Source organism: Mesoplodon bidens (assembly GCF_964165515.1).
Source record: "Mesoplodon bidens genome assembly, chromosome: 13".
NCBI classification, from domain to species: Eukaryota; Metazoa; Chordata; class Mammalia; order Artiodactyla; family Ziphiidae; genus Mesoplodon; species Mesoplodon bidens.
This window is the reverse complement of record NC_138169.1, coordinates 56,727,762-56,799,850: the sequence shown is the minus strand read 5'-3', so window position 1 is coordinate 56,799,850 and position 72,089 is coordinate 56,727,762.

Genomic DNA, 72,089 nt, shown 5'->3' with positions numbered 1-72,089 from the left:
TGAAATGACTGACTCTCTTTTCTCATTTCCTCCTTCTTTTCCTAAGAGGTAAATTCTATCTGTTTCTGGTGAGTGTTCTGGTGAATGTGTGAGTGTATACTTGTGAATATATCCATGTGTGTAAAAGAAGAAGAAGGTAGTGGCATATTAATTTTATAGATAGCCACGGCACTGGACTCAAACTGGCAAAAGAAAGCGACCTAGGCAAAATTTAAAGTCAAGAAATATTATTTCTGAAAAAAAAATTAACAATGTGTTTAATAGAAAAATTTTATAGCTGTTGGAATCAGACATTTAGGGGGTAAATTCTAGGTCTACCATATTTTACTCCCTTAAGTTTCTTTCCCTATAAAATGGGAATATGTTGTTTACCTTGCAGGTGTGCCTGGCCCAGTAAATGCTAAATAAATGTCGGTTCCTTTCTTCCATTCCCTGGACCTGGATACAACTTATCATGGAGTCAAGTGTTCTAATAAATCAAATGCAATTGAGGTATCTATCAATCATCAATCATGGCACTGAAAAAAATATAAAAGTACATAATATTAAACCTATCCTTAAAATACTTAACATTTTGCTGAGAAAGTAAGATGTTCATAGAAATAATGATTATAATCATTACAATGAATAAATGTTCCAAAACTAAATTAACATTTCAAACACTGCATATGAAATGGTAAGAGAACTATTTATATTAATGCATACAAGATTGATAAAAATAGAGGTTAAAATTACACTTACAGATTCTTAGAGTTGAGGAGGTCATAGTGATTATTTAGTTTAACCTTCCCATTTTAAAATGAAGAGACAGAGTTCATGTATATGATGTGATTGGTCCAAATCATGCCTTTATTAAGTATCAGAGTAATTAAACAAAGCAAGAGCAGAAGCAGGATCTATAGATGTAGCATCACCAAATTACATTCAGTGGAAGAGTGTATGTTCCAAGTCTGCTTAATTTATTTTTAATTGCTTTAGTATACAAGTATATCCCTTTGGTTCAAGTAACATTCCTTTTACACTTAGTCCACTTCATTGTGATGAACATTAAAACCATTTAAACAAACAGGAGGCAACATATTTTGGGTGTTGTATGTGGGAGAATGATTCAACTTTAAAGTTACCTAACGAGATATATTAACTGCTGTAACCCACTTTGGCGGGGATATTCTACAGATACAAATGTTTAAAGACACTACTAGTAGTTTCAAAAGGAATTTCCAAATTGATGATTCCTTTATACCAGGAGGGACACATTGTTTGACATCAAAGCTTGGTATTATGTGGCTTCAGTTAATCAAAACCTCTTTGCAAAAAGGATGAAAAGTAAAAATATTAGAAGGTTTACAAAATAGGTATCCTAGTTATTAAGATGAATTGGAAGCCAACTTTTGTGTTTTTATGGCTAGCAAAAGCTAATACTGTGTGTTAATAAGGAAGAAACAAGATAAGGAGCCTTCTCCAATTGACAATTTTGGTCACTAGTAGGTGCTATCATGTGAAATACAGAGAAATCTAAGAAGAAACATTTCATGTAACTCATTTCCCCCCAGTGACTTCTACATTTGCAGGTTCTTCCTCTTTCTGTCCTTCTGGACCCTAGGCCAGATCCCCACAACCCGTCAGAATGGAGTTCAATAAAACATATACAGGAAAAATAAGAAGCTGAAACATCCCTCGTCTTTAAAAATATGTCAGGCAGCTTCCCACCCCCCATATATATATATATATATATATATGTTTTTAAATTTTCATCTTTATTTATGCCCAAATACAATGCAAAAAAAAACCAAAACACACACACACACAAACATTCAGATGTTATCCAAGCATATGTTTTTGGGCTCTTTTCAAGCATAGATGCTGGACTGAATAAACTTTGGGTCTCACGTAATATATCACATTCTTCTTTCTGAAGCCCTCCTATGATGCTTAATTACAATTTAGTACTTAAATATATAGTGTCTAATTATCACCTGTTATTGGATCCCTTGGGTTAATCCTGCCACTTTAACTGGATTTAAAGCTTCTTAATAACAGAGCTTATATTCTGTTTTTCTTCTTATTATGTGTCTTTCATAGTGACTAAGTCAGGCCTTCAAGATATGGTAGGGGCCTGAGGAGCTGCTGTATCTCTGAATTGAATAACATAGTCTTGTTTATACTTTTTTAATCCACAAGAGACAGTTAACTGATGTTTTAGAGCATGTAGGATCCTTAATAAAGTAATACAAATGAAATGTACCCTCTTACTTTATGGATGGCTTGCAGTAGGTGAGGGAGTTTAGGTAGAATTTGGCAGAGCGCTCCTTCCCTGGCTCACTGACTCCTTCTCTGAGTTTATGTCTTATTTGTGTGATTCTTGATATTTTATTCTGAATGAATTATATGTTCTCACATTTAAGATGTCATTATTGTTGTAGTTCACATCTGTCCAAATAGCCATAAATACCATTGTCACTATTTATCTCCTTCTTGAATAAGTCAGTTATACCAGAAAAGAGGAGGCTCCACAATACAAATTTTACATCTGTTCTATGTAGCTCATAACAAAATACTGGCTGAATCTTCTGACTGCAGTCAGAAAATGTTCACAGAACCTTCATGGGATAGAGACCTTACACTCTTATGGTCTTAGTGCTAGAGAAGATTTTGGATCACTTAATTTTATATAAGAGAAAAGCATAGCCCAGAAATGGAAAATAACTTGACGGAGGGCACACAATCAATTCTTCAAAATTACCGTGATTGCAATAGCAATTGAATAGGCTTATTTGGGTCCCCTGGAGCAGTGTTTAGAATAGGGGTGGTTTTGATTACCAAGGGACATTTGGCAATATCTGGAGACAACTTTGTTTTTCACAATTTGGGCAGAGGTTCTATTGGCAACTAGTGGATAGAAGCCAAAGATATTCATAAAAATCCTACAACACACAGGACAGGTCCCACAGTAAAGAAATATAAGGTACAGAGTATCAACAGTGCTGAGGTAAAAAACTCTACAATTGAAGAAAAAAAAAACAGAAGCAAAACAAAATCTTGTATGATTTATATGATATCTCTCTCTCAAACTAACTACCATGTTTTCTTATTCTGTATCTATGGTCAGGTGCATTTCTATCATCTCCTTTTGCCCTACAGTTCACTCTTACACTCTTTAAATTGGGGGTGATGGTAAGGAAAGATAGGACTTACTGCCAGGAAGAACAAAGGTAGGCTTTTTGTCTATATCTATATTCTATTACTTAAAGGAGGTTCAATTAACCCCCAAATTCTGTTAATAGCTCTGTTTTCTCTTAGAAATAATAGACATATAAACCAACCGAGTTCTGGAAACCCTTTTGGGAATATCAGGGAAATTTTCTATTAACATAAAACACTATAAACACCAATGAAATCAAAGGCTTATGTGGAAACATCAAAACGCCTGTCTCAGGCTTCCTTTTTGTCCTTTACAATTTTCAGACTCCATAGCATTTCAGTGTTTTTGATTGTTAAGGATACAATTTGGTCCTAAATAATAATTCTGGTCTTAACAAAATTAACATCTGACAGTTCATAAAACCAAATTATGGGTCCCTTAAGACAGTCAGACATAGGGGTCCAAATTTAATGTATATAACTTTTTTTTTCTCTATATGATATTGGTATTGCTAGGTCCTGTAGCTGTGTTTACATTTGTAACAGGAAGTGAAGATTAAAGTTAAGGATCAAACTTCTATGGTTTAATCAGCATGGTGAGGTTGATCCTCATCACTCCCAAGTTCTGTTGACTTTTCATCTTTTCTCTCTATTCCTTTTAGATGCATTAATGTTCTGAGATTCTAGACAGAAGATATTAAGCTTTAAATGTAAGTGGGAGGGGTATGACTAGGTCAGCATGTTGTGAAGTTGTATGAAGTGTGGGGTAACAAGTTGGTTTGGTTGAGGAAGAAATCATAGGCAGAACAATCATGTATTAAGATACTTTCTCTCTTCCCTTACTGTATTTTCTCCAAAAGACCTTTCACTCCTTTTCTTCCATTTCCAGTTTTCTTCTCCTAAATATCCTCAACTTATAGACCTGTAATGTAAAGTAGATACTCAGTGAGGTTTGTTCGATTGGCTGGTTACATCTTCTTTTGACCTCCATCTAAACGTTACATTACTTAGCAGCAACAGAGCAGCTCTGTTTACATGAGGTGATCCTGGACAATTTTCAGACATTGCAATTGGATTACCTCTCCAAATTATTGCTGTAATCAGTAAACATGAAACAGGTAGACCAGAATCCAAATTCACATGTCTGTCCTGGAAGTCAACAGTTAGGGCTCATCCAAGGAGGAAGGGGGAAATGGAAATGAGGAAAATCTGACTTTGAGCTTTAGATTTACTCATACCATCACTCAGATAGGGTTCTACACAGCTTGATTTCCTTAATTACCTGATTTTTTTTTCATTCAATCCCAATCACCCTGAATAAAATTTTCTTTTTCTTTTCTTTTTTTTTTTTTTTAAATGTGGCATTCTACTTTTAATTCTTCCTATTCTAACTTAGGATATAGTGACTGATTTGGTAATTCAAAGATTTTCATTAATTTTTTTAAAAAAAATCCTTAATTAAAAAGAGGTACTTTAACAAGGAAAAGTAACTAAATAATTAAAAGTAAGGGGAGATAAGATGGATGTGGCAAACAAAATGCTATTTCTTCTAAGAGTATATATTTCTAATAGTTGAATTGAAAAGTTAAGTGATAAAATATTGCAAACGTGTAGAAAGGAAATTCAAATAAATTTTCATTCATGCTTCCAGTTCTTTATAGTACATTACATCAGTTAATGGCAATTTGTATAATTTGTGTAATGACATAAATTGTCACAAACCCTCAATCAGTGAAGTGCTTCAGAGTCATAAATCAGGAGACAGTGAACATTGGGAAGCACAGCCTATCAGCCTTAGGGAGAAAGAGGAATGGGTCATGGTGGTAATCATTCAGTGAGTAACTGCGCAGGGTTGAGAAGGAAAATGAATTGAATGGCAGGAGGAAAGTGTGACTGAGCTAGAGTTGATGAGCTAATCCTCCACATCAAATGGAATCATGCTTCATGGTTACATGTTGTTTTACTCAACTTCTAAAATTACTTTCCCTGACATATGATTACTTCTTTACAGGGGTCTAAGGACAATGTTGAGAGTAAATCTTAAATCCTTTCAGACACTTTCCAACACAGGCTACTTTTTTAAAATTAAGACACATATATATGTATATATAAGAAATATATGTATTTCTCAAGAACTGTCAAGGGTTTGAGAGTTTATCCTACTATCAGACTAACTATTTAGCCTGCCACAATGTCATGGATGTTAGCAGAAGACATGAGCCTCCTGGGTCAGAGACAAAGGACTATGTTACTTAGGGCAATAGCAACAGCCAGATTATCAGAAATTTCTTGCACCAGTCCCCTAAGCCTCAATTCCCAATGCATGGCACAGAGAGCCCTCTGACACAAAGACATCCAGATGAGTTACCTTACAGGACAGTTACATTACACAGTATCCAAATCTTTAAAATGGGCAATAAACATGCCTACCCTTTGTTCTGGAAGTAGCTCTATTTTTATACCCCAAGGTTACAAGCAAATCTGTCCTTGGTTCTTGAGGGAGACAAAATCTCTATTTTCCAAGGCTGTTGAGTATCTAAACATCCTTGTAAAGATAATCCAAAGCAAAGGTAATCAGTGTCTCTGCTTGCAAGAAATGAAAAGCACACAAGACACACATGAAAAATTGTTTTCCAACAATTTTTAAGTGGAGAAATGCTCTGATAAAGCCCATGACTTTTACTCTCCTTGGGATGTGAATCTATGTTCTCTTACTCCTGGAGGGAAACTTCCCACATCCCAAGACTCCCATTCTTGGAACTAAGGAACTTGAGTTACCTAGACAGTGGAAAATGAAACAAAAGATTAACTTTGGTCTCAGTATTGGCAGAGGGTCTAAAGCAATAATCCTTGGCATTTATCCCTTTACCTTTTATTATCTAAGCACTTTGTGAAATTATCTAGTTAGTTAATCTTCCTAACACCTTTGTGAATGAGGTTAAATGATGCAGTTTCTAAAATAGGTATATACAAATTATAACTTGATAGGTCTAGTGTTATAAGTTTGGAGTATAATTGTTCTTGGTGTTTTATGGGATTACAGCCATTTTACAGGCCACTGATTGTAGTTTCTTCTACACGTCATCTGTTTTTATGGTCTAGCAACTGAAGGAACAACCCAAAATGGCTCAGTGAAACTACTGTCCCTTCTAAGTAAGCCAACCTTATAACACATAATTTTTTAAATGTTTTGAGTTTTTTTCCTACTATAGCTGGTCTCAGTTGTAACTCTATTTCTAATTCCAGAAGTAATTAACTGAACAAAAATTATAAAACCTTAAAATTAGATAAGAAGTTGAAAAGATCATGTAAGTTTCTTCAATGAGTAAATTCTTCAGAACTGATATTTTTTTGAAATGAAGTGTAGATTAAATTCTTTAATCAATCAAGTAATAATATAATTTATGTTTCTTTAACATTTTGTTAATATAACCTAATATTATTCAGACTTCACAAGATTGTTAGTACAAAAAGGGTCACAATATCTCAAATTTCACAGGATTATGGGTTTTTTGTCTGTTTTTGCACTGATGAATCCCCAATACCTAACTCAAGAGTTCACAAAGCATGCACTACAAATATTTGTTGAATGAATGTTAGAATAAGTTTTTAACCTTCCAAAAAGTCACTGTGTCACATCAATACAAGTTTACCTCTAAATCCATATTATACAAAGCGTCTGCCATTATGGATAGCGTTCCTTGTTCAAACATTATTCCTGGTTCCTTCATTTTCCATCTTACTTAGCAATTGCTCCCAGGGATCCACATAGAAATCCCAAACCCCTCATGTTGCCAGCTGTAAACTGGGTTCTGGACAGGACAAGCAAGGGGGATTTTCTTCCCCACTCAAGGATATATCTTGCCACTCATGGTGTCCAGCAAAATCACTTGGATTGATGTCACATAACTCTTTGTGATTTCAATTTCTTCAGCCCCAGTCTAAAACCCTGTTCTCCAAAGCCCCAGACCTCATTCACACATCCAAGATAAGGATTCTTTGCTATCCTCCCCCACTTTCCCTTCTCTCTTCTCTCTAACTTACTGTTTCCACATACCACTGTCTCTATGCAGGCTGTCTTACCCATGATCAGGTTAACTCTCGCTCCACAGACACTTGTTCTTCACAGGCAGTGATATCTGGATTTTATTTTCAGTTAGTTGCAATATCATCTTAAGTTAACAGATATAAGTTAATATATATTCCAAGGAATGCTTTCTCTTTTTAAGTGGTTACCCTGTGCGAAGCAAAACACTTACTTCAACTATACATTGGTCAAAATCTTCCTAGGGATGACACAATTTAGTCTCTTGATGGTGAACCTAAATTTTTGTTAGACCTGTTTATAATTAGGCCTGGTAAAGAGTGTTGTTGATTACAACATATAATACAATCTTTTTTACTTTCTCTCTTCTTTTATCTCCTTTAAAAATAAATTCATGTAATGAACACATGTTTTCTAGTCGTATCTGAATGATTGAACCTACACAATATTTATCTTATTTTCCTTCATGTCAATGATCATATCTGCTTTAGGTAGATTTTTTAAAAAACTTTATATCCATTTCTTCATATTTTCAGTCTCCTCCATTCTTCCAAGTCCAGGTAAATGCTGATGATGTGATTAGGCTCATCACCTAAACATAAATGACTCTGACAAAAAAAGCCTGTGCCCTAAGAAATAAAAGTTCAGCTTGTTTCTGACATAAGTGTCAAGACAATCCAAGAGTTGCCCTTGCAACAGATAATTAGGGAAAACTGTCAAGCCTGCAGCTTAATCCTGTGTACATCTGCTCAAAGTCAGCTCTGAAAACTGTGGGATCTAAGAAGACAATCTTTTGTAATTAGCCAAGGCCACTATAATCCATAACAACATCTGATCAAATTGATTTCCAGTCCATCAAGTGGTATCTGTCAACAACAAGCTTACCGATCATCCTGGAGCTGTGACTACCTCATGTAAACCTCTAAGGTCATTTAAAGGTTCCTTTGCCTTGTAAATATAAAATCATTTTCACTTTTTGACAGACTGTCTTTTCATGTCGGGCAGTTGGGTAGAGGAAAAGTAGGAAAAAATGGACTGTCAATAGCATTCACAAATCATTAACATCAGGGAGGCAGAAATCCACAAAATGTCTTCTGCAAGATTAGTGTTCTAACTAAATAGCCAACGATATTTGTAATATATGAAGACAGATAATTATATCACATCTACTTCTGTACTTGTGTGAGTCTGTTGCATAAGAGACTTTGCTCTTATGGTGTGCATTGCCGAACAGTGTACCCATGCCTATCTCGCTACTTGGATGTACTACTTTCATCTCTATTCCACACCTGTTACTCTTTCCAAGCTCTAGTCTCTAGATAGTCTCAAATACAATCACTATATATTTGTAAACTCAAGTTTTAAGAATGGATTGAATTATGCCACTTTTCTGTCTCTCTCTTGTCTTCCATGTACATTCTCTTTTTTTTTTTCCCCAACCTGGTGTCCTAGGCACTTCATGTTCTAAGCTTCGTGACTTTCCCCTTTCTCTTGCTTTCCTGATGGCCATATATAGTGCCTCTCATATATAAAATTAAACTATCCTCATTCATCTAAAAGTACCAACCTCAGATCAGTTTAAAACCTCCCCCACCTCCTCTTGATCCTAATTAGATATGCTCTTAATTACCCTTCAGTGTGTATAACTTAATGAAATAGTACAACAGTTTGCTTCACTTTGTTTTCCCTCACCCAGACTCTCTGAAAGCTCCTTAGAATGCGTCTCATTCCTTCTTGCAACTTTTCTCTCCTATGCGGTAAGACACTTTTCTGCCATCTTTTGCACTTTCTCTTTTCAAAGATCCCTTTGAAAGACAATCCCCTAAGTGAAGGATCTCCTGGAAGAATTCCAGCCCTTAGTTTTCTGTCCTTCTTTCCACATTTCCCCATGCCTCCTAGTGTCTTCTCTAAGTTGATGACTCTCATTTTGTGTCTCCAGCAGCTTTCACTTTTGTCCCATACGTTCAATTGCCTAAAGGCATCTCCATGTAAAAAATCATATTTATGCAAATCTCACCATATTCAAAAGTAAATTAATCTTCTTCTCACACAACTGGATTACTTTTTCAAATTACTTCATACCAGTAAGGCAATTATCCTGGCTGGTCTCCTTCCCTTGCTATATTTTCAATTTGTCGCCACGTTTTTTCATTCTTTCTTTCCAATTTTGCCAGATAAATATTACTGCTTGTCTTTTTTTTTTTTATTGCTGTAACCCTAGCAAAGGTTTCATCACCCTCCTCCCCAAATTAAGAAACCATAGGGGCTTCCCTGGTGGCATAGTGATTGAGAATCTGCCTGCCAATGCAGGGGACACGGGTTCGAGCCCTGGTCTGGGAAGATCCCACATGCTGTGGAACAACTAGGCCCGTGAGCCACAACTACTGAGCCTGTGCGTCTGGAGCTTGTGATCCACAACAAGAGAGGCCACGATAGTGAGAGGCCTGCACACTGCGATGAAGAGTGGTCCCCACTTGCCACAACTAGAGGAAGCCCTCGCACAGAAACGAAGACCCAACACAGCAAAAATAAATAAATTAATTAATAAACTCCTACCCCCAACATCTTCTTAAAAAAAAAAAAATGATGACAGGATTGCTATTCATTTCATCAAAAAAAAAGAAACCTTATATTAAATTTCCTATTGAGATATAATTCATATGCCATAAAGTTCACCATCCTAATGCAAAAATTTATGTTTTTTAGTATATTCACAAAGTTGTGCAACAATCACGATTTTCTAATTCTAGAACATTTCATCATCCCCAAAAGAAACCCTGTACTGGTTAGTAAGTAGTCACTCTCCATCCTGCTTCCCCTCTCCTCATCTCTAAGCCCCTCACTAATTTTCCTATCTGCCTCTGTGGATTTTTGACATTTTATATAAATGAAATCATATAATATGTGGTCATTGTGACTGGCTTCTTACACATATAGCATGTTTTCAAGTTTTATCCATGTGGTAGCATGTATCAGTACTTTATTCCAACAACAACAAAAAAATTGGTGACAAGTATTCCATTGTATATATTTTGTTTGTTCTTTTATCAGTTAATGGACATTTGGGTTGTTCATGGCTATTATCCTAAGAAAATACAGTATTTACTATAATAGATAAAAATACATGGGAATGTATAAATGTGTGAAAGTGGAGATGGAGAGAAAGCTTGGCACATCTATATGGAAGTAGGGTCAACTAGATTTGTTGATGGACTAGATGCAAGAGATGAGAGAAAAAAATAATCACAGATGAATACATAAACTTATGAATTCTATGCCTTCCTTTCCTGGTAGGGGGAAATTATTTAATGACATAGAGAAAATTATGGTTACACTAAGGTTTCTGGAGTCTGATTGTCTGTAGGTTGAAGAGAGGACACTTGTTCTATAACTTTTCTTTGGTAGCGATTATCTATGCTTATGAATTTAAGTCCATTTACATATGTATATATATATATATACATATATATGTATGTGTTTATATATACATAGATACGTATGTGTTTATATATATACATATATACATATGTGTTTATATATATATATACATATATATGTATGTGTTTATATATATACATATATATATACATATATATGTGTTTATATATATACATATATATATACATATATATATATATATGTGTTTATATATATACATATATATACATATATATATGTATATATATACATATATATACATATATATGTGTTTATATATATACATATATATGTATATATATACATATATATACATATATATGTGTTTATATATATACATATATATGTATATATATACATATATATGTGTTTATATATATACATATATATGTATGTTTATATATATATATATATATATATATATATATATATATAATGGTTGGTAAGGTTGGTTGCTCCACGATGGGGCAATTACAAAGTTCTAACTGAATATTTTTATGTGAACGTCTAAATACAAAGTTAATGTCAAACGTATAATAATGCCTCTGAAAAACACTCATTGGGGATGTGGTTTTTTTATCTTAGTTCTATACATCAACATCCACCCCGTCACACATACATACCATTTAAACTCATGCTTGGTTGTGACCTTTATCCTAAATCTGCTTATGTCACAATGTGTCATCAAGTCCTGCTCATTTCTTCTCTTAAGTACTTTGTGTGATCCACTTCATCCATCCCCTTGCCCTCATTCTTATCATTTCTTACGTACATTGTCTATGCCATATCCTTCTCTGGCTCCAGACTTGTAGCCTTCAATTTATCATCAGAACTGCCAGCAATATCCAGATAAAGTGCAACTCTGACTTGTCTTGACACTTAGAAGTGTTCAGGCATTTCCCATAGCCAAACCTCAGCCTGGATTAGTGTCCTCTACTTTCCCAAATCAACTGTATAATACTACAGTACAAATGGTACATGTGGTACCTTGTATCCATCATATGTATTACAACTATCTTTTCATATATTGTCTTATTTGTTTTTATCCTAAGATAAAAAATAAAATTCTGGGCTGTTGCCTAGAATCTGACTTATAGTAGATCTCAATTAATGTTATGCCAATGAATAAGTTGTATACATTAGGTTAGACTGGTATGGGATAGATTGTTTTTCTAAAATGTTATTCCTACTCCAAAGTTTTTCACACTAGTTATGATTAAAACCCTCCTAGTTCTTACAATCTATCTAACAAGAATAAAAATAATAATATTGTCTGGAGTGTTGGAGAATGATACTTCATTTTAAAGATTGAGCACCTGAATTTAAGTCCCTTAAAGCTAAACTTGGTAATACTTATTGGAATGTTGTACAACAGGGCAAGTTGAAGTATAGGCAATTATAAAAATATTTCATAAATTAGTGCATAAAGTGAAAATATTTGCATGTTTTCTCATTTTCATACAGGTTACTAAAAAAAATAAGGAAAAAAAGTTTTTCCAGAAAATTGTCTGTTATAAATATATATAAATATATAGCATGCATATTATTAGGAGAAGAAAAATATGTTCAGAGCTCCAGATCACATTTCAATAAAGTGAGCTTTATTGAACATTTCCAAAGAAAGATTCACACTGAGTCATTCAGAACCTTGTTAGAACATACAGACTGATGGTCTCAAGGTTTTCTGATTTTGAATTTAGAAAACCTTTAGGTAATACCTGGTTTGTTGTAAAGTACAGAAAAAACCAAAAACACTCAGTGATAAAAATTTGGACTATATTCTTGTGTATATGGTTCTTTTCAGTTCTGGGACTTTGTAATCTTGTTCATTTAGATTTGGCTGTTTGTTGGGCTTCATACTCCAGCATGGGACAATTATAAAGGTTCTACCATTCACAAAATTCTCCTCCAGTTTCCAAATTAGTGTGCATATACTAGATTAGTACCTTGATCTCATCAGTCTAGCTCCACCACTCAACCAAGGCTCTGATAATTCATGTTAACACTTTTCAGAGTTGGTAAAATCCTAACCTCTTTCAGGAATCCATCTTTAATTTAATCACTGTTTTAATTAACGTCTTCCTCTCTATTCTCTATACACTTGAATTTTCAATCTATATTTTATCTGTTTGCGCTTTTGCTATGACTATTTTCCCACTATTTCCTCCAGGCTATAAATATAGGGTTTCTGTTGATACCCACTCCATCTTTAAGATCCTCTAAAGCAAAGCTCAAGGCCCAGCACACTTAGTTTATCAACTCTTTTTTTTTTTTTTTTTCCTTGCTTGAGGTCTTTGGTACCACAGGCACTTACTTCACCATTAGCAAGCATAACCCGGAAGGGTAGGGAATTACATGGGCAAAAGTTATCAGTAGAAACATGGCCCAATTTCCCTGCCATTTGAGGGAAGATTCAAAGGTACAATTGACAGTTTCTCAGAAAGTCCCTAAAGGCATTGAACATCAGTTAATTTGCACATTAATGTACGTTTTTTATAGTATTTCCATTCTCGCTATTATCCTCTACTTTATCTGTGGTTCCTGGAATCATCTCCTAAGTAAATTATCTGCTCCTAATTCCTTGCCATAAAGTCAACTTTTGAGGAGTTTCAGTTTAAGAAAGCTGTAAAACAGTAGGTGTTCAATAAATTCTTATTGAGTAAACCAGCAGAGTATAGTTAGTGACTCAGATATCAAATAAATGTGAAAGATCTGTGTGAGAACAATGGAAGTACTGTCATCATATTATGATATAGACAACACTTTTCTTCAGAGCTTTTCCAATTCCTTGTTCTGATTTCTTCTCCCTCCCTTTAGACCCTCAGTATTGTTTTTTACCCACCTGTTCTCTTGGGCCAAGTTCCCTTCTTCTTTAAATGTACTTTCCTCAAAAATTTCTTACATTACAACTGTTTTCTCCAGGATCTCCCTAAATAAACACATCCATGTGCAGTTCCAAGAGATAGCATGTTATCTCTTCACAGTGATTTGCCTTTTAATAGGGATCTGTAAGAGATTCATTTCCATAGCCAAGCCATGAATTATATACAAACATAAATTCTAACTGGAGAAATTCCAGGCACTGTGGTAGGTTAGTAGAAGATATAATTTTCAGAAAGCAGGAAATATTTTATATTACCCCCAATATATAGTGGTTTATTCCACCTGCTTACTGGGCTGGATTTGGCTTCAGAAAACATTCTGTCTATTCTAAGGTTAAAATTTCCCCTCCACTATGAGTGTGTTCTTCTCTTTGTTCCCTCTGCTGCCTCTCGATGTAAGTATGAAGTAAGACTTGTTGAGCTATATGGTGGTAGAAAGCAACAGGAGAGACTGTGAACATGCTTGGCCTTGTCTTCCATATTTGACAAGTTAGGAATCCATCTCTTCACACAATAAGTGGGCTCTATAGCTTTTCATCCCAGGTGCAGAAATTGCTGCATTTTTACTGTTGAGAAATTTGGGGTGCTTATGCTTTCACCATTATTATTTGAGAATTCAGTTTATCTTCAAATTTCATAATGATCTTAATGTAAGGATAGTATGGTAAGGATTTCAACTTTAGTTTAAAAATGTCTTCACATCCATTTTGTCTTTAAAGGTATTAGATTTTCCCCATGCTATTAGCAAGGACCTACAGTTAATTTATTTGTTAACCCTGCCTATAAATTCAGGATATTTGGCTTCTGAAATACCTCACTGGTGAGTTAGTTCTACGTGTCAGAATGGAACACAGGTCTTTGGCCTAATTTCAACACTTGCCATATCATATCACACTTGATATTCTTAATAAACTCATTAATCAATATGCTGCTCTTTTCAACATCTGGACTAGAGCTTTTCAACATGATGATACATGCCTTCCTACTACTTGACATTATCATAAATCACAACTCTTGAGGTCTAATAATTCAAGACGTTAGGAAGACAACCTATTGGACACATTCAGCTCAAAGTGGCTTAATTTTATCTATAAAGATATTTCTTTATAGCATATTTTAATACCCTCTTTCAGAAGATAGTCTAATTTAATGTTGTGCTTTACTGTTGAGAGATTTTACTTTTACCATTTTTCCCAGAGATTTGCCATTATTTAAGATTTCTTAATGCTCATCAGCTTTGAGAACTCTTTAGAAACTTCACACAGGATCCCGGGATCTTATCTTCTGACTTGGGCAATTTGAGCACATTAAGAAAGCCAGAAAAGCCAGAAAATTATGTATATATATATTTTATATATATATATATATATATATATATACACATAATGTATATATATATATTTACCTTGTGTCTTTATTTTATTTTTTGTTTGTTTTTCATTAGTGTTTTTCTGTAACCTTTATTTATTTATTTATTTGTGCCTTCGAGGCACAACCTATAAATATAAGATTTTTTTTATGTTCTTTCTATACTATAGTCCTGGTCCTTTCATCTAAGCAAGCTCTTTCTCAACCAAGTTCTTTGAAACGTCCCTGTAAATTGACACCATTGTTATTATTTATCTTAGTTATATTTTAAAGAGATTTATTGTTTAACTGACATATGATACACTGCACATATTTAAAGTGTGCATTTTCATAAGTTTTGATTTATATATAAACAACTGAGAAGACATCACTGCAATCAGGAGAATGAACCCTCAGAATATTTCTCATGCCCTTTTACTATCCTTCCCTCCTCCAATGTCCTTCCTCTAACACTCCATCCTCAGGCAAGCACTGGCCTATTATCTGGTACAATACATCAGGTTTCATCTTCTAGAATTTTATATGAATGGAATAATACAATATGTACATTTTTGCCTGGCTTCTTTTATTCAACACTGTTACTTTGAAATTCATCCATGTTATAACATGTATTAACAATTCATTTGTTTTTACTGCTATTATTCCTTTTTATGAATATACCACATTTGTTTATCCATTACCTATTGTTGGACATTTGTGTTGTTTGTAGTTTTGGACTGATGGAAATAAAGCTGCTATAACCATTCATGTACCAATCTTTGCTTTGATGTATGTTTTCATTTATTGTGATTAAATACCTAAGTATAGAATGGCGGGGTCATATATTACACGTATGTTTAAAAATTGAAGAACTTGCCAAATTATTTTCTAAAGGAGTTGCAACGTTTTACACTCTCACTATTAGGGCATAACATTCTCACCATTAGGGCATAACAGCTTCAGTGTCTCCACATTTTAGGCTAAACTTTGAATTCTAACCTTTGAAATATGTGCATAGTCGTATCTCATTTTGGTTATAATTTGAGTTTTCCTCTTGACTAATGACTCTGTTTTTATGTGCTTATTTGCTATGCGTATACCTTCTTTGATGTAAGGGAGGGAAGTAACTGTTCAAATATTTTGCACATTTAAAACAAATTGTTATTTTCTTATTAAGTTTTGATAATTGAATTTATTTATTTGAGGTACAAGTCCATTATCAGATATATGATTTAAAAATATTTTCTCCATGTCTATTGCTTATCTTTTCTTACAAAGTACCTATTGAAGAAAAATTCCACAGCCTGGAAATTCTCTCAAGACAACAAGCTGAGCCAATCACAGAGTTCACCTCACCTGGTTACTGTTTCTCAGACATCATTGTCCCTTATTGCTTGATACCCAGTGTCTTGAAAACCATGTTCCATATATTTTTGTTTGCCTCTTTGGTTGTTTCATTGGGAAGGTAAATCCAGTCCTTGTTTTTCCTTCTTGAATGGAAACTAAAACTCCCTTGATCCACATGAATATTTTAGAGACTCTTTCTTTTCTCTTCATTAGGAGGATTTGCAAGTACTTTGTCAGAATTTAACCTCTGTAAGACATTGTCTTTTTCAATATGTCATTCCTTTTAGGTCCCCCTCCCCAAGTTTAGAGCCTAACCAGAATTCTAATGTCACTTTATGATTCAAGTGCGATTATTACCTCTCCCAAAATTCTACAGCCCACTGACTTTAGAGGACATCTCTACACCAGGAGCCTAGTGCTTGATACTCAAGTTTCACAAAGCATCATGAGTTTCTTCTTTCTCAAACTCTCTGAAGCATTTGATATGATTGGTCTCTTTTATAATAAAATATTTTTCTCTATCTACCTATGTCTTAGTCTTTAAATATTTCAGACTTTTTTTTCATCAGAATTTTGCTGTTTCTACACTATGTCTTCTTAAGTTTATTTTATCCAGATTCATCTCTATGTTGGTACTCTAAAATTATTTATCTCCCTTTGATCTCTCCTTAAAAATCAGTCACGTATTCAATGCTGACTTAACCTTTCCATTTGGCTGTCTTTATCTCAACTCATTCAGTCCTTAGTCCTTACTCTTTCCTCTTATCTCCTGCCTAATCAACAAATATACAGGGCTCTACCTTTACTGTAGCTCAGAGATCTGACCACTTCTCTCCTTCTCACAAAGTCTAGTTGTAGCCCATGCCACCAGCGACTCTCATCTTGGGTTACTAGAACTATCTCCCTACTGGTTTTCCTTTTCCAATCCTTGCTCATCTTGTACTTACACAATAGTTTTTCTGCTTCCTCTTTGCCTCTCTATTAATTCAATCTCATAATAACCAAGTATTTTTTTTTAAATCTCCATCATATCACATCACTGCCCTGATGACAATGTTTTAATGGATTCCTGTGTTATACTTAGAATAAAATCCGAAAGCCTTTACCTGGTTCACAAGGCCATACCTGTTCTGGCCTTACCCCATTTCTCTACCTTACTTTGTAAACTATAACCTCACAAAATATTTTCTTTTTGGCGAATGAGTCAAGCTTTTTTTCATTTCTAAGTAACCTGGTGCTGGCTGATTTCTGCATTTCCTCCATGTGTTCACATGGCTTTCTCATTCTGTCATCTAAATCTCTGCTCATGTGTTACTTCCTTAAAGAGAAATGTCCTGACTCCCTTAGCTAAAGTAGACTCACGCACTCTGCAACCCTGGCACCTATCATTCTACTGTCCCATTTGATTTTCTTTCTAGAACTATCTAAAGTTATATTATCTATAATTATTGATATCTTTGTTAACTTTTTTCCCAAAGGAAAATAGAGGAAAAACTTTATTATTACTGTTTTCCTTATATATCCTGTGTTTAAAACAGTGCCCGACTCTGTTTTAAATAGAAAATGGATATATATATATATATTTTTTTTTTCTACTGCTTGAATGTATTTACTAAATTCTAAGGCATGTCATGACCATTATTATGCTTCTTTCTTTATTACACATTGCTAGCATGGTTACTTCTTTCTGGTGTTTCTGTCATTTTCTCTTATTCCAGTGTTTCTATGTAAGGTGGATTTATTGAAGGGATAGACCAACTCTCCACACTTCCATCTGAACCTGTTCATTCCTATGTGACTTTCTGGTTCCTTCTATCAAGATATCTTTTTTTCTTCCTGCTTTGAGTTTGAGCTGAACTTGCGTGGTTTTGGTCAATACTGAGAAGGCAGCAGAACCGACACTTCCAGTTTTGAGCTGGGACTAAAATGCTCTTTCTGTCTCAATCCCTGATCCTGTCATTTGAACAAGGCAGAGATAACCTGCTAGAGGAAGCAAGACCTAAGACAAGAGTCTAGATGTTCCAGGTGAGCCACACTGAACCTGTGTAGAACCAGCTGATAACTAGACATAAAAGAGTGTTTAGCCAAATGATGAGAGGTGCTTACCTGACCCACAGTTGATAATAAAGGAATACATTCACCCATAACAGGAACAATCACTCCTCCCAGTCATAGATTTGTGAGCACTAATTAATGCTTATTGTTCTACACCACTGAGTTTTGGAGCTGTGTGTTAGCAATGGCTAATTTATACACTCTCCTTTCCACTTCCTCCTTCTTGTCAAAATTGAGTCAAGTATCAATTCTTATATAAGCAGTTTAATGGATTTCTATAAGAAGTTATATTTTATTGATATACAAGTATTTGAAAATTGTACTTATATATGTTAGAATCTCAAGTTCATTAGGTTTGCTCCCATGCTTTGTGTATTTTCCTCGTAAGTTCCATGGCAGCAGGAGCTAGATTTCTTGTTCACTCAACACATAGTTTAGTGCTTGGAACGTGATGAATGTTTAGCCATATATTTATAGAAATAATAAGCAAATATTGATATAATGAATAAATAAGGGTTCTTAGTGGTCATCCCAATGATTTTTCCAAATAACCATTCATATTTTAGTGGCAATCTGATGCTTTCTATTATGTCTAGTTTGAAATTTTTTCTCCTTCTGGATTTATTTATTCTGGTACAGAGATTTGCGTTGAATTTAACTAATGAACAAGATAGGCAAGGTTCCAGCCTTCATGAAAATTAGACTGGATTGGAGACAATAGATTTTAAGTATATGCATTGAGACTTACTCTAAATAGTACACATTTATTCACTTCCTTTTATAATCTTTAATCTCATATAGTATATTCTTACATGTATTAATTTAAACAGCTTCCTCTACTGGCTTCTGAACATAATGGTTGGTAATGATTTTAGAATACCTTCTCCTTTGTCCATCTCAGTTTTTTATCCCAATATGATATCTCTATCAGTTCTTTTGTTCAAGATTTGGCTTTTTTTTTTCTTTAAAGCAAGAATAAGACTCTGTTCTGAATGCTGTCAGATTATACAGGTGGATGGACTGCCCTTTTCCCTCAATAATTTTTCTTACTTTTATCAATACTCTGTCTTGAGCTACCTTGAGCTGCACCTGAGCATTCCAGAGGGGAGGAGCTGCATTAACCTCAGGCAGTTGTGAGCACAGAAGATCTTGCCTCTATGTGTGTGTGCCAAGAGAGGGCTGGGAGTTACAGGCTTCTTCCAGTATCTGTGCTAAGGCAACATTGTTCTCTGCATTTATTATATTTGTTTGTTTTATTTTTTAGGTTCCACATAAGTTGTAGCATGATGTATTTGTCTCTTTCTGTCTGACATTTCACTAAACATAATACCCTCCAAATCTATCCATGTTGTCATAAATGGCAAGATTTCATTCATTTTTATGGCTGAGTAATATTCTGTGTGTGTGTGTGTGTGTATGTGTATGTGTATGTGTGTGTCTGTACTACATCTTTATCCATTCATCTGTTGATGGACTCTTAGGTTGCATTCATATCTTGGCTGTTGTAAATAATATTGTTATGAACAAAGTCGTGCATATATATTTGCAAATTAGTTTTTTAGTTTTATTTAGTTATATACTCAGGAGTGAAATTGCCAGAACATATGATAGTTTTATTTTTAATTTTTGAGGACACTCCATACTGTTTTCTATACTGGATGTACAAATTCACGTTCCCACCAACAGCTTACTACAATTCTCTTTTCTCCATATCTTGGCCAAAAATTTTTATTTGTTGTCTTTTTGATAATAGTCATTCTGACAGATATGAGGTAATATCTCATTGTAAGTTTGATTTTCATTTCCTTAATGATTAGTGATGCTGAGGATTTTTTCATATGCCTGTTAGCCATCTGTATGTCTTCTTTGGAAAAATGCCTATTCAGGTTCTCTTCCCATTTTAGTTGTCTGTGTGTGTGTGTGTGTGTGTGTGTGTGTCTGTTTAATATTGAGTTGTATGAGTTTTTATATATTTTGGATATTAACCTCTTATTAGACATATCATTTGCAAATATATTATCCATTTCAGTTGGTTAGCTCTTTGTTTTATTGATGGTTTCCCTTACTGTGCATGAGCTTTTAAGTGTGATAGTTTGATTAGGTCCCACTTTATTTTTGCTTTTCTTTCTTTTGCCAAGAGGCACATGAAAAGGTGCTCATCATCACTAATTATTAGAGAAAGACAAATCAAAACTACAGTGAAGTATCACTTCACACCAGTCAGAATGGCCTTCATCAAAAAATCTGCAAACAATAAATGCTGGAGAGGGTATCGAGAAAAGGGAATCCTACTACACTGTTGGTGGGAGTGTAAATTTGTACAACCATTGTGGAGAACAGTATGAGTGTTCCTTAAAAAACTACAAAACAGCTACCAAATGATCCAGAAAACCCACTCTTGGACATATATCCAGAGAAAACCATATTTCAAAAATATACATGAACCCCAATGTTCATTGCAACACTATTTACAATAGCTAGGACTTGGAAACAACCTAAATGTCCACCAACAGAGGAATGGAAAAAGAAGATGTTGCACATATATACAAAAGAATATTACTCAGCCATAAAAAAAGAATGAAATAATGTCATTTGCCACAGCATTGAAGGACCTAGAGATTGTCATACTGAGTGAAGTAAGTCAGAGAGAGAAAGACCAATATCATATGATATTTTAATATGTGGAATCTAAAAAGAAATGGTACAAATGAACTTATTTACAGAAGAGAAATAGAGTCACTGATGTAAAAAACAAATTTATGGTTACCAGGGAGGAAAGGGGTGGAAGGATAAATTGGGAGATTGGGATTGATGTATACACACTACTATATATAAAATACATAGCTAATAAGGACCTACTGTATAACACAGGGAACTCTCAATACTCTGTAATGACCTATATTGGAAAAAATGTAAAAAAGAGTGGATATATGTTTATGTATAACTGATTCACTTCTTTTGTATGGCAGAGACTAACACAACATTGTAAATCAACTATACTCCAAAAAAATTTTGAAAAGAGTAGGCATATCTAAAAAAATATTGCCAATACCTGTGTCAAAGAGGGTACTGCTTATGTTTTCCTCTAGGAATTTTATGGTTTCAGGTGTTACACTTAGGTCTTTAATCCATTTTGATTTTATTATTGTATATGGTGTGAGAAAATGTTCTAATTTCATTCTTTTACATGTAGCTGTCCAGATTCCCACTACCACTTTTTGAGAAGAGTACCTTTTCCCCATTGTATATTTTGGCCTTCTTTGTCATAGATTAATGACCGTGTGTGTGTGTGTGTGTATGTTTATTTCTAGACTCTCTATCCTACTGCATTCATCCATATATAGTTTTGTGCCAGTACTCTTTTGATTATTGTAGCTTTGTAGTATAGTCTGAAGTCAGGCAGCATGATACCACCAGCTTTGTTCTTTCCTCTCAAGATTGTTTTGGCTATTTGAAGTTTTATGGTTCCTTGCAAATTTTAGGATTATTTGTTTTAGTTCTGTGAAAAATGTCATGGGTATATTAGTAGGGATTACATTAAATCTATAGATTTCTTTGAGTTTTAATGGTATTAATTCTTTCAATCCATGAACTCGGGATACCTTTCCATTTATTTGTATGAACTTCAAGTTTCTTCATCAATGTTTTATAGTTTTCACACTATAGGTCTTTTATCTCCTTGGTGAAATTTAGTCCTAAGTATTTTATTCTTGATGTGATTGTAAATGGGATTATTTTCTTGATTTCTTTTTGAAGCTCATTAATAGTGTAGAGAAATTTAACAGATTTCTATATATTAATATTGTTTCCTGCAACTTCACTGACTTCATTTATTAGGTCTAATAGTCTTTTGGTGGAGTTTTTGGTGTTTTCTATATATAGTATCATGTCTTCTGCAAAAAGTGACAGCTGTACATCTCCCCTTCCAATCTGGATATTTTCTATTTCTTTTTCTTGTCTGGATGCTATGTCTAGGGCTTCCAATACTATGTTAAATAGAAGTGTCAAGAATGGGCATCCTTGTCTTGTTCCTGACCTTAGAGGAAAAGCTTTCAGCTTTTCACTATTGAGTATGATGTTAGCTGTTGTTTTGTCATAAATGACCATAATTAAGTTGAGGTATGTTCTCTCTATACCAGCATTGTTGAGAGATTTTATCACTAATAGATGTTGAATTTTGCCAAAAGCTCTTTCTGAACTTATTGAGATGATTATGTGATTTTTATCCCTTGTTTTGTTAATGTAGTGTATGACTTTGCTTGCTTTGTGGATCTTGAAGCATCCTTGCATCCCTGAAATAAATGTCACTTGATCATGGTATATGAATCCTTTTACGTATTGCTGAATTCAGTTTGCTAAAGTTTTGCTGAGGATTTTTGCATCTATGTTCATCAGATATATTGGCCTGTAATTTTCTTTTTTGGTAGTGTCTTTATCTTGTTTTTGAATGAGGGTAATGTTGACCTTGTTGAATCAGTTTGAAAGTGTTCTTTCCTCTTCAAGTTTTTCAAATAGTTTTAGAAGGATATCATTAGCTCTTTAAATGTTTGGTAGAATTTATCTGTGAAGCCATTTGGTCCTGGACTTTTGTTTATTTGAAGTTTTTTTTATTACTGATTCAATTTTGATACTAGTAATCAGTCTACTCAGATTTTTCTATTTCTTCCTGATTCAATCTTAGAAGATTGTATGATTCTTGGAATTTATCCAATTTTTCTAAATTGTCCAGTTTGTTGGTGTATAACTGTTCTTAGTATTCTCTTATGATTGTTTGTATTTCTGTGATATTGGTTGGAAATTCTCCTCTTTAATTTCTAATTTTGTTTATTTGGGTCCTCTATCTTTTTCTTAATGATCCTGGCTAAAAGTTTATCTATTATTTTTCTTCTCAAAATATCAGATCCTTATTTCATTGATCTTTTCTATTTTTTTCTTTTCTGGTCTCTATTTTATTTATATTCACTCTGATCTTTATTATTTCCTTCCTTTTGCTTACTTTGGATTTTGTTTTGTCCCTCTTTTTCTAATTCTTTTAGATGGAAACTTAATCTCTTTGTGATTTTTCTTGTTTCTTGAGGTAGGCCTGAATTGCCATAACTTCCCTCTTAGAGCTGTTCTTTGCTGTGTTCTGTAGATTTTTTTTTTTTAACCATAGCTTTTGGAAAGTTGTGTTTCTGTTTTCATTCATCTCAAGTTATTTGTGATTTTGTCTTTGATTTCTTTATTGACCCATTGGTTAGTCCCCATGTGCTTGTTTTTTCCATTTAATTTCCTCTAATTGATTTCTAGTTTCATATCATTGTGGTTGGAAAGATTCTTGGCTTAACATGTGATTTATCATGGAGAAAGTTGGCCATGTACTTGAAAAGAATGTTTATTCTGATGTTTTTGGATGGAATGTCCTGTAGCTATCTATTAGGTACATCTGGTCTGATGTGTCATTAAGGCCACTGTTTCCATATTGATTTTCTGTCTGAATTATCTTTTTATTAATACAAGTGGGGTATTAAAGTCTCCTGCTATTATTGTATTACTGTCAATTTCTCCCTTTATGTCTGCTAATATTTGCTTTATATTTTTAGGTGCTCATAAAACACTTGTATATATTATTACAAATGTTATATCCTCTTCTTGGTTAGATCCCTTCATCATTATAAATTGGCATTCTTTGTTTTTGTTCTAAAGCTTACTTTGTCTGATGTGAGTATTGTTACCCAGTTTTCTTTTCATTTCCATTTGTGTGGAATATATTTTTCTATCATCACTTTACTTTCAGTCTGTGTGTGTCTTTAGCTCTAAAGTGAGTTTCTTGGAGACAGCATACAGATGCGTCTTGTTTTTTTATTCTAAAAATCTTTTGATTGGATCATTTAGTCCATTTGCATCTAAAGTGATTATTGATATGTATGTTATTGCCATTGTGTTACTTGTTTTCAGTTGACCCCTTCTTCTTTTAGTCTCTTCCTTTGTGGTTTGGTAATTTTCTTTAGCATTATGTTTGGGTTATTCTCTTTGTTTTTTGTGTATCTGTTGTAACTTCATGACTTGTCGTTACCATGATATTTATATATATTGACCTATAACTATATCTATTTGTTTTCAATGGATAGTTATTTAAGTTCAAATACCTTCTAAAATCTGTACTTTTTTACCTCCCCCCAACATTCAATGTTTTTTATGTCATATTTTATATCTTCATGTCTATCCCTGAAGTGTTTATTATAGTGATAGTTGATGTTACAATTTTTATCTTTTAACCTTTATACTAGCTTAAGTGGTTGATCCACTGTTTTTACTATATATTTGCCTTTCCCAGTGAGATTTTTCCTTTCATATATTTTCTCTTTTTTTAGGTTTTTTAAAAAAATATTTATTGATATATAGTTGATTTACAATGTTATGTTAGTTTCATGTGTACAGCAAAGTGACTTATATATATATAGGGTTGGCCAAAAAGTGCCTTCGGTTTTTAAGTAAAAACAAGACACATTTTTTTATTTTCACCAAAAACGTTATTAAACAATGTATTCACCCTTTTGTTCCACTACTTTCTGCTATTTTTCAGGCAACTTCATACTTCCAACTTCCCAAAACTTCTAATATTTTTAAGCAAAGAACTGTTCCAGGTGCCTTACACATTCTTCCAGGGAATTGAATTTTTTTCCATTAAGATAATTTTGGAAAGACTTAAATAAGAGGAAATCCGAAGGTGCAACATCTTCTGAATATGGTGGATGAAGCAGAAATTCCCATCCAAGCTGTAACCATTTTTGCCTGGTCATCAAATAAACATGTAGTCATGCATTATCCTGATGTAAGATTATGTTTTCTGTTGACTAATTCTGGACGCATTTCATCAAATGCTGCATTCAGTTGGTCTAATTGGGAGCAGTACATGTTGGAATTAATCATTTGGTTTTCCAGACGGTGCTCATCATAGTGGACTCCCCTCCAGTCCAACCATATACACAACATCACCTTCCTTAGATGAAGACTGGCCTTTGGTGTGGTTGGCGGTGGTTCATTTTGCTTGCCCCACAATCTCTTCCATTCCACATGATTGTACAGTATTCATTTTTCATCACTTGTCACATTGTTTTTAAAACAGAACATTTTCTTTATGCTTAAGTAGAGAATTGCATGCAGAAATAAGGTCAAGAAGGTTTTTTTTCTTGCTTAATTTATGTGGAACACAAACATCAAAGTGATTAACATAAGCAAGCTGGTGCAAATGATTTTCAATGCTTGATTTGGATATTTTGAGTATGTCTGCCATCTCCCGTGTGGTATAAACTGATTGTTCTCAGTGTCTCGATTTGATTGCTATCAACTTCAACTGGTCTACCCAACCATGGAACATCGTCCAACAAGAAATCTCCAGCACAAAACCTCGCAAACTACTTTTGACACTTTTGATCAGTTACAGCAACTTCTCTGTACCTGCACAAACCGTTTCTTGCTTTTCAGTTGCATTTTCATCTTTCTTGAAATAATAAAGCGTAATAATGCCAAAAATGTTGCTTTTTTCCTTCCATCTTCAATATTAAAATGGCTACAAAAAATTAACCAATTTTGATGTCTTTTTTAAAATGCACATTGATATGACAGCTATCACATACAATCTAACAAAATTATTTCTAATGAAGTTAAAGACAACTGCTACTAGAACCATCTTACGGAAAAAAAAAAGCAAACACACATTTTGCCTAACACTATATATATATATACACACACACACACACACACATATAGGTTATTGCAAGATATTGAGTATTGTTCCCTGTGCTATACAGTAGGTCATTGTTGGTTATCTATTTTATATGTAGTAAATATTTTTTAAACAAATTTATTAGAGTACAGTTGCTTTACAATGGTGTGTTAGTTTCTGCTTTGTAACAAAGTGAATCACCTTTACATATACATATATCCCCATATCTCCTTCCTCTTGCATTTCCCTCCATCTTCCCTACCCCACCCTTCTAGGTGACCACAAAACACCGAGCTGATCTCCCTGTGCTCTGTGGCTGCTTCCCACTAGCTAGCTATTTTACATTTGGTAGTGTATATATGGCCATGCCACTCTCTCACTTCGTCTCAGCATCCCTTCCCCCTTCCCGTGTCCTCAAGTCCATATTCTACGTCTGTGCCTTTATTCCTGTTCTGCTCCTAGGTTCTTCAGAACATTTTTTTTTCTTTAGATTCCATATATATATATATATATATTAACATCTGGTATTTGTTTTTCTCTTTCTCTTACATCACTCTGCATGACAGACTCTAGGAAGTCCACCCTCCTCAATACAAATAATTCAATTTCATTTCTTTTTATAGCTGGTAATATTCCATTGTTTATATGTGCCACATCTTCTTTATCTATTCATCTGTCAATGGGCACTTAGGTTGCTTTCATGTCTTGGCTATTGTAAATAGAGCTTCAGTGAACATTGTGGTACATGACTCATTTTGAATTATGGTTTTCTCAGGGTATATGCCCAGTAGTGGCATTGCTGGGTCGTATGTTAGTTCTATTTTTAGCTTTTGAAAAACCTCCATACTGTTCTCCATATTGATTGTATCAGTTAATATTCCTACCAACAGTGCAGGAGGGTTCCCTTTTCTCCACACCCTCTCTAGCATTTATTGTTTGTAGATATTTTGATGATGGTCATTATGATTGGTGCAAACTGATACCTCATTGTGGTTTTGATTTGTCTTTCTCTAATGATTGGTGATACTGAGCATGCTTTCATGAGTTTGCTGGCAATCTGTATATCTTCTTTGGAGAAATATCTATTTAAGTATTCTGCCCATTTTGGATTGTGTTGTTTGTTTTTATGATATTGAGCTGCATGAACTGCTTGCATATTTTGGAGATTAATCCTTTGTCAGTTGCTTCATTTGAAAATATTTTCTCCCATTCTGAGAATTGTCTTTTCATCTTGTTTATGGTTTCCTTTGCTGTGAAAAAGCTTTTAAGTTTCATTAGGTCCCATTTTTTTATTTTTGTTTTTATTTCCATTTTTCTAGGAGGTGGGTCAAAAAGGATCTTTCTGTGATTTATGTCACAGAGTGTTCTGTGTATGTTTTCCTCTAAGAGTTTTATAGTGTCTGGCCTTACATTTAGATCTTTAATCCTTTTGAGTTTATTTCTGTGTATGGTGTTAGGGAGTGTTCTAATTTCATTCTTTTACGTGTAGCCATGCAGTTTTCCCAGCACCACTTATTGAAGAGGCTGTCTTTTCTCCATTGTATATTCTTGCCTCCTTTATCAAAGATAAAGGGACCATATGTGCATGGGTTTAACGCTGGGATTTCTATAATGTCCCATTGATCTATATTTCTGTTTTTGTACCAGTACCATAGTGTCTTGATTACTGTAGCTTTGTAGTATAGTCTGAAGTCCAGGAGCCTGATTCCTCCATCTCCATTTTTCGTTCTCAAAATTGCTTTGGCTATTTGGGGTCTTTTTTGTTTCTATACAAATTGTAAAATTTCTGGTTCTAGTTTTGTGAAAAATGCCACTTGTAGTTTGATAGGGATTGAATTGAATCTGTGGATTGCTTTGGGTAGTATAGTCAGTTCACAATGTTGATTCTTCCAATCCAAGAACATGGTATATCTCTCCATCTCCTTGTATCATTTTTAATTTATTTCATCAGTGTCTTATAATTTTCTGCATACAAGTCTTTTGTCTCCTTAGGTAGATTTATTCCTAGGTATTTTATTCTTTTTGTTGCAATGGTAAATGTGTGTGTTTCCTTAATTTCTCTTTCAGATTTTTCATCCATAGTGTATAGGAATGCAACAGATTTCTGTGCATTAATTTGTATCCTGCTACATAACCAAATTCATTGATTACCTCTAGTGTTTTTCTGGTAGCATCTTTAGGATTCTCTATGTATAGTATCATGTCAACTGCAAACACTGACAGCTTTACTTCTTTTCTGATTTGGATTCATTTTACTTCTTTTTCTTCTCTGACTGCTGTGGCTAAAACTTCCAAAAGTATATTGAATAGTAGTGGTGAGAGTGGACAACCTTGTCTTGTTCCTGATCTTAGAGAAAAGGTTTCTCTTTTTCACCACTGAGAACGATATTGGCTCTGGGTTTTTCATATATAGCCTTTATTATATTGAGGTAAGTTCCCTCTATGCATACTTTCTGGAGAGTTTTTATCATAAATGGGTGTTGAATTTGTCAAAAGCTTTTTCTGCATCTATTGAGATGATCATATGTTTTTACTCCTTCAATTTGTTAATATGGTTTATCACATTGATTGATTTGCATATATTGAAGTATCCTTGCATTCCTGGACCACTTGCTTATGGTGTGTGATGCTTTTAATGTGCTGTTAGATTCTGTTTTCTAGTGTTTTGTTGAGGATTTTTGCATCTATGTTCATCAGTGATATTGGCCTGTAGTTTTCTTTCTTTGTGACATCTTATATGGTTTTGGTATCAGGGTGATGGCTGCCTCATAGAATGAGTTTGGGAGTGTTCCTCCTTCTGCTATGTTTTGGAAGAGTTTGAGAAGGATAGGTGTTAGCTCTTCTCTAAATGTTTGATAGAATTCGCCTGTGAAGCCATCTGTTCCTAGGCTTTTGCTTGTTGGAAGATTTTTACACAGTATCAAATTCAGTGATTGTGATTGGTTTGTTTATATTTTCTATTTCTTCTTGGTCAGTCTTGGAAGGTTGTGCTTTTCTAATAATTTGTACATTTCTTCCAGGTTGTCCAATTTATTGGCATATAGTTGTTGTAGTAATCTATTATGATTCTTTGTATTTCTGCAGTGTCAGTTGTTACTTCTTGCTCATCTCTATCTATTGAGTCTTCTTCATTCTTTTCCTGATGAGTCTGGTTAATGGTATATCAATTTTGTTTACCTTCTCAAAGAACCAGCTTTTAGTTTTATTGATCTTTGCTATTGTTTCCTTCACATTTTAAAAATTTATTTCTCATCTGATCTTTATGATTTCTTTCCTTCTGCTAACTTTGTGGGTTTTGTTCTTGTTTCTCTAATTGCTTCATTGTAATATTAGGTTGTATATTTGAGACATTTCTTGTTTCTTGAGGTAGGCTTGTATTGCTATAAACTTCCCTCTTAGAACTGCTTTTGTTGTATCCCATAGATTTTGGGTTGTCATGTTTTCATTGTCATTTGTTTCTAGGTATTTTTTGTTTTCCTCTTTGATTTCTTCAGTGATCTCTTGGTTATTTAGTAGTGTATTGTTTAGCCTCCATGTATATTTATTTTTCACAGATTTTTTTCCTGTAATTGATATCTAGTCTCATAAAGTTGTGATTAGAAAAGATACTTGATACGATTTCAATTTTCTTAAATTTACCAAGGCTTGGTTTGTGACCCAACATATGATCTATCCTGGAGAATGTTCCATGAGCACTTGAGAAGAAAGTGTATTCTGTTGTTTTTGGATGGAATGTCCTATGAATATCAATTAAGTCCATCTTGTTTAATGTATCATTTAAAGCTTGTACTTCCTTATTTATTTTCATTTTGGATGATCTGTCCATTGGTGAAAGTGGGGTGTTAAAATACACTACTATGATTATGTTACTGTTGATATTCCCTTTTATGACTGTTAGCATTTGCCATATGTATTGATTTGCTCCTATGTTGGGTGCATAAGTATTTACAATTGTTATATCTTCTTCTTGGATTGATCCATTGATCATTATGTACTGTCCTTCTTTGTCTCTTGTAATAGTCTTTGTTTTAAAGCCTCTTTTGTCTGATTTGAGTATTGCTACTGCAGCTTTCTTTTGATTTCCATGTGCATGGAATATATTTTTTCATTCCCTCACTTTCAGTCTGTATGTGTCCTTAGGTCTGAAGTGTGTCTCTTGTAGACAGCATATATACAGGTCTTGTTTTTGTATCCATTCAGCCAGTCTATGTCTTTTGGTTGGAGCATTTAATCCATTTACACTTAAGGTAGTTATTGGTATTTTTGTCCCTATTATCATTTTCTTAATTGTTTTGTGCTTGTTATTGTAGGTCTTTTCCTTCCCTTGTGTTTGCTGCCTAGAAAAGTTCCATTAGCATTTGTTGTAAAGCTCGTTTGGTGCTTTTGGTGCTGAATTCTCTTAGCTTTGCTTCTCTGTAAAGGTTTTAATTTCTCTATCGAATCTAAATGTGATCCTTGCTGCATAGAGTAATCTTGATTGTAGGTTTTTCCATTTCATCACTTTAAATTTGTCCTGCCACTCCCTTCTGGCTTGCAGAGTTTCTGGTGAAAGATCAGCTGTTAACCTTATGGGGATTCCCTTGTATATTTTTTGTTGTTTTTCCCTTGCTGCTTTTAAAATTTTTTTCTTTGTATTTAATTTTTGATAGTTTGATTAATATGTGTCTTGGCCCATTTCTTCTTGGGTTTATTCTGGATGGGACTCTCTCCAGTTTCTCTACTGATTGACTATTTCCTTTCCCATATTAGAGAATTTTTCAACTATAATGTCTTCAAATATTTTCTCAGTCCCTTTCTTTTCTCTCTTCCTCTTCTGTGACCCCTATAATTTGAATGTTGGTGCATTTAATGTTGCCCCAGAAGTCTCTAAGACTGTCTCAATTCTTTTCATTCTTTTTTTTTTTTTTTATTCTGTTCTGTGATAGTTACTACCACTATTTTACCTTCCAGGTCACTTATCCATTTTTCTGCCTCAGTTATTCTGCTACTGATTCCTCCTAAAGCATTTTAAATTACATTTATTGTGTTATTCATCATTGTTTGTTTGCTCTTTAGTTCTTCTAAGTCCTTGTTAAACATTTTTGTATTTTCTCCATTCTTTTTCCGAGATTCTGGATCATCTTTATTCTCATTAATCTGAATTATTTTTCAGGTAGACTGCCTATTTCCTGTTTATTTGTTTGGAGTGGTGCATTTTTACCTTGCTCCTTCATCTGCTGTGTGTTTCTCTGTCTTCTCATTTTGCTTAACTTACTGTGTTTTGGGTCTCCTTTTCACAGGCTGCAGATTCATAGTTCCCTTTTTTTTTTTTTGGTGTCTGACCCCAGTGGTTAAGTTTGATTCAGTGGGTTGTGTAGGCTTCCTCATAGAGGGGACTGGTGCCTGTGTTCTGGTGGATGAGGCTGGATCTTGTCTTTCTGGTGAGCAGGACCACATCTGATGGTGTGTTTTGGGGTGTCTGTTGCCTTATTATGATTTTAGGCAGCCTCTCTGCTAATGGGTGGGGTTGTGTTCCTGTCTTGCTTGTTGTTTGGCATAGGGTGTCCAGCACAGTAGCTTGTTGGTCATTGAGTGTAGCTGGGTCTTAACATTGAGATGGAGATCTCTGGGAAAGCTTTCACTGTTTGATATTACATGGAGCCGGAGGTCTCTGGTGGACGAATATCCTGAACTCTGCTCTCCCACCTCAGAGGCTCAGGCCTGACACCCCGTGAGAACAGCAAGACCCTGTTAACCACACAGTATCTAAAAAACTTCTGGTAGAAACCACTGCAAGGCTGGCTTCTTAGCAATTGCAGTTATAACAGGAAGCTTATTCCTCCCTATGGATGGGGTAACAAGTTGTCCTGCAGGTGTGAGGGCACCTCCTTTGTCCTAAGGAAACTAACTTCTTGTCCCCCTTGCTGTGGACTAGGTGCTGACATTCAGTAAATATTTTTGAATTTTTAAAAAATGCAGAGAGTGAGGTTGAACAAAGATTTAGGAACAAAATTGATAATTACTGTTACTGGATTTTTTTTTCTTTTTTTCTAAATTTGATTGATTTACTATGTTGTGTTAGTTTCAGATGTATAGCAAAATGATTCAGCTATTCATATACATATATTCATCTTTTTCCAGATTATTCTCTCATATAGGTTATCACAGGATATTGAGTAGAGTTCCCTGTGCTATACAGTAGGTTCTTGTTGGTTATCCATCTTATATGTAAATATTTTGTGTAGGCCAATCCCAAGCACCTGAATTATCCCCCTCACCATGTTTCCCCTTTGGTAACCATAAGTTTGTTTTCAATATCTGTAAGTCTATTTCTGTTTCATAAACAAGTTCATCTGTATCATTTTTTTTTTTTTTTTTTTTTTCTTTTTGTGGTATGCGGGCCTCTCACTGTTGTGGCCTCTCCCGTTGCGGAGCACAGGCTCCGGACGCGCAGGCCCAGCGGCCACGGCTCACGGGCCCAGCCGCTCCGCGGCATATGGGATCCTCCCAGACCGGGGCACGAACCCGTATCCCCTGCATCGGCAGGCGGACTCTCAACCACTGCGCCACCAGGGAGGCCCTGTATCATTTTTTAATTAGATTCCACGTATGAGTGATATCATATGATTTCGGTTTTTTTGGACTTACTTCACTTAGTATGATAATCTCTAGGTCTGTTTCTGCAAATGGCATTATTTCATTCTTTATTATGATTGAGTGATATTTCATTTGTATGTATATATGTGCCACATCTTATTTATCCATTCTTCTGACAATGGACATTTTGGTTTTTTCCATGTCCTGGTTTTTGTAAATAGTGCTGCAATGAACATTGGAGTGTATGTATCTTTTTGAAGTATGTTTTTCTTGAGATATATGCCCAGGAGTGGGATTGCTGGATCATATGGTAGCTCTGATTTTAGTTTTTAAGGAGCCTCCATGCAGTTCTCAATAATGGCTGTACCAGTTTACATTCCCACCAACAGTGCAGAAGGATTCCCTTTTCTCCACACCCTCTCCAGGAGGGTGTTTGTAGATTGTTTTGTTTGTAGATTTTTTGATGGTCATTCTGCCTGGTGTGAGGTGATACCTCACTGTAGTTTTGATTTACATTTCTCTGATAATTATTGATGTTGAGCATCTTTTCATGTGATTTTTGACCAACTGTATGTCTTCTTTGGAGAAATGTCTATTTAGATCTTCTACCCATTTTTGATTAGGTTGTTTGTTTGTTTTTATAGAGAGTTGCATGTGTTGTTTGTATATTTTGGAGATTAGTTCCTTGTCTGTCACTATGTTTGCAAATATTTTCTCCCATTCTGTGGGCTGTCTTTTCATATTGTTTATAGTTTCCTTTGCTGTTCAGAAGCTTTTAAGTTTAATTGTTTCCCATTTGTTTATTTTTGTTTTTATTTTCTTTCCTGTAGGAGGTGCATCAAAGAAGGTATTGTTGCAATTTATGTCAGAGTGTTCTGCCTATGTTTTCCTCTAAGAGATTTATATTATCAAAAAACCCACTATTAGCATTTATATTCCACCTTAGTACATACGATATTAGATTCTGAGAAATTATTTACTTATAAAAATGTAACCTTTGCTTAAATATTGGAAAGCTACACTGTTTACTAAACTTACTATTTTAGTTTCAAGATCAAAGGACAAAATTAATCTGATGGTTTTACATTTAGGTCTTTAATCCATTTTGTGTTTATTTTTGTGTATGGTGTTACAGAATGTTCTAATTTCATTCTTTGACATGTAGCTGTCCAGTTTCCCCAGCACCATTTATTGAAGAGACTGTCTTCTCCATTCTACGTTCTTGCCTCCTTTATCATGGATTAATTTACCACAGGTGCATGGGTTTATTTCTGGGCTTTCTATCCTGTTCCGTTGATCTATATTTCTGTCCTTGTGCCAGTACCATACTGTTTTGATTACTGTAGCTTTGTAGTGTAGTCTGAAATCAGGGAGTGTGATTCCTCCAGCTCCGTTTTTCTTTCTAATTATTGCTTTGGCTATTCAGGATCTTTTGCCTTTCCATGCAAATTTAAATTTTTTTCTTCTAGTTCTGTGAAAAATGCCATTGGTAATTTGATAGGGAATGCATTGAACCTGTAGATTCCTTAGGTAGTATAGTCATTTTGACATTACTGATTCTTCCAGTATATATTTTCTTATTTCTTGTTATAGCCTTTTCCTTTTTGGTTAAATAATATACTTTAACATTTCCTGTAAGGTCCATTTACTGGTGATGAAATCTTTTAGTATTTACTATCTGGGAAATGCATTACCTCTTCTTCAGTTTTGAATGAAAAACTTGCTGTGTGGAGTATCCTACTTTGTATAATTTTTCCTTACATCACTTAAGTATATCATGTTACTCCCTTTTGGCCTGAAAAATCTCTGCTGAAAAATAAGCTTATAGCCTTATGGGGCTTCTTTTGTCTGTGATTCTTTGTTCTTCTCTCACTGCCTTTAAAATTCTCTATTTATCTTTAACTTTTGCTATTTCAATTATTATGTGTCTTGGTGTGGGTTTCTTTGTGTTTACCTTGTTTGGGACTCTCTTTGCTTCTTGGACCCAGATATCTATTCTTTCTTCAGGTTAGGGATAAGCCATAATTTTATCAAATATAATGTCTTCTCCTTTCTCTTCTCCTTCTGGGACCCCCGTAATGTCAAAGTTAGTATCCTTGATGCCGTTTCAGAGATACCTTAAATTATCCTCATTTTAAAAATTAATTAATTAATTAATTAATTAATTAATTTTACTTTTTGCTATTTTTATTGAGTTCTTCCCACTATTCTGTCTTCCAGGTCACTTATGCATTCTTATGTATCACCAAATCAGCTTTTAATTCCTTCTAGTGTATTTTTCATCTCAGTTATCATATTCTTCAGTTATAACTAGTTCTTTTTTATATCTTCTCATTTATTATTGAAGTTCTCATTGTATTCTTCTATTCTTTTCCTGTGTTCATTGACCATTTTTATTACTACTGCTTTGAGCTTTTTATCAGGGAAATTATCCCTATTTCCTTAGGGTTTTCTTCTGTGGTTTTATCTTGTTTCATTTGAAATATATTCCTCTGTCTTCTCATTTTGTTTGACTTTCTCTGTTTGTGTCTATAAAATTAGGTGAAACTGGTACCTATCTCAGTCATGAGGGAGTGTCTTCACATAGGGAGCATCCCTGTGAAATCTGTGTGTTCCCAGTGGTTTTTGGTGGAAGAACTGGATATGAAGTGAATGCATGTTGCCTCTTCCCTGGTTATATTGACAGTTGTTTCCTTTGAGGGACATGGGGCTGGCACTGGGGTGACTAGAACCAGAGTCGTTTGTAAGCTGAGACTTCTCCCAGGCTCAAAGATGGTTGCTATTTTACTGGAGGGTGGTGCCAGAGACTGAGGAGTTAGATCAGGAGCCTTGAGGGAGTTGGGCTTTTCCTCAATGTGATAGCAGTTTCCACCTTGGATGAGACATGGCCAGGACCTGAGAACTTGGACCTACATTTCAGAGCTTGCTCTGCTTTTCCCCTGCTGTGTGCATGTGCAATGGTGATGATGGTTCCAATCTTGGTTAGAAATGGCGTTGGGTCCTGAAGGGATGGAGCTACACTTCTGAGCTGGCTCTGCTTTTTTTCTGGTGTGTGTACATACACAAAATGGCAATGGCAGTCTCTGCCTTAGCAAGGAGCCATGCTAAATCATGTGCCTGGTGCAGGCTGGGGGTGTACTGGGGAAGTCCTGGAAGGCCAGTCATAGCACCAGGCACTTTTCTATCTGCTGCTTCTAAACTGGGACTGGGAGCAAGCAAGTCTGTGCATGTGCTCTTTAAGAATGGAGACTCAGTTTCTTACAAGCCTCTAGTAAGCCCCACTGGTTTTCAAACCATCTAAGGAGACTCATCTTCCTGATGTTGGAACTCAGGGATGGGGTGCCTAATATGGAGCTTGAATACCTCACTCCACAGGGATGATCCCTGAGCCTGTGATAACTCATCTAGGTCACCCACTAGGAGTGTGGGTCCTGACTAGATTGCTCTCCTTCCCTCCTACCAGACTTCATGTGGTTCTTTCTTTACAGCTACTGTAGAAAAGCCATTCTGCTAGTCTTCAAGTTGTTCTCAGTGAGAGTGGCTGTATATGCAGTTGCAGTTTTGATGTATCTGTGTGGGGTCCTCCTACTCCATTATCTTGATCCCTCCTCTCTCTCTCTTTCTTTCTTTCTTCTTTCTTTCTTTCTTTCTTTCTTTCTTTCTTTCTCTCTCTCATTCTTTCTTTCATTCTTTCTTTTGTTCTTTCTTTTCTTCCTGCCTTTCTTTCTTTTTTTCTTGGTATGGGTCAGGCTCTGTGCTAAATATCATAAGTGTATACTGAAGAGACAACGCAGTTGCTTGTCTTTTTATAATTGACAGCTATTTGGAAATTTTAGGTTCCTTAGGCCTATCGATTCCTATCAAATCACACTACACAAGGATCTACTATTTATGCTTATGGCTAGTTATACTCAATATAACTACACAGGTGAAACAAGGATGAGATCATTGTAAAGAAACTTTCTGGAAATAATACTACCCTTTATCACTTTTGTGCTTTAAATTTTTAAAAATGATTTTATATGCATTTTTTCCAAAAACCTAACACTCTGAGAAGACAGGATGTTGTGATGGCTTTGCATTGTCATCTTAGCTAAGTTGAGTCTACATTTCCTTGAGTTTCTTCTTTGTGAAGTTCTGTGTTAATGTATCTACATTTCCTTGACCTTCTCTCCTTGTGCAGTTCTGGATTAATGATGTGAGATCCAAGAGACAGTTTGCATTAGAGTTAAAAGGTTGAAGGGAATGGCCCTATTCCTTTAAATCACATGGTTGATACAGGGTTCTTGTACTACTTGAGCTCACAAATGTTGCTTATCTGCTGGCTCATCTCACTGGCATGGGGCATCAGCCAGCTCTGCAGTTCCTTTAACTACTGTAGGGTCTTGCTTCAACATGTCTCACTAACTCTTAGATCTGGTGCATATTAAGGTCCATGAAAAAGGGTACCAGCTTCTTCTGTACATACACTGCATCATCAGTGTTGGAGGCTTGGAGGTGGTGGTGAGACATCAACATGAGTTCCATTATACACTGTGGTCCCAGTTTGTCCTTGCTCTTCCCCATTTTGTGTCCTTCCTTCCCAACTGTTGACACCAAGCCCCAAAACCATAAGCACAGATAACACTCTTACATAGACTGCATAACCTGCTCTTCTTTTCTGACTGAAACTAAGAGATAGATATGACTAGGCTACATTTGTAGATGAGGAAATGGAATCTCATAAAAAAATACATAGTAAGTGACAGACATTGACACAACCAAGGTTGATGTAAGACAATGCACAATAGTAACTTAATGAATTAAGAGATTATGGTGAAATGGAATGGTTTGGGAAATTTCCTGAGGTACTGTAATCATTACTTATATTATCAAAAATAGAATGAGAAAGTATACATGAAGAAGAAGAATTTGATCATGAATATAAGCTAAACTTTAGGGCTTCCATGTTTAATATCTCCAATTAATTATCTTCTCTTAGATTGCTGTTATCATTCTTGCTTTACTAAGCACATACTTCAGGTTACTTCTAGAATCTATCAGCCTTTGAATTTGAATTTCTACTTTGAACAGCAATTCTTCCTTTCAATGTCTTCTCAGAAACAACTCTCTCCTTTATAACTCTAGAAATATAGTTATTGCTGAGATCTATACTTATATAGGCAATATATAAATATAAATAGAAGATATATATATATATATATATATATATATATATATATATATATATACATTCTTGTTTTAATTTTAGATCATTGTTTTGGACATGACATTCAAGGTTAGGAAGTTTCATTAAATAAGAAGGACTAAGAGATTAACTAAGCAATTCTTGTATTGCATGTTGGTAGACAAGAGTTTCCAATGGAACATCTCATCTTCATTTCAAGTAGTTCACATAGACACAAAAGCAATTTCTTGAATAAAGAGAGAGAAAACTGAGTATATTTCTTTGAAGATACTATGTTAACTTTTCAATATAATTCCTGTTTAATTTAATCCCAATTTATTAGTCTTGGATAGTAAATATTTCTAAATACATTTTTATAGTTTGACATAAAATTTAGTATAACTGGTTCAATTTCTCAATTTATTCTAGTTGTTAAAATAAATATATAAATATTAAAAGTACTGAGTAATAACCAATGTCCACCACAGGGTGAAAAATTAACAAATGCATTAATCAGAGTTTGGTAACAATTTTATAATGGGTAATTTGTTACCTTTAATATAGTACAAAGTATATGGAATGTAAGTTTAAAATAAGGACATATATTTTTCTTAAATAAGCAAATATGCTTTTCTGAAAAAAAATTTTGCAAGCAAATGATTAGCTTGGGAAAGACAAATAGATACAAGGTCTACATTCATTAACTTGGCAAACATTTCTGAAACCATGTTCTGTGTCAGGAATTGTTCTAGGTCATGGAGATACAATGATAGGTCAAACATAGTCCCTGCTCCTCACCCCTTAAATAGGAGTGGGCTATCTAAACGCTTGCATTGTTCAGTGTGTACAGATTGACTGATAGAAGAGTCCTCAGATAAGGTGAAGAACTCAAGGAGAGACCAATTCACACCTCTCAAATGAACCAGAAAATGTGAATAGAGAGAAGTTTGCTCTGGGCCTTGAAGCATAGAGGTTACTTGTGCTTTCAGCCAAATGGGATTACAACATGAGAAAAGTCAATCTATGAAGAAAAAGAAAGATGGAAAACCATATGTCTTTCCACGTGCCTAGAACACAGAAGAGCATAAGGAAGAAAAGCAGAATGTACCTTTAGAGAAAAGGGTGAGGGTCAGAACATGGTTTATCTTTTCAAATAATTATTTTACAGTAAATTCTTAGAAAAGTAAATTGCAGAGAATTAGTCTTATCAATTAATTCATATTTTCACCTTAACTTTTTATTTAGTATTAAATAAACCAGAATATAGGCCTGAAGATGATATTAGTGTATGCATGAAATGCATTTTCTTTCTTGAAAAGAAAAGCATGTTTTTAAAATTATCATTATTAAGTCAAACCATCAGATTAATTTTGTCCTTGGATCTTGAAACTAAAATAGTAAGTTTAGTAAAAAGTGTAGCTTTCCAATATTTAAGCAAAGTTTACATTTTTATAAGTAAATAGTTTCTCAGAATCTAATATCATATGTACTAAGGTGGAATATAAATTCTAATAGTGGGTGGTAGTTCCTGAGCTGCAAACCTGACAAGATGCTCTTGGTGAATATTAGCTCACATTCCTAGTTCTTCACCTCCTACCCACTAAAAGCAGAATGCCACAGATCTGTGCTAATTAAAATCCAAGTTACATGAGCAGATCAGTGGGGAGTCTGTATACTCATCAAAAGAGAAGAAATGAAGCCTATATCCCAAAGGACTTTGCCATTCTGGTGGTATGGGTTGTAGGGAAGCATATTGAATACTAAAGCTCTCTGGTAGACATTGTTAATTGCAAAAATAATAATAAATAAATAATTTTTTTTTTTTTTTTTAAAAAGAGTGAAAATTCCCTGTCAGTGGCAGTAGAGCCAATGCACAGTAAATCCTTTGGGATTCATTTTTCATCAGTGAGGATCTAGACAACAGACAGCACATATCCTTTCAAACTCAAGTGCTCATGCTCACCTTCTCCCACCCCAACACACATGCTCATAACAATGAACCATATATAAATCCTATGAATTTCACGGTAGAAATAAGAGCAAAAAGGCATCAAAATTTTTGCCAATAAAAACTCTGTTTAGGTACAGGACTTTCTTAAAGAAATCAAATGTGTCTTTTAGATAGTCCCTCAATCTCCTAGCTTTGCCACAGTATAAACCTCTGAGAGAGAGAGAGAGATTCTCTCCTTGCTGTTTGACCTTGTCGAGTTGCAGAAGTTAAATGGAGCATAGGTTGGGAACATCCATTGTTCTCATCCCAGCTGCTTTGAACTCAAAGAGCACATTGTCAATGAAATGGAAAAGAAATTAGCAGCTTATTTTGTGCAACATGAACTTACTCTCTCTGTCTCACTCATGCTTGATAGGCACACGCTCTTTTATAAATCAGTCCTTATGTCTTATTGCCATGAAAGAACTGGAAGTATGAAATGTCAACAGCACTCCCCTGCTTCCATTAAAACTAATCAAGTTTTTCATCTGCCAAGGTAGTAGTTAACTTTTATTCAGATACCCCCTGTTTTGGGGGGAGGATCAGGTTTAGAGGGCAATTACAAACACAGTGGAGGACAGATCACTCAAATGCCCCAAACTCTGAGTCATTGAAATAGTTATTTGCTCTGTACGTTAGCAGCAACTGTGGTAAAGGGCTGATTCTGCACGCTGTTGTGAGGGAACTGTATCTCACTGCACACCTCTGGCCTCCTTGCACACAGAGTCAATTATCAGTTAAGGATGAGTGCAAATAGATTTAAAGAATTAGTCCTTTTTGAGACCTTTATTGGGAAATTTAACTTGGTTGTCTTTTCAGCCAGCCAAAATAAGAAAAGAAAAGAAAGAAAGTCAGCAGGATCTAGCTGAATGTGCAGATATGGCATCATCAGAGCATCTAGAGATGAGGGTAGGCTGAGTATCTGCTGAGTAGCCAGCAGTTCCAGGACAGTAAAGTCTGTTTCAATGTCATAGGAATCACTGTCGAAATGCAATGCTTTGGCAATAACAAATATTCAGGGAAAATTGGTACTCAACAAAAACTGAAGGTCAGCATATCTGGGAAATGTTTTAAGTGACTATGTTTCTTTATAAATTTTTCATTCCATGAATAATACCTTGGAAAAGGTAACCTCCTCTGGCAATCCTGTATAAGGCCACTAATCTTAATCACTCACTTCTGGGTCTCCAAGTCCACAGTCTTTAAATTATTAAAAAATATAAGTTTTCTACAGCTATGTCAGAATCTGTTCTGGGCCCACTAACAAAACAGTGAGTGTTTGGAGAGAAATAAATAGACCACTGGCTTGGATGATTCCAGAACCTGAGAGATCTGGGTTATTACATATTTCACTTCTTTTTTACTGGGTATCAGTTTAGGTAGACCTGGACAGGAGCTTGTTCAGCAGCAGCAGCATCATAGCGGTCATCTCTATCAGTTAGAAATTGGATGTGGGGTCATGATACAGAAACCTCAATAGAAAATCAGAAGTTTGTCTTAACATAAAGACATCAAGAATCCAAGTCCCTTATACCTTTATGCCTCACCTCCTTTGGCATCCATATTTTTCCATTTTCAGGCTCACAAGAGAATAATCACATTCATATTCCAGGCAGAAAATAGGAAGTACCATTTTATGGAGCCTAAGTTAGAATTCAACCTGGTAACTTATGATTACATCTCATTAGCCAGAATTTTGTCACAAGGCCACACTTAGCTATAAGGGAGGCTAGAAAGTGTGGTCTTTTACCAGAGCTCATAGTTAACTCAATAAAACAAGGGTTGCTGGGACATTGGATATTAGTTAATCAAGTCAAAGTTTCTGATATATCATCATTCATTAAAAAATAGTGAGACTTAAACCAAACAGCAAATAACTTAAAATATTATAGAATGTTATGGAGATATGCACCATAGTAAATAAATACAGATAGAACAGCACCTGTACATAAACATTGGCATAAAATATCAGTAACAAGGCCAGTAGTGAATAATAGTAAATATTCTAGTGCCTAGAATATTTCCTGACATGGAGTAAGTGATAAATAATTATTAAATAGGTGCATCAACACATTTATTTATTTACTGTTTATAGAATGTCTAATAAATGCCAAGAGTAATGCTAAGGCCTTTTTTGAGATAAAGATTCAAAGATTATTATGACAGAGAGAGATATTCATAATGAAGAAAGTATTCATTCATAAGGAAGATAAAACAATTATAAATTGATGTAATTAAAAACAGAGGCCCAACTTATACAGAGGAAAAACTGGTAGAATTAAAAAGAGAAATAAACCATTAAATAATAGTAGTTGGAGAATTCAATATATTGTTTTTAATGATTGATAGAACAAAAATTAAGAATATTAGCAAAGACATAAATATTTGAACAATATTGTCAATCAACTAGACTTATCTGTCATCTATAAAATACTCCATCAACAAAAGCAGAATATACATATTTTTCAAGTGCATGTGGTATATTCTCCATGTATTAGAACATATAACCAGTCTCAACAAATATATGAGTTGAAATCATGCAAATTAAGTTCTACTACCAAATTATAATCAAATTAGAAATCAATAACAAAGAAATTGAGAAGTTCCCAAACATTTGGAAAAATAAACAAAGTACCTCTATGTAGCCAATGGGTAAAATAAAAAATCACAGAGGAAATTAGAAAATATTTGGAAGTGAATGTATATGAAGTCAAATTATATTATAATTTCTGGGATGCAGTCAAATAGTTATTAGAAGAAAATTTAAAACTTCGAAGGTCGACACTAGAAAAAAAAGTCAAATCAATTCAGAAGTTTTCATCTTATTAAACCAGAAAAAGAAGGAACTAAACCCAATGAAAGAAGGACAGAAATGATAAATAATAGAAGAGAAATCAATTAAATAGAAAATAGAAAAACAATAGAGGAAATTTGTGAAATCATAAGTTGGTTCTTTGTAAAAAAAAAAAAAACTACAAAATTGTTATTTGAATGAATAAGAAAAAAAGGAAGAGGAACAAATACAAAAATTAGTAATGAAAAGGGAACATTGCTAAGGATCCTACAGAAATTTAAATAATTTTCAGGAAATAACATGAACAACTTTATGCCAACAAATTAAACAATTTGGGTAAAAAGATAATTGCTTAGAGACACATTATAGAATTGACTCAAGAAGAAATAGAAAACTTGAATAGACCAATAGCAAAGCAATTTGATTGAAATTAAACATTTCCCCACAGAGGGAAGCCCAGACCAAAATGCATAATAAATTCTACCAAATATTAAAGAACAAATAATATCAATTATTCACAAACTCTTCCAGAAGATAGAGAAGGATGGAAGATTTCCCAACACATTCTAAAAGGTCAGTATTACCCCCAAAAGAAGTTATATAAAGACTTTAAAAGGAAATAATAGATAAATATACCCAGTGAATTTAAACACAGAAGGCTTCAACAAAATATTAGCAAACATATAAAGAGACTATATACCATCGACCTACTACGATTTATACCAGAAATGTAAGACTGATTTCATATCTAAAAATCAATGTGATACATCATATTACTAAACACAGCTCAAAAAGTACTTTATCACCTCAGTAGATGCATAAAAAAGCATTTGAGAAAAATCCAATATCCATTCATGATTAAAGTTCTCAAAAAATTAGAAATAAAAAGGAACATCCTCAACAGTTGAAAGACACTTATGAAAAACCTACAGCTAAGTTTATAGTTAATGTTAAAAAAAAATTATTTCATCTAAGATTAGAAAAAAATGCAAGAATGTACACTTTTGCCACATCTACTTAACATATTACTGGCTGTTCTTGCCTGTGCTAGAAAATAAGTAAATAGTTATAGATTAACAGACTTTGCAAAAATAGCACACAAAGGTACTACTTGCTATCCAATGGTAACATCTTACATGTCTATATAGTACAATATTAAAACAAAGGAAACTGATACTAGTATAACCTACATAACTTATTCAGATTTTGCCATTTGTACTTGCACTCATTTGTGTGTGTGTGTTTCTATGAAATTTCATCAGATGTGGATTTGTTTAATCATGACCACCATTAAGACACAAAACTGTTTCCTTACCATAAAGATCTCCCTTGTGCTATACTTTTATAGTCAATAGTCTCACCTCACTGTCCCACCATCCTTAACCTCTTGTGACCACTAATCCATTATCCATTTCTATAATTTTATCATTTGGATAATTTGTATAAAAGGAATCATGGATTATGTAATTTTTTTAGATTGGCCTTTTTGCTTTTTGTCTTTTTCTCAAATTAATTCCCTTAAAACATACTTGTGTATATTAGTAGTCTGTTCCTTTTTTTTTTTATTGCTGAGTCTTATTCCATGATATGGATGTAACAGTTTGTTTAATCATTCCCCCATTGAATGACATTTGCGTCATTTCCAATGTTTGGCTATTACAGATGAAGCAGCTATGAACATTCATGTATAGGTTTTTATGTGGACATAAGCTTTCATTTCCCTGTGATAAATGTCCAAGAGTGCAATTGCTGGGTCATATAGTGAACAGTGAACATATGTTTGGTGTGAACATGCTAAACTGTTTATAATCTACATGTGAGTCATTTGCCAGTTATGAAGTTTGTGAATATTTCTCCCAATCTGCATCTGGACTTTTTATCCCCTTAACCAGAGCTTTTGCAAAATTTTTAATTTTGATGAAGTCCAATTTATTATATTTTATGGCTCATAATTTTTATGTTGTGTCTAAGAACTCTTTACCTATCCCTAGGGCCCAAGGATTTTTTTCTATGTTTTATTTTCTAAAAGTTTATAATTTTGTATTTACATATAAACCTATTATCCATTCTGAATTAAATTATGTATAGGGTGTGAGGTTTAGGTGAAGGTTCAATTTTATTTTATTTTATTTTTTATTTTTAATCTATTTTTGCTTGTGGATATCTGATTTTCTAAGCTCTATTATTGAAAATATTTTATTTTCTATTTCATTGAGCTGTCTGTCATCTCTCCACTAACACCACCTTGCCTTGAATACTGTAGCTTACATTGTAAGTCTTAAAAATCTGGTTGAGTTATTCCTTCACTTTATTCCTTTTTTTATTTAATCAAAATTGTTTTAGCTATTGTAGTTCATTTGCCTTTACATACAACTATTAGAATATGCTTATCTACATGAAAAATCTTGTTGAGATTTTGATAAGAATTACAGTAAACTTATAGGTTAAGTTGTCAAGAATTGTCATATTTACTGTTTAGTTTTCCAATCATAGTACATCTCCATTTATTTGATTTATTTCTTCAGGATTTTTTAGTTTTAAGCATAAGTACTGATTACATTTTGTTAAATCTGTGTTTTAGTTGGAGTAATTAAAATGGAATTTTATTTTGGTTTCCACATATTCATTGCTAGTTTATAGAAATACGGTTGATTTTTCGATGTTAACCTAGTATCCTATGAGCTTGCAGCACTCATTTACTAGTTCTAGAGTTGATATTGGTTTTTAAAAATATTTTGGGTTATCCTATACAAACCATCATGTCAACTGTAAATAGTGTAGCTTATTTCTTCCTCTACAATCTATATGATTTTATTTGTTTTTCTTGGTTTATTGCAATGGTTAGGGCTTCTTGTGTGTGTGTGTATATATATATATATATATATATATAGTTTTTTTTTAATTTAGCTTATTGATAAGCTAAATTGTCTTTTGAATATTGACTCAGTCTTGCATCACTGAAACAAACCCCACTGGTTTCTGATTTTTCACTGCATTAAATATAATAATATTTTGTTAAGAATTTTTGTACCTATGTTCATGAGGGATAATGAGCTGCAGTTGTCTTATTTTTTAATTTTCTGTTTTTCATTTTGGTATCAGAATGATAAAATTCTGTTGATAGTCATAAAGTTAAGTTTGATAGCCTCCCCTCTATTCCCTTTTCTGGAAGAGATTGTGTACAATTACTGTTGATTCTTCCTTAAAAGTTTGGTATACTTCTCCAGTGAAAAGCTCTGGGCCTTGAGATTTCCCTTTTAAGAGTGGTTTAATTGTAATTTCTACTTCTTCAATAGTTATAGAATTATCTATTTTATATTAGATGAGTTCTGGTAGTTTGTGCTTTTAATGGAATTGGTCTATTTCATTTAAATTGTTAAATTTATGTGATTAACCTTACTCATAATATTCTTTTTTAAAACTTTTTTGTGCCTTTGTGTTCTATAGAGATGACCATTACTTAATTCATGATATTGGTAATTTGTATTTACTCTCTGTTGTTAGTCTTGCTAGAGGTTTGTCAATTTTATTGATTTTTCCAAAGAATGAGCTTTTAATTTTATTTATTTTCTCTATTGTTTTTGTTTTTAATGTCATTGATTTGTGTTCTTTATTATTTCTTTTTCTTTTGCTTGCTCTGGGTTCATATTGTTCTTTTTAAAAGTTATTAATGTGGGAGCTTATATTACTGATTTAAGCACTGATTTATAAATTAATCACTGCATCATAAATGTTTGTTTTAGCTGTATTCTACATGTTTTGATTCTACATAATATATTTTCATTTTTAATCTGTTTCATGTATTTTTTTTTAAATTTCACCTATGACTGCTATTCTCCACTGTGTGTAATTTAATTAGCTTTATTTTTCTTAATATGTAGTTTAATAAAAGAGCAGTACAGTGACTAAGCTTTAGTCATCTTGCCAGATAATTTGAATCCCAATAAAAATCATGGAAAGTTTGGGGAATGACTCAAGGTAATTCAAGTCTGAAGGATCTTTAGTTGATGATTTCTTACCAACCTATTCCAGTAGTTAAACAATTGTACTAATTGTGTGCTTTTTTTGTTTGTTGTTTTTTTTGTTTGTTTTTTTGTTTGTGTGTTTGTTTTTTGGTTCCAGTTCTTGCTTAGTGTTCTTTCAGATTTTTTTTTTTTGATTCTTAACCATTTCAAAGAATGGACATTCAACTTCCCACTTATTTTGTGGAACTGTACTCCCACACCAATCATCTCTCATCAAAGTCCATATTTAGAGAATAATGATTTATAGTTATCACAAAAAAAACCTGATTGTGATGATAAAAGGATTTTTCTTATTTAGAGTGTGGAGTTGCTAGAAAAATAGTGTATTCTAGTGTTTAAAAGTTCAGCCTGTCACATACTACCTGTGAAACCTTGGGGAAGTACTTAGCCTTCTCATTTTTCAACTGGGATTATTAATACTCCCTACTTCAATGAGCTATATTGTGAGGATGAAATGAGCTAATACTGCTAAAGAGCTTGGAACATTGTCTAACTCTTATTAAACATTCAGAAAATACCATAAACCCATTTCTATCAGTTACTTATGAAAAACTTCACAAAAGATACCAAATTTTAGAAAAATGTTGAATATAGGAGAGGGTAAAAACTTTTAATTATTATCTTGGGAGATGTTTTGAGTAGGAAAAGATGAAAAATATCAAAACATTAAGAAATTAAATTTCTTAGACAGACATTTAAGAAACTGAGTTCAATTTGAAGATAATCAGCAAGACTCTTCAGGTAATAAGAAGACAAGGTCAGTGAAAATAGGGAAAAACAAACTTTACTTCTGGTGCCAAGGAAATACTGAGGAAGATCATAAAAGATTCCACACATCTGCCTTAGGCATCATTCAAAACCAAACTTAAGTCTGAGTTCATTCCAGACCTTTCCCAACAACTCTACCTTCTTCTTCACCTCATGAAGCAAAATTTACCTGGAAATTCATTATTGCCTGAAGGAAATCTCTGGTGAATTTTGGTTCTCTTTGTCCTCTCTCTTCGCATTTATTTACCTCTGAATTATCTGTCCATTCATTAGCTTTCTTTAATCCCGTTACTACTCCTATAATTTAGACCCCCTTCATTCTCATCTTGACTTTACAATAGCTTCTTAACTCGTCTTCCCACTCTAGACTTGACATCCCATCCCCAATGACTTACCTTTATTTCTATTCCTTTTCCTATCTATCTGTATTTTGTCACCAGAATAATGTCACAAAGTCCACAATTGCCACCTTTTCTCCAAAACCTTTTCAGATGTCTGTCTCTTACTAAACAGAGCTGTTACGTTTTCTGTGCCCTCTTTAGCATTTAAATAAGAAGATCTATTACAAACTGAAACAATATTCCAGTTTTCTCCTATTTTTTGGCATATTTTGAGTACTTCCAAGCAAAGAAATTATCCTAGCACTATTTATTTCATAGAGTAGTATTGCCTAAGTTTACCCTAAATTAAAATAAATTGCTGTCTAATTGTTACTTATCTGTGTATCTTATCTTCTTACTTTTTCTTCCTTGAGGTAGGAGATCAGACCATATTTCCTCATTCCTTCCACAGTACCTAACAAAATACTATGTCTAAAGGCTCATTACATTGGTAAATTGAATTAAGTTGAATTGGAAATTTTAGGAGCTGGAAGAAGAGATAGTCAAGTTCTTTTTCTTTGATTTTGTTTCTTACTTATAGTAAATTTTTGGATCATGCACCTAAATACACAGAACTTCATTTTCCTCATCTCTTAAATGTCAGTGATGATATTTTCTTTCCTTCCTGGGTACTTTTGGAAATAATTAATGTATTTTGTAAGGGTTTGGAAAATGCTGGAGAAGGACACTATAAATCATCAGCAGCAGCAACAGGAGAAAAGACTTGCTAAGTACTAATGTATGAATGATTCTCTGCAGAGCAAGATATGTAGGCAAGCTTGTTGTCTTCTCTGAGCCCCAAATTAAAAATACACAACAAATCCAGGTGTAATATATTCAAAGAAAAATATACTCAAGAGCACCCAAAGACAAATGCCAAAACCAGACTGTGAACTTCCTGAAGCCAGGAATTAATACACAATGCATTAAGAAAATTATTAAACTAACCGTACCTTGAGATAATAATTTCATCATTGGCATATATTAGATAGACTTGGAACCAACTCATACAGACACTTTAGCAACGAAGGTTAAATGAAGTTAGAATCAAGTCAGGGAGAAAATCTTCAGATTCATAAACAATCCTGAATTGACTAGGCTGCTGGAGTGGAACCAGAATGGGGTGTGTGTATATGTGTATGTGTGTGTGCCCTGAGGAGTGATGGTGGTGAGGGTGGTGATGAAGAGGGCAAGGATTTAGAACGAACATCAGGAGGAAGCAGGTTCTCTATATAAATGTGGACCACTAATGATTCTTTAAACACAATAAACTTGTTTAAGGAAAGAGGAATGCCCACACGGGTTAAATCTTGGCAGAAGAAGTTCTTTGGCAATAGTGATGTCATAAAGGATTTGGGTTTGAACAAGATTGTAGAGTTGGAATAATAGGTATTAGATCCTAACCTCCTATTAGCTAAACAGTGAGTCTGTCATTCTAGTACCATGCCTTGGACAGCTCTCTGGCACCTTTAGGAGAATCAGGAATAATCAAGAAAGGGACTCTTTTACTGAAATTATCACATAATTAATTAGTTGTATAAAAGGAAAACAATAATGAAAGGTCAGACTGAATAGTTTGATAGAACCTTCCGTTTCTGACCAGTCATGCTAGCCATGTGTCAACATGTGGCCACTGCACTGTCTCCTATTAATCCTGAGTTTAAAATGGTTCATAATGGTGTTAGTCCCAGAAAAATTGAGTAGGACTACTTAGCCCCTGGCTACAATGAGCAGCTCAGGTCCAAAGTGACTGCTTTTTGAGTCTATTCCAGGGGGCTGGCAGGACCCCAGGCATTTCACAACTGAATCACTTTGACCCAAAGTCATTTGTTCAATCATGGTTGACAAAAGGTAACAGAGACTTTCTACTGCTCAGAAAACAAATGGATCTCTTGGCTGTTTTCATAAAGATCAATGGGGACTTAAAGTAGCCTGAGGTTAATATTATAAATCTTTCTAAAAGAGATTTTCAGAACATATTCCTTATCCCAGCATTGGATCAATCTCACCAAATGACATATTTTCAAACTACAGTGAAGCAAAACAAGTTATTCTTGAAAAAGTTGAAAATATTGAGAAAGCTTTTCCTTTCCTGTTTTTTTTTTGTTTATTTAAAATTTTATTCTTGAACATCAACTAAAACAAGAACTCAAACAGAAATGCATGTTGAATATGGATTGACCTTTTCATAAGCTTTGTGCCTATTCATCTAATCTTTATTGGTGTCCATAAATTCCTTGTATGCTCACAGCAGGTATAACTCTATGATAGCTGGCATGAAGTGTAGGCTTTTAAAATTGTATGGAATAAGAAAAACAAAAACAAAACATGATAAAATAATCCAATCCTAATTCATGTAATCATAAGCACCTACTGTAAAATTAAAATTCACTGAGAATGTTGACAAGTAAATATTTTGACAGTATCCTATACATGTCAATTAAATAAGAGGAAAGTTAATAATAAAAATTAACATTGAGCTTTGGATTAAAGGATATTTTGAGGAGACATGAGGGAATCTAAATTAAAATTGAAAGAGTTAGCATAAGGACAAGACTTCAGGAAAGAATAAGCACTGTAGACAAACAGAGCAAACTATATCATATTTATACCACTTCCTAATAGGTCTTACAGTTTTATTTTGTAAAATACTAAACATTTGCCCCGTTTTACCTCTTGTATTTTTTATTCAAACTTGTTGGCATCTCCTCTTACACTGGAAAGTTTTTGGAAGCAGAATGATCTGACTTTCAGCTGTAGCAGCAGCATTTACTGGTATAACCAAAATGAATGAACATTCTAATTGTCCTCTGAATAATACAAAACCATGTTTACAGCCCTGACTCTGTTCCCCTCCTTACATGGCTCACAGTCTCAGTTTGCTCATTACTCCTGACCGTGTCCTTGTGTGTTCAGAGATATGTGAGAATTCTTCCTATCCCAACTTAAATCTAATTTAAGGCTGAAAGCAAGTTTCGATTTCATTCCCTTTGAGGTTGGATGACACCATAGTAGCTACAATCATCAGTTGTTTAAGAGTGCTTTGTCTTTTAGCCAGACCCTCTGGCTGGGGAACTGTACCATGAAGGAAGTCTGGAGAGTATCTTCATCAGCCACTATCGTCTGGTCATAAGAACTTTGTTAGGATGATGATCCTTCAATTCTTCCTATTTTGAAAAAGAAAACTTGGTCAAGAAAGCTCTCTATGAAACAGATAGATTAAATAAAGCTGTTTTTAGTGATAGTGACAAAATAAAGAGCCAGTGAAGAGGTCTACTAAGAAGGTGGATTTTATACAGAAAATATAAATTTTAGAATTTTTTTTTAAACTGTAATCAATTTGATGGTATTTTGGATTTTTGATACAAAATGAGTCCTCTGTATATGTAAGTTTGTATGTGTTTATGCACACACATAATTATGTGTGTGTATATGTCAAAAATAGTATGACCAGTATAAAACTTCTTATCAAATAAGAGATAAAGGTTGATGAAAGTTGGAGAGTCAATCTATCTGTAGTATAAAGACATGCATAGGAAACTGTTGTATCTCAATGAAAATGTAATTCAAGAGAAATTTATTTTAATGTCTTTAGTGTTGTATTTATAGAGTCACTAAGGATGTGAAGGGGTCCCTTAAATGTGTAGTATACAGATGGGGGAATTTCCATGACAATAATATTATCTAATTTGGAAATTAAAGAATGATTCTCCCTTCCAAATATCTATAGGGGATGGTCTTTCTTTTTTGCAAACCTGCTGCATTTCTATAGTGTCTATTACAGGATGAAAGGAATGAGTTTTTTTAATCAAAATGTTATTGACTCTAACAGAGACTGAAAAGGGGTTGCTCTGACCCTCCTCCAATACTTTGAGATCAAAGTTGTCTTTAAATTTTTGTTTCCAATCTGGCTCTCTTCTGCCACTTCCTAGCCATTCCGAGTCTCAATTTTCTCATCTGCAAAATGAGTTAATTGAGTGTAATCATCTCTAAAATCATTCCTAATATCAAAAAAGAAAAAGAAAAAAAGAATAAGAAGGAGAAAGAGGACACTTAGAAATACTTGGATACTTTTGCTTCATGGTCTGGTAGAGAGAGACACCATTTGTCATCCACAGATCGTGCACTGCAGTAAATGTGGCAAGGTAGCAAGTGCAACCCATAGCTCTGAGGCTGATTGCATGCTCATTGTTATGTAATTTTTCTTTGGGGCCAGGTGGGTGCACTCTTTGCCAGGAATTAATACTTCAGGAATACAACAGTGCATACCCATACATAGAGCTTGGTGGGATGTCTTTGCTCAGGAAACAATTAAAATGTATTTGTACTGAGTGATAAAAACCTTCCCCAAATGTTAGGCACTGCAGCAAAGTACAATGTTTGGTTGTACTTTTCAGGGAACAATGTAAATGCTATTCCCTTTCACATGTCGTTTATTATAGGACTAAGTTATTGACATTAAAAAAAAAGAAAAGTTTTAGAAGAACAATTCAGCAAGTGCCCAAATGTACAAATGTTTAATATGTTGCATTGTAATTTTTAACTCCACATGGAATTAAAGACTTATGAAACTATATGAGATAAAAGAAAGGGACATAGGATTGATCATTTGAGAAGTGTTCTTGATCCTAGAAGTTGTCAATTGGAATATTACTCTCCTTTGACAGAATAGGAACTCTTAGTCCGTTTCAAAAGGGCTTTTGCAAAAGCAAAGGTCTTGCAAAACCCAGGGGCCAAGATGGTCCTTTGACCATGTGTCTTGTTTCCTTTGGCAACTTTACTACTGAGACACAAGAATGCTTAGCCCCAGATCCTAGAGCTAATGAGAACAGAAGAAAGAACTGCACCTCCTACAGATGAGTCATCCTGTTAGCAGTAAGGTAGGTTTTCTTCACTGTAGACTTCAGTCACCATTTTCAATGTTGGCTTATGTTGTTCTAAAGTTTTCTAAGGCTTTGTTGCCTATTGCAGCCTGAAAACAAAAGAGTTTTGGAAAAACTTCCTTGGATCTACAAAGCAAACCCTTCCAACATGATTAGTTTGTGAGAGGTTGTACACTTTGTACAATGCTTGACAAATTGTCTCAGTCATAGCCACCCTTTGTTTACTTTGGAGCAAATTTTGCAGCATCACTTGTGATAGGAGCCACTGTGTGCTCACCCAAGCCAGATAGTCTCTCATCCAGAAGGAGAAAATCAATTTTAATTATTCAAAGAAGAGCAGTAAGTGGTATTTGTTATTTATATTGAAAGGAGAGTCATTAAGCATATTTTTCTCTCCACCTAGGGGCTTAAAGAGGGAATTTACAGGAAACAAATAGATGTGGGTTAGATTAAATGTAAGACCAATTTAGATATAAAGGCCAAGTATCAGACAGATGACTTTGACATTCTGAGAATAATCTTAAACTCAGGGTTGAATATAAAGGGAGAGTCTATCTGAATATCTACTGTTATTTTAGTGGCACATTCAGTAGGTCAGACCACTAAACTCAGATCTGGATTGTAGTTTATATTTTTATGTGACAAAGTTTAGCTTTCACACAGATGAAAATTTTGTTCACAATGGAATGCCACTTTCAGCAATGAAAATTCACATATGTTACAACTTAGTTATGTTCAGTTACAGAAAATAGTAGGAAGTAGGCACTCAATATTTGTTTGAATGAATGCTGACACAATGCATGTTCTAAGGAATGTGGAATCACGGGTGCCTTATTTTATGCTGAAGACAGTATATGTTATTTTCAGCTTTAGTTAACGTTCCATTCTTGATCTTAATTTTTTTTTCTTGGAGAGGCTATTTAATTCATCATCTAATGAACATGTGATAATACATAAAATATGAAAACATACTTATAGGCCTAAAAGTACTAACAGAGTTATGCCTTCATTCTGGGACAAGGCATTCCATGAACATATCCCAGAAGTATGATGAGAGTTTCAGATAAATATGTTCTGTTGGTGTCAAGAAGTAAAATCCATGAAAAGCAAGCAGTATAACAACACAGAGAATATTATAAACATATCTATAGGTGACAGAGAGCAAGATGAGTGGATCAGTAATTAGGCAGATGTTTATGTTGAACACTTAGTATATACCTGGTTTGTAGTAGGAATATAGTTAATATTTTTAAAGAATGAATATATTTCAATAAACAGATTGATGACTGTCATATAGCATAACACAATGCATGAGAACACAATTTAGTGTCAGACCTAAAAATTGAGTCTGAGCTCAGGTATTTCATACTTTTGCAATCTAGGGCAAGTGATCTTGAACTTTAGTAGTTCATTAACTATTTCTCTAAATATACATTCAGCATCTCCTATGAAGAGTGTTCTTACCTATATGCTCACTGGGTTTCTGAAGAAATGTCCCAGTTTAGTTGAGGAGATAAAAACTAAACACATTAAACCTGTGAGACTCAACCTGGAGTCCGAAAACCTCCTAAAAGATTCATGTGTAAATTTCAGTGGGTTATGAATTTGGATGGGGAAAAAATTGCATCTTTCTCTTCATTAACTTCTAAATAAAATTTAGTGTTTACTTCAATTGTGAATGTAGGCTACAAACCACAGTATTATTAACAGTTCTTCAGGCTGTCAACAATAGGTACCACAGATATTACCACATTGCATTACTGTTGCCACAGGTACCTTGAGATGTCACTCAATATTATAGTAATTATTTGAATTGCTGCTGAATTTTGTTCTATGTGAGACAATCATACACAGAACTCATCACAAATTTAGATTTTATAATATATTTAACTGAATTTTAATGTAATTGGATTCTTTTATAATCTTATATATTTTATTTTATCACTTAAAATTATTATTCTGGGAATGAGTCATAGCCTTCACCCAGCTGTTAATGGAATTCATGGCATAAAAAGGTTTAAAATCTCAGGAATAAAGAGATGAGTTGGAGGAGAAAGAAACATGATTATTGTCTAATGATTGAATTATACTATACAAATAAATTAGTATGCTAGGTAGCTCCAGAAGAAAACTAGACTTCCTGAATGTTGAAAAACAATTGTTACCTATGAGTGTTAGGGTGACCTAAAAGCGATGGAATAAATTAGCGTAATTGGTAATGTGTTCTGGCAAAGGGATGTTAACATTAATTTGGTTATGTACTCCTTTAAAGAATACTTTAAGTTAGCTTCTAAGTTTTTTATTATAAATGTAGTTAAAATGAGTATAAATTCTGGTGCACTGTAAGTAATAATACTTTTAAATAAAACTATTAAAGATTTCCAATGAAATACAATGACAAAGTAGTTTAATACCCACCAGTGTTTATTTAACATGGTTTACAAATTAGTTATGATTCTCTAGTTGGAAACTTTATATCCATTATTTAACTTTTTAAAATCACATTTCCTTTCCTCTTCCCTTGCAGAATTGTATTTTTAAAAAAATAGTACATATGTTATAATTGATTGATATTTTATTGATCAACTTAACATATTTTTGAAACAAATTATGTACATAAATTGAATTTTTAAAATATTTCTTTAACCAAAGAGCTCTAAGTGTTAAAATACTACCTACAGAACATGTTACAATGATTATTATTAGATACTATCAAAGCATAAATGTAATATAATTTTATTTTCATATGAAGATGTGTTTTTATATACATTGTATGTTGGAGTAACAGAACTTTCTAAAAATACATTTACACAAACTTTTTAAACTTTTTCTTTTTTTGGTAATTATTGCTGCTGCTATCATTCAAAGTGTCTGATGTATTAGCTTCTCATGGTTGCTGTAACAAGTTTACACAAAACTTTTGGTTTAAAACACAGATTTATTCTCTTGAAGCTCTGGAGGCCAGAAACCAAAAATCAGTATCACTGAGCTGAAATCAAGGCATCAGTAGGGTTGCATGCTTTCTGGAGATATTATTGGAGAACCTGTTTCTTGACTGTTCCAGCTTCTGGTGGCTGGCAGCATTCACTTTTCTGTACAAATGTAACATAATTTTTATAAATAAATTTTCATTAAAAAGGTGATGTACTATTTGAAAGACATCATTTAATGAGATGGTTGGAGGCACGTGGTGCATGGTTTGAAATGATGATCACAATCTTCCCTCCCATCCTGCAGCCCCTCTGCAGTGTGATTTTGTATCTCATCCCATTAAAAGGTAGAGTCTAATTTCCTCCCCTTGGATATATGTTGGCTCAGTGACTTGCATTGACCATGAAATGCAGGTGAAGTGTAGGCAACTTGCAGGACTAAGTCTTGAAAGGACTTAGATCTTCTATCATTGCCTTTTTCAAACACTTCTATCATCAAGTTAGGAAGCCCCAATTAGACTACTAATTTCTTAGGAGAATATGGGGAAAGAAACTCTGAAACTACATGAGAGGGTGAGCCCAGCCCTCCTAGGATCTACACTGAGCACCACCCTTGCCAACCCATCAGCTGATTATAGCACCATGAGTGAGCTCAACCAAGACAGGCAGAAAGACAATGTATAAATGATCATAAGAAGTAAAAAAAAAAAAAAATGTTGGTTTAAACCACTAGGTTTGGGGATAATATGTTACATGGCATTAGACAACTAAAATAAAAGAGCAATTACAGTTTCAATTACATTACTTGTGATAGGTCAGTTTATATTTTCGAATTCTTCCTGGTTCAGTCTTGGAAAATTGTACCTTTCCAAGAATTTGTCCATTTCTTCGTGGTTTTCCATTTTATTGGCATATAGTTGTTTGTAGTAGTCTCTTATAAACCTTTGTATTTCTTCAGTGTCAGTTGTGATTTCTTCTATTTAATTTCTAATTTTACTGATTTATGTCCTCTCTTTTTTTTCCTGATGAGTCCGGCTAAAGTTTTATCAAAATTGTTTAACTTCTCAAAGAACCAACTTTTAGTTTTATTGATCTTTGCCATTGTTTTCTTCATTTCTATTTCATTTATTTCTGCTCTGATCTTTATGATTTCTACCATCTTTGGGTTTTCTTTGTTCTTCTTCTTCTAGTTGCTTTAGGTATAATGTTGGATTGTTTACTTGAGACTTTTCTTGTTTCTTGAGGTGAGATTGAATTGCTATAAAATTCTCTCATGTGTCCCACAGGTTTGGGGTCATCATGTTTTCATTGTGATTTGTTTCTATGAAATTTTTTTAAATTTCTTCTTTGATTTCTTCAGTGATCTCTTGATTATTTAGTAGTGCACTGTTTAGTCTCCATGTATTTCTGCTTTTTACAGTTTTTTCCTGTAATTGTTTTCCTATCTCATAGTGTTGTGGTCAGAAAAGATGCTTGAATAGATTTCAATTTTTTGAAATTATCCAAGGCTTGATTTGTGACCTAAGATGTGATCTATTCTGGAAAATGTTCCATGTGCACTTGAGAAGAAAGTGTATTCTGCCACATTCTGGTGGAATGTCCTAAAAATATCAATTAAATCTATCTGGTCTATTGTGTCATTTAAAGCTTGTGTTTCAGGAGAGAGCTTCAAGATGGTGGAGGAGTAAGACATGGAGATCACCTTCCTCCCCACAAATACATAAGAAATACATCTGCATGTGGAACAACTCCTACAGAACACCTACTGAACCATGGCAGAAGACCTCAGACTTCCCAAAAGGCAAGAAACATCCCAAGTACCTGGGCAGGACAAAAGAAAAAAGAAAAAAAAACAGAAACAGAAGAATAGGGACAGGACCTGCACCTCTGGGAGGGAGCTGTGAAGGAGGAAACGTTTCCAAACACTAGGAAGCCCTTTCACTGGTGGAGACAGGGGGTGGCGGGGAGGAAGCTTCAGAGCCACAGAGGAGAGGCAGTAACGGGTGCAGAGGGCAAAGCAGAGAGATTCCCACACAGAGGAGCACTGCCAAATTCACCAACCTGAGAGGCTTGTCTGCTCACCCACTGGGGTGGGTGAGGGCTGGGAGCTGAGGCTCCAACTTTGACTGTCAGATCCCAGGGAGAGGACTGGGGTTGGCTATGTGAACACAGTCTGAAGGGTGCTAGTGTGCCACAGCTAGCTGAGAGGGAGTCCAGGGAAAAGTCGGGAACTGCCTAAGAGCAATAGACCATTGTTTCCAGATGCACGAGGAGAGGGGATTCAGAGCGCCACCTAAAAGAGCTCCAGAGACAGGCGTGAGCCACGGCTATCAGTGCAGGCACCAGAGATGGGTATGAGATGCTAAGGCTGCTGCTTCAGCCACCAAGAAGTCTGTGTGCAAGCACAGGTAACAATCCACACCACTCCTCCCGAGAGTCTATGCAGCCTGTCACTACAAGGGTCCCATGATTCAGGGACAACTTCCTCGGGAGAACACACAGCACACGTCAGGCCTTTGCAATGTCACACCAGCCTCTGCCACTGCAGGCTTGACCCACATTCCATACCCCTCCCTCCTGCCTGCCTGAGTGAGCCAGAGCACCCTAATAAGCTATTACTTTAACCCCATCCTGTCTGAGTGAAGAACAGACACTGTCAGGTGACCTACATGCACAGGCCAGGCCAGTTCCAAAGCTGAACCCCAGGAGCTGTGCAAACAAAGAAGAGAAAGGGAAATTTCTCCCAGCAGCATCACAAGCAGCAGATTAAATTTCCACAATCAACTTGATGTATCCCGCATCTACGGAATCTATGCAATACCTGACTAGACAACGAATCATACCAAAATTGAGGCAGTGGACTTTGGGAACATCTGTAGACTTACGGTTTGCTTTCTGCATCTAATTTGTTTCTGGTTTTACCATTATCTTAGCTTAGTATTTAGAGTTTATTATCATTGATAGATTTGCTTATTGATTTGGTTGCTCTCTTCCTTTTTTTTAATATATATTCATTTCCTTTTTCTCTTTTTGTGAGTGTGTATGCTTCTTCGTATAATTTTGCCTCTATAGCTTTGTTTTTACCATTTGTCCTAGGGTTCTGCCTGTCTGTTTTTTCTTTTTTTTTCCAGTAGTTTTTAGCGCTTGTTATCATTGGTGGGTTTGCTTTTTGTTTGGTTGCTCTCTTCTTTCTTTCTTTCCTTATTTTTTTTACCACTTTATTATTTTTTTAAATTTTTAATAATATTTTTATATTAATAACTTCTTTCTTTCTTTCTTTCTTTCTTTCTTTCTTTCTTTCTTTCTTTCTTTCTTTCTTTCTTTTTTTTCTCCCTTTTCTGTGGAGAACTGTGGCTGACAGGGTCTTGGTGCTCCAGCCGGGTGTCAGGCCTGAACCTCTAAGGTGGGAGAACAGAGTTCAGGACATTGGCCTTCCTGAGACCTCCCAGACCCACGTAATATCAAACGTCAGAAACTCTCCCACAAATCTCCATCTCAACTCTAAGAACAAACTCCACTCAACAACCAGCAAGCTACAGTGCTAGACACCCTATGCCAAACAGCTAACAAGACAAGAACACAACCCCACCCATTAGCAAAGAGGCTGCCTAAAATCATAATAAGTTCACAGACATGCAAAAACACACCACCGGACACGGTCATGCCCACCAGAAAGACAAGATACAGCCTCATCCACCAGAACACAGGCACCAGTCTCCTCCATCAGGAAGCCTACACAACTCACTGAACCAAACTGTAAGAAACTGATGTAAGAAATTAAAGATGACATAAACAGATGGAGAGATATACCATGTTCTTGGATTGGAAAAATCAATATTGTGAAAATGACTATACTACCCAAAGCAATCTACAGACTCAATGCAATCACAATCAAACTACCAATGGCATTTTTCACAGAACTAGAACAAAATGTTTCAAAATTTGTGTGGAAACACAAAAGACCCCGAACACCCAAAGCAACCTTGAGAAAGAAAAACAGAGCTGGAGGAATCAGACTCCCTGAATTCAGACTATGCTATAAATCTATAGTAACCAAGACAGTATGGTACTGGCACAAAAACAGAAATATAGATTAATGGAACAAGATAGAAAGCACAGAGATAAACCCATGCACATATGGGCACCTTGTTTTTTTATAAAGGAGGCCAGAATATACAATAGAGAAAAGACAGCCTCTTCAATACGTGGTGCTGGGAATACTGGACAGCTACATGTAAAAGAATGAAATTAGAACACTCTCTAACACCATACACAAAAATAAACTCAAAATGGATTAAAGAGCTAAATATAAGGCCAGGCACTATAAAACTCTTAGCAGAAAATAGGCAGAACACTCTATGACATAAGTGACAACAAGATCCTTTTCAACCCACCTCCTAGAGAAATGGAAATAAAACCAAAAAAAACAAATGGGACCTAATGAAACTTCAAAGCTTTTGCACAGCAAAGGAAACCATAAACAAGGTGAAAAGACAACCCTCAGAATGGGAGAAAATATTTGCAAATGAAGCAACTGACAAAGGATTAATCTCCAAAATATACAAGCAGCTCATGCAGCTCAATATCAAAAAAAACAAACAACCCAATCCAAAAATGGGCAGAAAACCTAAATAGACATTTCTCCTTAGAAGATATAAAGTTTGCCAACAAACACATGAAAGGACGCTCAAAATCACTAATCATTAGAGAAGTGCAAATCAAAACCACAGTAAGGTATCACCTCACACCCGTCAGAATGGCCATCATCAAAAAATCTACAAACAATAAATGCTGGAGAGGGTGTGCAGAAAAGGGAACAGTTTTGCACTGTTTGTGGGAATATAAATTGATACAGCAACTATGGAGAACAGTATGGAGGTTCCTCAAAGAACTAAAAATAGAACTACCATAGGACCCAGAAATCCCACTACTAGGCATATACTTTGAGACAACCATAATACAAAAGGACACATGTACCCCAATGTTCACTACAGCACTAGTTACAATAGCCAGGACATGGACACAACCTAAATGTCCAAGGATAGATGAATGGATAAAGAAGATGTGGCACATATATACAATGGAATATTACTCAGCCATAAAAAAGGAATGAAATTGGGTCATTTGTAGAGGTGTGGATGGACCTATAGACTGTCATACAGAGTGAAGTAAGCCAGAAAGAGGAAAAGAAATAGGATGAATTAATGCATATATGTGGAATTTAGAAAAATGGTACAGATGAACCTATTTGTAGGGCAGGAATAGAGACATAGGCATAGAGAATGGATATGTGGACACATGGGATGGGACAAATTAGGGGATTAGGTTTGACATAAATACACTACCACGTGTAAAATAGGTAGCTAGTGGGAACCTGCTGTATCAACAGGGAGCTCAGCGCCATGTTCTATGATGACCTAGATGGGGTGGGAGGTGGGACGGGGTGAGGAGGTCCATGAGGAAGGGGATATATGTATGCATATAGCTGATTCACTTCATTGTACAGCCGAAACTAACACAACATTATAAAGCACTTTTACTCCAATAAAAATAGAATAATAAATAAATAAAATTGTAAAATAGCTAAAATACCATTCAGTAGGTGATGGTTAAACAAATTGCAGTACATCCATACTATGGAATATAAAACAATACAAAAAGAATGAAGTATTCATACATGCAACAACTTGGATGAAACTTATACATTATTATCCTGAAATGACAAAAATTTTGAGATGAAAATCAGATTAGTAGTGGTGAAGTGGTTAGGGATGGTTGGGCAGGAGGTGAGTATAAAAGGGTAGCATGTGGGAGATCTTTGTGTTAATGGAAAAGTTCTGTATCTTGGTTTCAGAGGTGGTTTTAAGAATCTAGACCTGTGACAAATTGATAAAGAACAATACACACATTGTACCAAAAAAAAAAAAAAAAGCAATTACAGTACCCTATTAAAGACATGATCTAATTGCCCTTTTTTTGGTGATCTGCTGTTTTCCTTTTGTCAATGAACCAGATTATGACTGTGAAATGGAGATAGGAAAGGAGTAGCCACATCACAAGTAGTTGAGGTCCTGGATACCACAGTGAGGATCTAGAAATTAATTCTCTTAAATCTATCCATGTCTTTTACCTTTTAGAAATTCTTTATACATCCCCAAGTTGAGGACCACCCTTTCAGCCTGATGGGCTGATAAAACAGGCTGTATAATAGTGATTAGGCATTTCTGTTGGAAGAATAATAGAAAAGCAGCAGGGTCTGAACAGTTTGTTCCATTGAGGAGATACCCTGAAGTATTCGAGAGAAAGTTCAGAAGCATGAACTACACTTGGGCAAAGTATAAGAAACAGAGGGGTAGAAGCAACAGAGTATTTGATTTTACCCAAAGATTTACTCTGTATTGGCTAGCTTATATCAGACAACACCATGAGTACAATGGATACCTTTCTTAGGGTAATGTTGCAGACACCATGGGGCCTCAAATTACAAGCATATTGATATAAATAATTGCCATTTCTTGATCAACTACTCGAGCACAAAACGTATATTATTTCTATATTTCAAGACAATTCTGTCTTATGGTGTTATTATCATTCCATAAGTTAGAAGAATCAGAAAATTTTAAATAACTTATCCAGGAATACACAGTCAGTGGCCAAGATGGACTCAATTCCAATTTTTTATGATGCCAATGTCATGCTTATGCTACTGTGAGTAAGAGATTGGATTCACTCACTTCTAGCTTCTTATCAGATAGAAAACCTATCTTTATGCCCCAGCAGATAATATGCCAGTGTAAGGGAATCATCATGAGCATATGGTGCTGTGTGAGGTCAGTTAAGGACAAGTAACTGTAGGCTGGCTGTCCTGGAGAATGTTTCTGAAGGCTGTGTGACCTGAAGTACAGTGTGTAAAATGTGTAAGAGTGGATAAATGGAAAGCCATAAGGACAATTCAGAAAAATAAAAGTGATACAGTAAGGATAGGAATAAAATAGAAATTAACCTTGCTTTCTAGAGGATTCACTGAGAATACTGGCCTGACTGAAAAAGAAGGAATGCATAAGGGAAAGAGTGAGGCTACTTATGACAAACTAAGACTACAGAGGATATTGACAGCTAGGTACTTATAGTCACATAAATGAAGGGGGGAATTTGACTATTGAAACATTAATGATATTAGTTCAGCAGACAGATTTTTTATTTTTTTAATTTTTGCCAAAGACCTCAAGGAATACTTCATTCAAAACTTTGTTTTCACATCAAATCTAAGGGTAATGCACAGTATATAGCATAATCAATTTCCAACATTTTATACATACACACACACACACACACATACATATATTTGATTTCTGTTCTTGGAGCAGTGGGTTTGCTCCAGTACCTTTAAGCCATTGAACAAATAAAATCAGCTAAGGGAATTTAAGGTAAAATAAACATAGAATATCTGCAGTCCAAAAGAAATCAGGGATTGAAGAGAAAGAAGCCAAGTAAGATTGTGGGAGGTCTCAGACAAACGCCAAGATATGGAGAAGAAAGAACTGAAACAAAAGGCAAGAAAGAGCCAACAGGTAGCAGTGCTGGGCGCAGCTAAGGAGAGCTCAGGAGAAGGCCAAAATGACTACCGCTCTAAAGTAAAGCAATATATTGACGATTTTTCTCTTTTTTTTAGGTTTTTTTTTTTTTTTTTAATCTGAATCTTCGAAGATTAAAACGAGAAAAAAATCATGCTGGTTTGACTTTTGTGGGTAAAGCTTTAGGTCTTAAATGATGAAGATATTTTCTTTTGTTGTTCTATGTTTTGAAAGCCCTAAAAAATCCTAATTTAAAGTATGCATTACTTTGTCTTTGTAAAGGGAAAAATAGGTTCCTTTTGGCCTGCCTTTCTGAAAAACAGAGGATCACAGAGCTGAAAGTAACCTCAGAAAGTTATTCTGTCTCCTGCAGAAACAACATGGAAGGCCCTAAAATTTGTCTTTCTGCACACACGTTCATTATTTCACACTATGTATTAGCTTCCATTAACTGAACAACTGGTTTTTCTAGATACCTTGCTTATCCTTTAATTCTCACCATTGCACTGCAATGGGTATATCATTCCCATTTAAGGTATCTCATACCTTAAATTCGCTTAGCTGATTTCACTTGTTCAATGGCTTAAAGGTACAGGAGCAAACCCACTGCTCCAAGAACAGAAATCAAATATATGTATATGTGTGTGTGTGTGTATGTATAAAATGTAGGAAATTGATGGTGTTATACACTGTACAATACCCTTAGATTCGATGTGAAAACAAAATTTTGGAATGAAATATTCCTTGAAGTCTTTGGCAAAAATTAAAAGAAAATAATTAACTTCAGATAATTAATAAGGCAAAATAAATAGTTACAGTTTGTAGCAGAGCTGAGATTGGATTCAATGACAGCAAACTTTCCACCTGTCATGTTGATACCACACGGGGTGACCCATCTTTGTGGTCCCTTGAAATTTCCTGTGCCCTCATGTTCTGGTATTCCTATCCCCCTCAACTCTCCTCTCCTCTCTTTCAGGGATGAAAGATCCATTTTGCATATATTTCAGTGAATGTGGTTACCTCTATGAATGTTGCCTGTTGTTTTAATACTGTGTAATGCAAGACTTGACTCTATGCTTTAATTTTAAAATTTCCTAAATCATCCCTGTTTTGAAAGATCCTCAGGGATGGGGTTGCTATATACTCCCTCGGTTACCTTTCCAGTCTTTACTAATATTTGTCACCCATATGTAGGTAATCAACAGGAAGGGAAACAGACACACTTGACAGCCCCATGCTTTTATTAAAACTTTTTCTTCCTAGAGAGTTTCTTGAGGTGTCTAGAATCATAGTAAAATAAAATAAACACTTAAGCTACTAAGCAATTAACAGAAATATAATTAGAATAATAAAACTCACATAGTTCTCAAAGAATAAAGAGAAAATTGTGTGATTTTTTTTTTCTATCTTGGGGATCACTTCTATGTGAGTATAGAAAAACTGTTACCTCCACTGGATATGTCAGTATAAAATAGTGCTTACTGACAGGATAGAATCTCAGAGCAGACAAACGACCATGGAGGGTATTCTGATACAGTATAGAAAAGTCCTTTTATAGAGGCAATGAAGTGTATTTCTTTTGAAGTCCAGAAGATGACCTGTAGTGGACTTTTACAGTTAAGTAGTCTAAGACTTTGCATAGATAATGAAAAATGGCCTGCTTACAGTGCAAGAGTAGCAATAAAATGTGTGTGTGCATGTGTGTGTGTGTATGTCTTTTGGAGTCAGAAAAGACTGGCATGACTAAGGAAAACATCCTTGAACAAAATTAAAACATATTTTTATCACCCTCAATTTCTAACAGATTGCAAGAAATGACTAGATGAAAAGTCAGTGCATCTCTAAAGAACAGAGAAAAGTAATATTAGGCCTGGTGAGTTATTAGGTATGGTTGAGTTGAACTGATTTTATACAGCCCTTAATATATACATCAATGTCACAGGATTTCTAGAAGATTAGATAAATGTAATGCATAAAGTGAGCCAAGAAGATTTGTCCAAAATAAGATAAGGTACAGGGGTGGAGAATAGTTAGATCCATTTGAAAGTGTATTTAGATCAAACATATATTACCTGGCTCCAAATTAACAAACAAACAAACAAACAAAAACCTAGAGAGTACTGTTTTGCTGACAATAGTTTATAAGTGGTATTAGAAGCTGTCCATGTCACAACTGTACTTAGTACAGCTCCAGTCAGGTCAATGTGCTGCTCTTACCTTCACCTACAGACTAGCGGTTTAAATATATATTTTTTTTGAGTAGGTGACTTATTCTTGAACTCTTAAACTTAAGATGACTTATTCTTAAACACTTTTCATTGTGGCAAATTTCCATCAGATTCCCGACCACTCTTCACCCACTTGCATTGGCTTGATCTCTGAGACTTTAGTACTTCTAATAAATAAGAATAAATTCTGATATGATTATTTACTTTGAATCTTGAAACCTACCTGTTTCTAATTACTGCCTGCCTGCCTGCAGCTCCTGATTCTGTTCTTAAATCAAATTCTAAGAACTCCATGGGTGTGGTTTATTCTCATGATAGGTCACTTCATTTTATTTTCATCTTTGCCTGGCAATCTTTAACTGGTAATTGAGATCACAGATGTGCCACTTTTATAAAGCAGAATATATAAATAATTTTAGCTAAATTGATGTCCTGTAATAGACATTCTTGTTTGCTGCTAATTTTTATCCAAAACAAAGCATTATCATTCTCCATCTAATCTTTTGCTTACACTGCCCCACCTACCTGAAATTATTCTCTTTTAACTCCCTTTATAAAACTTCTTTATCTTCTCTTTTTATCTCTTCTCCCCCGGTCTTCCTACCTTCCTTACTCAATTCTCCTCCAACACTTTTGGTGATTTACTATTTCGTGCCCTTATTACCTCACTCTACCTTGATTGCAGATGTATTACCCGGAGCTATAGCGATATCGAGTAAACGAGAGGTAGTAGTCATGGAGCAGAAGCCAACACACTTAGAATGCGATTACTGATAAAAATGATCTTGTCCTTGATGACATAGCTAGACCTACCATTTGTTCTTATTATGGGAGAATAACAACAACAACAGTGAACACTATTTATTTTAGTCAATCTTACATTTTCCATTAATTTCAGACAAATATATTTCTAACCGATAAAATAAAACATTGTTGAGCAGATGAATAAATGAATGAATGTAGGCTTGTCCATTTTTCTCTTTAACTTCCAATGATGTTTCTTCCATAAACTCCTGTGTATTTTGTTTGATACCATTCTATATAGAATCATTACTGGGTCTTCTATGCATATGTGCTATCCCTTCAAAATGACTTTTTAGAGGCAGAGGATTGATTTAACTCTTCTTTCTATCTCTACTAGTTCAGTGTGTATCAAGAACTTGACGGTTTTGATAAGAATGATGGTGGTGAGGCTGATAAAGATAATACCAATAAAACGTCTGCAGTGAAAATAATTCTACTGTCAACTGCTTCAAACCATGACTGACTCTATTCTATTATTTCCAAACAAAGCCATTATGATACACATTGGAGTTTGTTGTAACTGTAACAACAGCAGTTGACCTTAAATTTGCTTCTTCAGTCCCATGTTGAAGAGATCTTAAAACAAGGTCTCTGATGGAAACCAGCTTTGGCATGACCCTCAATCCTGCAAATGTGCCTGTACAGGCTTATAGATAGCCTGGTGATCTTCAGGCAGAACAACAGTTAGTCTGACTAAATTTATTACCAGCACAGCTTATTCTTTTAATTAAAGGGTTTTTACTCTCAGTTTTGCTTGAAAAAATATAATACTTTTTTCCCACTCTATTTAGGGTCATTCTGCCTTGCATAGAATAAAAAATGAATAGTGATGGATCCAGAAATATAGAAAAATGAGAAGACTTCTTCACTGAAATATGCCAGAGAAATCATTTTTTTTTTTTTTTACAGTCAGCGTCTGTTGAAAATTATTCTATACTTTCCTCATCTCTCAGTCTACCACACATTATGTCACAGTTCTGTTACCCACAAATAGTTCTTAACTAGGTTAGGTTAAAGAGTTAACACAGCTTTCAGTGGACATTCTTAAGTCTGGGCCTTTTCATGAAACCTACTCTACAAATACCAATTTAGAAAAAATGGAACCTTCTAAAGTCACTACTTAAAGTCATTTAGAGGGAAAGGTTGTGGGTTATTGATTCCCTTTCACCTTTTCTGTTAGTTGTTTTTGTAAAATATACATTAGGCCTTGTTAACTTTAGACCAGACAGTCATCATAAGTTCTGTTCTTGACCAGATAATTTTACCCCAAGTGACTATTAAACTCTAGAAATAAAGCTATTTAAGGACAAGAGGTTGTTGGGTTGCTTAGAAAAGACTGAGGATGAGATTTTGAAAGTTTGTCAATTTGGAGCAAGATTTAATCTTGCTAATCAACTCAAACTGTTATCTTAAGCATGAAGCAGATGTTTCTCTTTGCATTTACTGGTTTAGCACATTCACGTAGTACAAATACAGGCAGTTTTTCTCCAGCTGCCAGAAGAGCTTGGACACCTCCTATTCTACCCCATCACATGTCTATTTTCTTGTGACTTCTAAGAGTTATGCCTTTTCTAGTTCTTGAAAATAAGCAATTTCTGAGCCATTGTAAATGGCTCAATATAAATTTTGAACTTTTAAGAGACCAAAAGACAAACAAATGAATCTAAGATATTATGAAGCAAAGCACATGTGCATTGAGGATGATAATGCCTTACTCTATTCTGTCTTTTAATAAGCCCCCCACAAAAATGTTTTTTTTTTTTTGATCCTCAAAACAACTCTAGGTGATAGGTAAAGAAGGAAAGCTATTCTGAGACTAGATGAGGAAGCTGAGATTCATAGAGGGCCTTTTCAAAGCCTCACAAATATTAAGTGGTGCAGCTGGAACATCACCTTGGTCCTTCTGATGCTGAAACTGCTGCCTGTACCACAACCTGTGCTACCACTCAATCTCCATGAGACACTGGGGTGTTTGTTCTCAAACATCTTGAAAAACCAACTGCATTTTAACTACTCTTCCATGATTCATAAAAGCCAATAGTGGTTCTTTTCAGTCCTTCACAAATAGCAGGTGTTGAGAGTACACAACCATCCCAAATACTTAGTAAGACACTTACATTAAAATAGTTTGAATATGCAAAATTGTACACCACAGAATTCAAATTCATCAGCATGCTTTTTGTGCCAGATCATAGCAGGTTGCTGATGCCCCCTTTTCTGTTTCTTCTTAATTTTTTTCCAGGCAGAAAACAAGGCCACACTAATTCTGAGTTGTCAATATGGTCATTTCCAGAGTGACAAACCAGTTGGAAAAATGGCCCTTAATAAAAACTGTAACAGTCAATCTCTCTTCTACTATGTGTATGTGGGGATACGTGTGTATAATTATTACTATTTATGTAGGTGATCTGAATGATAATTAATGTTCCATTACATTAATTTAAATTTTTTAATTGTTTAATAAATGAAGATAGAGATCCAATTTTTTTAAAGAAGAAAAGAGTATTAACTCTGTCAATGCAATTTCTATAAATGTATAAATGGTTTATTTGATGAATAATTACATAAAATCAATTAGTATTACCTATAGAAAGGTTATTTTCTTTAAGTCAGTTTATCACAGTGTGTTAGAAAGAGTATATAAATGGTGGGACAAAACTACTGAAGGCAGAGGGCAATTTTCCATTTTTCCTGATATCTGGGGTACTTCTTCAGCACCTGTTCACAACAAGCATGTACTATTTATGTTCAATGCATAGATAGAATCATATAATTTTGAACTAAAAAGGACCATGGAAGTCTTCTCATACAACCCTTCACCAGAGCAACATTCCTTCATAACTCTTTCCACACACACACACACGCACACACACACACACACACACACATATTCTATCTTTGCTTGAATATCTCAGTAAGAGTAGTTCCATGCTGCATCATACAGAGGACAAACTCTTCAATTGTTGAAAACTCATTTGAGTCAAATCCAGAATCCTTGTAACTTCCTTGCAATGGTTTAAGTTAAGTTGTTTGGAAGAGAATAAATAAAACATTTTGCCTTTCTTTTTGTCAGTGTTTTTTTTTTTATATTAATGACCTTTAATTTAATCTTCAGGCTGAATATACCCAGTTTCTTTGATAGTAATTAGAGCAATATAATTTCTAGACAGTTTGCAATATTGAGCAACTTCCTCTGACCCCGACTCTTCATTTTGCCAGTGCTTCCCTAAAATGCAGAACCACTAGTAAGGCATGAGCTTCAGAGATGATATGATCTATGCAAAATGCAGCAGAACAATGACTTATCATTACGTCAACAAAATCCATACATTAATGAAGTCTAAGTTCAATTGCATTACAATAAGGTTTCCTATTAGCTGGCCTTGAGCTAAAAATCTCAGATCTTTCTACGTGACAGCTTTTAAACCAGTTTTCACTACCCAAAACTTTAAAAGTTAATCTTTTTGGAGCTAAATTAAAAACTATGAAATTTATTCCAATTTTATGGTACCCTATGGATGATGCATTAATATCTCAGTCAGGAGAACAATTCTGAATCTAAAATCACCTATGGCATTGTTTATTTTTCTTATAGTTTGTATAACCACAATTTTGATAAACAAACCTTTGATATTTTTATTTAAATTTTTGATGTATCTTTGTTTTGCAAGGCCAAGGGCAGAATTGTAGTAACTCTTAGGTTGGTAAAGACCTATTTGTGACATTTTAAATGGGAGAGAAGCTGGAGTAAATTTTTCACTAATTATGAATCTACATATTGGCACTATCATATAACTCACATTTTCCCACTTATAAATAAGGATGTTACGTGAGACATTGGGAGAAGCTATACAAAAGCAATACAACCTAGATCTAAGGAATTCACTGTTTCTAACAATGTACCTTAGAAAATATTTGCAAGGACAGTTTGTCATAACATATCCAAATGAATTCATCAATTATCTATTTAATAATATACTATAGAATTTCAATATAATAAAACAAAAATATAGCCTTTCTAATTCCCAATATCCACTTCTTTTTGTTTTGTTTTGTTTCTTTATATTTTGTTTTGACAGGGGATAAATTTGTATAAAGAGGAAGTGATATAATTGTTTGTTGTTTGACATTTTCTCTTCTTCAGTTATTAATCTTTTTTTTAAGAAAAATATCTTTCTCTTCAGGATTTAAAAATTTTTGTCAATGATCCTATAATATAGTACTGTCAACGTTTATTTTTTATGTTTATTTTTTTAATTTGGAGAGTTTAAGCTGATTAGATGTTGAACAGCTTTCCATTTCCTGGTCTCAAATTTTTCCTACAGCATAAATTGTGAATAAAAACTTCGCTGTGGGAGAGATCCATATGACTCTTCTTTCTCTCTAACATGTTTTGAAGTTACCTTGTTTTCTTCAAGTATTAGAAGAGGTTTTCTTCTTCTTCCCTCTAGTATATGCTTGTTTGCCTTTAACTAACTCACCAACCATAAAAACAACACCACCTCAGCATTACCATGCTTATTAAATCTTGCTCAAAATAGTCAAAAATAGTCCGTTAATCTTCATATACATATGTGTATATGTAAATATACATATATATATATATATATATATATATATATATATATTCGTATCAGATTATTTGAGCATGAAATATGAAACAGGGAAAAAATATCCTCTGCACCTTTAAAGTTCATTTTTATATCCATAAAGATAAGAGTAGAAGTAAAGGAGAAAAGGCATGTATACCTACATGCACAGATTAGGTGACCAGGTTAGTAATATAAAACTACTTAAAAAATGTGAATGATGGGTGTGGACAGCATTACTAGAAAGTACAGGTGAGAGGTCTCTTTTGGATATGTATTGGCAGGTGAGCATTTCCTCTCCACTTTATGCCCTGGTATTGTGATGAGATGTAGTTTTGCAGAAAAGGCAGCAGGGCCATGGAGGAAAGTAACAGAAGAATCAAAAATGTGTCCATGTGTCTTTGTGTCTCAACTTTCCAACCATTATTAGGTCCAAGTTTATGCTGTGGGGCAAATGGATAAGTCTTTAGAATCCACACTCTAAACAAACTGCTGTCGTTTGCTTGCAGAACTCTAGTTTTTCAATAATTAGGACAGCATCCAAAGAGAATGTAAATGACTCATCCCGTAGTTTTACTGATATGCAGCAGGAAAAGGAGGCAAGCAAGGAGGCAATGGGCTGCAAAAACATTGAAAAATACGTGGTGAAGAGGAGGAAGAAAGATGACTGTATAGATCTAATTAAGAAGCAGAACTAAGTGTCATCTACTGAAATACTACAAACCTATATAACACTTCAAATATATTTGGACTAGATTTCTTTAGGGGTTAAACTTCTTGGCTTTGTGTAAAACTTGTCTCCTTATACTGGCATTGTAAATGGATTTATCTGTGTTATTATCTTGATTTGAACGCACTCATTCTTCTCTTTCATTGTGCCCCCCATTTTGCCAAGAAAATTCACTTTCAATTACACATATATCATAACACTTAAACATTAGTTTCACTTGCCTCTGGTTAATAACTCACCTTATATTCAAACATCCATCAATATAATATCAGCATAACAACTTTTATGAATCCCTTTATCATCAGCACATTCTAAATGCTTATACAATTCACTCTCTGGATTCATATAGGAACTTGCTTAATAGCCATTAAAGTTACTATAAACCTTGGTTGCTTTCAATCATAGGAATATTATTCATGTTTTCAGAGTGAGCACAGTTTTGGTAATTGTTAAAGTTTAAAACCACTGGGATATAGACACAGTTATCCCTATAATACAAAAAAAAATCATTTTATTCAAATGGTTATAGTGTCTCTAGAATTTTCAGGTGCCTTCCATCCACAAATAATTCTTCACATGCATTCTTGAATCTGGAGATTATATATATATATATATATATATATATATATGAGAGAGTTTTCAATGGAAGAAACTTCTGAATGTCTTACATTCTGGTTTGGTAGGACAG